Here is a 72,089-nt window from a genome sequence, read left to right as displayed (position 1 = left end):
CATCCCTGGGATTCTCCAGGCAAGAACACTGGAGTGGGTTGCCATTTCCTTCTCCAATGTGTGAAAGTGAAAAGTGAAAGTGAAGTCGCTCAGTCATGTCCGACCCTTAGCGACCCCATGGACTGCAGCCTACCAGGCTCCTCCATCCATGGGATTTTCTAGGCAAGAGTACTGGAGTGGCTTGCCATTGCCTTAATGATGTCTAAATTCTTTGGCCAAATTAAAAAGAATATTCTGTTACTCAATCCTAATTGTGAAATATTTTAAGAAGAGTAAATGTATCAAAATGGGTTAAAATTACAGCTGTTTTGCCCCTTGTTAAAAACGGCTTTTAATAAAAAAAAAAAAAAAGTCTCACTCCTGTCATCTCATGATGAAGTCACTTTTTCACTGCCCACACCATTGCTTTCTATTGTGCTCAACTCACATTCAGCAATTGAAGAATCTACTCTGAAGAATTTTTTGTCAGTTATGGAGATGGAAAATACATTGGTCGGGGCCTGTGTGTATTTGTGTGGTGGCCAGGGGAAAGGAAGACACAACAGGAAAGTGCCCCCTCTGTGCAGCCTGAACTTCATTTTACAGGTAATGAATTTTGCAAGTAAATGCAAACCAAATAGCAAATTATTGACGTTTAGTTTTAAAATCAAATATGAGTAATTCTGGTTAAAAAGAATCTGTTGTTCCATTGTTAAAAAGTATCATATCTGTTAAAGTACAACATATAGACATATGTAATTATGTATGTACACATATATTTACTTTTTTCTGTTGTGATAAGGCATTAGTTCTACCAGGGAGATCAGAGCTTTTATGCAAGATGCTTTATTGTTAAAGCTAGTGGTTTCTCAAACCTGATTTCTGCTCACATATCAACCCTGGGAAAAAATGTCATCGGTATTATCCAAGAGAATTTAAGAACTTATTCTCTGAATTCATAGATTTCTGAGAACACCTTTTAATTCTCAAAATAATATTGTATTTATAAAACTCTTAGAAGGTTGCATGGGCTTCCCTGGTGGCTCAGCTGGTAAAGAATCCGCCTGTAATGAAGGAGACTTGGGTTCAATCCTTGGATTGGGAAGATCCCCTGGAGAAAGAAATAGCAACCCACTCCAGTATACTTGCCTGGAAAATCCCATGGACAGAGGAGCCTGGCAGGATACCGGGGCAGCCCATGGGGTCCCAAAGAGTCAGGCATGACTGAGCGACTTCATTTAGAAGGCCGCATGAGGTCAGATTTAATGGTTTGCTCTATTATATAGGAGGGAACTAAATGAGTACAATTTGGACACATTGGCTTCTAAGTTTAATTTTCTTTCTTAAAATTCCATGAGATCTGTGCTCATTACTCAACATTCTCATTGCTCTAAAGAAGCTGTCATTTCAAGAGGAAACCTGTTATACAAAGATGTCCTAACATTTCCACATAATTTGTCTCTGCACCTGAAGCAATATATCACATATCTTGATTAGTGTCCACCAGAATAATAACCTGGGATGGTCTCTTGCAGTTTGCATTAATATTATCTGGCCTACATACCTAGAGGTTACTGATCTATTGACTAGCAGTTAATAGCGAGCTGTAGAATGCTTATTTAATTTCTCAATTTAAATGCCTGGATAATGCTGAGGGCACTGTGGATATATAAACAACATGTTCTTGGCCTTAAGAGGTGTGATTATTGCTTAGGATGAGCAATTATTCAAGATATCCTCAGGGGATGTGAGATGTGACAGATGACACACTGACACTATTTAGACGGAGTCTGCCAGATGGTCAGAACCTGCAGTGGTGGAATGAGGACAGTATGAAGGGACCTGGGGCAAAAGAGTTTTTCTTTAGCAATCTGGTAGCAGCAACGTTTGGAAATCTGAGAGACCAGGTCCCAAGGTACAGGAAAAGAACGCTGCAAAAGTACATGAGTTAAATATGAACTGAAATTAGACTAATTTCACAATTCAGACTCTTTCTGATTAAATCATCATCTATGGCCTGAGAGGCTGTCTGTTTTTACTTCATCCTGATATATTAATAGCAATTAAGTTACAGTTAAATTTTACCTTAAAAAGTGAATTGTTTCTCTATAGCCCCAGGCAACAAAAAAAAAAAAAGAGAGAGAGAGATGGCTATTGCTCTGGCCACAGTTTCAGCAGTTCTTTAAGGTGTCCTGTTATCAAAATATTTTGCTCTCTTCACCATCTCTGTATGTTGTTTGTGGCTTGTGGTGCTCAGGACCATTAATTTTTGGTCCAAACAGTATATCATTGGTGGATGAGTACACAAGGGACGGTAAACTACTAATGAGTGTTTGGAGGATAGGAAAGCAAGATTCCCTGCTACGCTCATTTTTAGTATTTTATTGGAGAAGCACAACATAATGGTGGGAAAACAGTTATTCAAGAGAACTATCAAAAGTTTCCTATCCCAGAAAGATTATGCATCTCAGTTGAAAAATAATATTTCCGACATGTTTTAGTAGTCAAAAATGTTAATTTGCTAGATTATAGGAGAGAGCTGTCACTGTAATTACGCATCACTATTCTTGAAATTTTTAATTAAATATTTTAATATAATTCAAATATAAAGAAATCCTCTCCTGCCAATGCCATGATTATTACATTTTCATAGCAGTCTTGGAATAGGTAAGTGTCTGACCACCTTTAAATTATTTTTCACGTTGTGTTTCACTGTTCTAAGTAAATGACATTTCCAATAAATTTTAAAGTTTGCCTGTCAAGTTTATAAAATTTCTTACTGCAGTTCTGATTGGGGTTGAAATGAAGATATAAAGTCTCCCAATCTATGTAGTTGGTTCAATGATCTGTTCAAATTTTAACTTTTAAAGCAAATATAATTTATAGTTTGTTTTGTCAAATTCATTCCTTAGTATTTGGGTTTTGATACTACTATAAATGATATCTTTAATTCTACATTGAAATATTTTGTCCCATGGTGTCTAAAGTGCAACTTAAATCTATTATTCTTGTATTTTGAATCTTGCCATGATTGCTTTATCATATATTTAGATTTCTTTCCATTTTTATTTTAATAAAGATTATTATCATAGTTTGGAGACAGTTTTAGAGTGAGCCATGTTTGTCCTGTTTCAAAACTTTGAAAGTGTTCAGTCCTTCAACATTTAGTATTTACTAATTCTGGGTTTTTCCATAAGTGACTTATTAAATTGAAAAGTAGTGGCTCCACACCAGATAGTGGAGTAGTAGGACATGGAACATGCCTCCTCCCACAAATAAATAAAAAATACACCTACAAATGGAACAGCTCTCACAGAACAACTACTGAACACCAGGAGAAGACATCAAACATGTGAAAGGACAAGAAAGATCACCATAACTAGGTAGGATGACAGGAAAACAAAAAAGAGGAAACCAGACTGGTTGTGCACCCCTGGAGGGAGCTTAAAAAAAGTGGGAAAGTTCCCACACTCTGAGAATCTCCCTCACTAGCAGGGAGATCAGCTAGGACAGAAAAGAAGCTTCAGAGGCTCAGAGAAGGCAACACACCATCTGTGTCAGGCAGAACAGATAGAGACCTACACAGATGTACATGCCACTGCCCTGCACACTCCAGCTGCCTCCTGGGGAAGGCTCCCATGCCAACTGTCACCTCAACAGGCCCTAGGAGCAGGCATCACTGGATTGCCCACTCACAGAGATGGGACTGAAACCACAGCTGAGACCCAGGGGCTGTGTGACTTAGGAAGCAGGGCTGAAATCTCTCAATGTGGCTACATGAGCCATGGATTTATTTACACCTCTGCATCTGGCTTTGTAAATTCAGTACGTATGGGACATCCAAATAGACAAAAGATGCTCCTCCTGCAGCTTGGATACATCTGACCTTAGCAATTATGGGCTTTGTGCGTGCATGCCCATGGGGACTAGCCCAGGCCAGGGTCTGAGCTGCGTTCATAGCTCCCAGAGTGAGTCCAGATTCATAAATTCTGCAGTCCTGGGACCAGATTTCAGTGAATTTGCACTGGTAGCCTTGTGAAATCAAGCCCTGAGAGGCACCAGGGCCAACTGCCAGCATTCCCATTATTGAGATGGTGCTGAGGGCTGTGCAAACAAAACAGTTCCTTGCGAGTCTGCAAAATGGATGAAAGGTAACACAACAGAGCACACTCACTGGTGAAATCTCCGGTGAAGAAATACTCATTTGCTCCTCACCCTGTGAGAGTGCCTCCCTTCCCACCTACTTTGCACCACAGCTCAGAAATGCAGCTCAGACAAATCTGGGGGCTTATGCTCCAACAACTAGGGAGCAAACCCTGTCCCTGAGATGACAGTGACAACCACAGAGCTCAGAGGAAGACCCACTCAACATTCAGTGCAAGATCTGGTCACCACAACACCAAGGGGATAACAACCACCTTACACTAAGGAAAGAGGTGGCAGGCATTCATATTAAACAACCCTTGCACCAAAAAATAAACTCACACAGGTTACAGAGTGAAATTTGCACATAACAATAGCCCTCCAAGACTGCTCTACATAATTGTTTCTCCTAAACTAATAGAACAAGAGAAATAGTATAATGATGAATTAGAGGAGCCACTCTCAATTAAAACATCAGGATAATTCCCCTAAAGTAATAAACAATGAAAGATATCTCTTCAGTCTAATAGACGCTGAATTCAGACAGGAGATAATGAAAATGCTAAAAGAATTGTCTTGGGCTCTAAAATCACTGTGAATGGTGACTGCAGCCATGGAATTCAAAGACGCTTGCTCCTTGGAAGAAAAGCTATGACAAACCTAGACAGCGTATTTAAAATCAGAGACACCACTTTGCTGATAAAGGTCCATATAGTCAAAGCTGTGGTTTTTCCAATAGTATGTATAGACGTGAAAGTTGGACCACAAAGAAGGCTGAGGGCCAAAGAATTGATGCTTTTGAACTGTAGTGCTGGGGAAGACTCTGGAGAGTCCATTGGACAGCAAGAAGATCAAACCAGTCAATCCCAAAGGAAACCGACAGGAATACAATAATAATAGGATACTTTAGCACCCCACTCACATCAATGGACAGATCTTCAAGACAGAAAATAAATAAGGCAACAGAGATCCTAAATGATACAATAGAAGATTTAGACTTAATTGATATTTTCAAGGCATTACATCCAAAAAAAGTAGAATAAATGTTCTTTTCAAGTGCACATGGAATATTATCTGAGATTAACAACATACTAGAGCATGAAAACCAGCCTCTGCAAATTTAAGAGTACAGAAATTATTTCAGGTATCTTTTCTGACCACAATGGTGTGAAACTAGAGATCAACCATGGAGGGAGAAAATGAGAAAAAAACAATTGCATGGAGATTAAACAACAGGATAGTAAAAAACAAACCAACAACAACAACAACAAAAAAGTTAATGATTATATAAAAGAGAATAAAAACACCTTATTGAAAGTGACAATGAAAACACAACAATACAAAAATCTATGGGATGCAACAAAAGCAATTCTAAGAAGAAAGCTTTAATGACACATGTCTTCTTTAAGAAGCAAGAAAAATCTCAAACAATCTAACCTACCATCTAAAATAATTAGAAAAAGAAGAGTAAAAGAAGAAAACACCTATAGCTGTCAGAAGGAAGGAAATAACAAATATCAATGAGGAAATAAATAAGAGACAAAAAATAGGAAAAACAAACAATAAAAGCAAGAAGTGATTCTTTGAAAGGGTAAACAAAATTGACAAACCTTTGTTCAGGATCACCAAAAAGAGAGAAGGATCAAATAAATAAAAAATTAAAGAGAAGTCACAACTGGTATTACAGAAATACCAAAAATTATAAAAGTATATATGAACAATTATATGCCAACAAATTTGACAAGGTAGAAGAAATGGACAATGTTTGAGAAACAAAGAGCCCACAAACTGAATCAAGAATATATGACTTGACCAGACAGATCATAAAAGTCCAGGATCAGATGGCTTCACAGGAAAATTCTACAACATGGATACAAAGAACTTACTCTGGTCTTTTTCAAACTCTTCCAAAAGATTAAAGAGGAAGAAATACTCCCAAAGACATTCTATAAAGCCCCCATTACCCTGATACCAAAATCAGACAAAGATACTACCAAAAAATAAAATTAGAGGCCAATATGTTTGATGAATATAGATGCAAATATTCAAGAAAATATTAGCAAACCAAATCTAACAAAACATAATAAAGATCATATACCATGACCAAATTGGATTCATTCCTGGTCACAAGGATTGATCAACATATGAATATCAAACAGTGCGATACACCATATCAACAGAAGACAAAAGTACATGATCACCTCTAAAGATGAGAGAAAGAAAAAAGCATTTCATAAAATTAAACATCAGTTTATGATAAAAATCCTTAAGAAAGTGGGTATAGAAGGAACATATGTCAACAATCTATAGCCAATATAATACTCAATGCTGAAAAGCTGAAAGCCTTCCTGCTAAAATCTGGAATAAGATAAGTATGTCCACTCCACCACTTCTGTTTGACATAGTATTAGAAGTCCTAGCCATATCCATCAGATAAGAGAAATAAATAAAAGATATTCAGATTGGTAGGGAAAGGTTAAAATTGTCATTACATGCAGATGACATGATACTCTAGACAGAAAACCCTGAAGACTCCACATATAAACTACTCTAACTGATAAATAAATTCAGCAAGGCAGTAGATATAACACTAACATATAGAGATAAATTGCATTTCTTTATACTAACAATGAAATATCAAAATAGAATGTAAAATCATGTAAAAATACTTAGAAATAAACCTCATCAAAGAGGTGAAAGGCTTTTATGCTTAGAATTACCTAATATTAATAAAGGAAACTGAATATAACTCAAATGGAAAGATAGCACACGCTCTTGGATTGGAAGAATTAATATTATTAAAACTGTCAATGTACCCAAAGCAATCTACAGTTTAATGTAATACCTATCAAAATGCTCATGGCAATTTTCACAGAACTAGGAAACTCAATCTTAAAATTTATATAAAATCAAAAAACCCAAAATTGTCAAAACAATACCGAGAAAAAGAACAAAGTAGGAAACACAATGCTCCCAGACTTCAGACAATACTGCAGACTACAGAGCTACAGTAATCAAAACAGATTGTTACTGGCACAAAAACAGACACATCAACAGAACAGAATACAGAGTTCAGAAGTAAACCCAACACCTGTGAATAATTAATCTTTGACAGAGGAGGCCAGAATATACCATGGTGAAAAGATAGTCTCTTCAGCTATTGGGAATGTTGGACAGCAGCATGTAAATCAATGAAGCTAGAACACACTCTTACACCATACACAAAAATTCACTCAAAATGGCTTAAAGATTCAAATATAGGACATGACATCATACATCTCTTAGAAGAGATCATAGGCAAACCTCCTCTGATGTAAACTGTACCAGTGTTTTCTTTGGTTGGTCTCCCAAAACAATAGAAATAAAAGCAAAAATAAACAAATGTGACTTAAACTTATCAACTTTTGCACAGCAAAGAAAACTACAAACAAAATGGAAAAAACCTGTGGACTGGGAGAAAATATTTTCTAATGATGTGATCAACTTTAATTTGACTTTATTAATTAATGCATACTTAATTTATTAATACATAATCAATTAATACATACAAATTAATTTGACTAAATTAATACATACTTAATTTCCAAAGTATGTATACAAACAATGCCTACAATTCAGAACATAAAAAAGCAAACAACCTAATCAAAAAAAATGGGCAGAAGACTTAAACAGACATTTCTCCAAATAAGATATCCATATGGCTAATAAATGCATGAAAAAATTCTCAAAATTGCTTATTATTAAAGAAATGAAAATAAAAACTATGATGAAGTAAAACTTCACATAAGTCAGAGTGGCCATGATCATAAAAAAAAAAAAATTCTACAAGCAATAAATGCTGGAGAGGATGTGGAAAAAAGGGAACCCTCTTACACTGTTCGTGAAAATGTAAATTGATTGATACAGCCACTATGGAGAACAGTATAGAGATTTCTTGAAAAACTAGGAATAAAACTACCATATGACCCAACAATCTCCCTGCTGGGCATGTACCCTGAGAAAACCATAATTGAAAAAGACACATGTACCCCAATTTTCATTCCAACACTATTTACAGTAGCCAGAACATGGAAGCAAGCTAGAAGTCCATTGACAGATGAATGGATAAAGAAGTTGTGGCACATATATACAATGGAATATTAATTACTCAGCCATAAAAAGGAATACATTTGCATCAGTTCTAGTGATGTGGATGAACCTAGAGCTTGTCATACAGAATGAAGTCAAAAAGAGAAAAACAAATATCATATATTAAGGCATATATATATGGAATCTAGAAAAATTGTACTGATGAACTTATTTGCAGGGCAGGAATAGAGACTCAGACATAGAGAGCAGACTCGTGGATACAGCAGGAGAAGGGGAGGGTGGGATGAATTCAGAGATTAGCATTGAAACATATACATTACTGCGTGTAAAATATATAATTAGTGGGAAGTTGCTGTGTAACACAGGGAGCTCTGCCTGGTGTTCTGTGACAATCTAGAGGGGAGGGATGGGATGGAATGTGGGAGGGAAGTTCAAGAGGGAGGGGACATTTGTACTCCTATAGCTGATTCACAGTTGATGTATGGCAGAAACAAACATAACGTTGTAAAGCAACTATCATCCAATTAAAATAAATTTTAAAAATGGGCAGAAGACCTAAATGGACATTTGCCCAAAGAAGACACGCAGATGACCAAAAAGCACATGAAAATTTGTTCATCATCACTAGTTAATCAGTTCAGTTCAGTTCAGTCGCTCAGTCGTGTCCGACTCTCCGCGACCCCATGAATCACAGCATGCCAGGCCTCCCTGTCCATCACCAACTCCCGGAGTTCACTCAAACTCATGTCCACAGAGTCGGTGATGCCATCCAGCCATCTCATTCTCCGTCGTCCCCTTCTCCTCCCGCCCCCAACATTTCCCAGCATCAGAGTCTTTTCCAGTGAGTCAACTCGTCGCATGAGGTGGCCAAAGTATTGCAATTTCAGCTTTAGCATCAGTCCCTCCAATGAACATCCAGGATTGATCTCCTTTAGAATGGACTGGTTGGATCTCCTTGCAGTATAAGGGACTCTCAAGAGTCTTCTCCAACACCACAGTTCAAAAGCATCGATTCTTCGGCGATCAGCCTTCTTCACAGTCCAACTCTCACATCCATACATGACCACGGCAAAAACCATTGCCTTGACTAGATGGACCTTGGTTGGCAAAGTAATGTCTCTGCTTTTTAATATACTATCAAGGTTGGTCATAACTTTCCTTCCAAGGAGCAAGCGTCTTTTAATTTCACGGCTGCAATCAGCATCTGCAGTGATTTTGGAGCCCAAAAAAATAAAGTCTGACATTGTTTCCACTGTTTTTCCATCTATTTCCCATGAAGTGATGGGACCAGATGCCATGATCTTTGTTTTCTGAATGTTGAGCTTCAAACCAACCTTTTCACTCTCCTCTTTCACTTTCATCAAGAGGCTTTTGAGTTCCTCTTCACTTTCTGCCATAAGGGTAGTGTCATCTGCATATCTGAGGTTATTGATATTTCTCCCAGCAATCTTGATTCCAGCTTGTGCTTCTTCCAGCCCAGCATTCCTCATGATGTACTCTGCATATAAATTAAATAAGCAAGGTGACAATATACAACCTTGACGTACACCTTTTCCTATTTGGAACCAGTCTGTTGTTCCATGTCCAGTTCTAACTGTTGCTTCCTGACCTGCATACAGGTTTCTCAAGAGGCAGGTCAGGTGGTCTGGGATTCCCATCTCTTTCAGAATGTTCCACTAGTTAATATAGAAATGCAAATCAAAACTACCACACAGCAGCTAGAATAGCCATTTTTTAAAAGTCTATAAATAACAAAAGGTGGAGATGGTGTGGAGAAAAGGGAAAGCTCGTATAGTGTTGTTGGGAATGTAAATTGGTATAGCCACTATGGGAAACAGTATAGAGGTTCCTCCAAAAGTAAAAATAAAGTGCCATATGATCCAGCAATCCTACTCTAGGGCATATGCCCAGAAAAACCATAATTTGAAAATATACACGTATCCCTTATGTTCATAGCAGCACTATTTTCAATAGCCAAGACATGAAAGCAAGCTAAATGTCTATCAACAGATGACTGGATAAAGATTATGTGGTATATACTTACAATCTTCAGCCATTAAAAAGAATTAAATAATTGCTATTTGCAGTAATATGGATGGAGATATAATAATATAGTAATAGTATATATAGTAATATAATATATATAATCTATATAATAATAATAATAATATAGATTATTATACTTAGCAAAGTAAGTCAGAAAGAGAAAGACAATGCCATATCTTATCAAATATAAGTGGAAACTAAAATCTGATACAAATGAACATATCTACAAAACAAACACAGACTCATAGATACAGACAAGAGACATGTGGTTGCCAAGGTAGGCTTAGGGGATAGAAGGACTGGGAGTTTGGAATTAGCAGATGCAAACTATTGTATATAGGATGGATAAACAACAAGGTCCTATTGTATAGCACAGGAAACTATTGGTAATATCCTGTGATAAATCATAACGGAAAAGTGTGTGTGTGTGTGTACAACTGAGTCATTTTTCTATAAGGAGAAATGAAATACAACATTGTAAATAAACTATATTTCAATATTTTGTTAAATGGTTATTTTATTCCTAGTTGACTGATTTTTAAAATCCATGAATAGGTTTTTAGTATTGTGAATGTTTTCTTTGCATTTTTTGAGATGGTTTTGTGAATTACTTTTATTCTGTTAATACAGTGAATCATATTGCTTCTCAAATGGTGAAAAAATATTGCATTCCTGTGTACAAATTCAGCTTAATGATATATTGTCATATATACTGCTCTTTTGTGGAGGATCTTCAGACTTAAAATGCCTGAAGTTTCTTATAACATCTATATAGTCTTGGATGTCAGAGATATGCTGGTCTCAAAAAATGAGTAAGTATTCTCTCATTTAGGATTAAATCTATGAAGTAACCTTAATATACTATTTATAGAAAGTTTTATGGATAAAAGTTAAATGCTTAAAAGGTATAAAGTTAATAAAAAATTCTAATTTTTTAGAAGCAGTTTTGCAACATTGTTTCTGTGAAGTTTTTGAAATTTATTTTAGAAATTCATCCATTAAATGCGTTATCTATTTTGTCGACTTGATGTTGTTCAGAGATCACCATTATTCTTTTAATGTCTGAATTATCTGTAATGATTTTCTCTCATTTGTTTCTAATTAATAACTTGTGCTTGTGTGATTACCTATTGATCTAGTCAAGAATTTACCATATTTATTTTCCTTTCCAAATAGCTACCATTTGCCTTTGTTTTCACTTAAAATATTTTCTCTTCTATTCCATTTATAAGTGCTTTTATTATTACCAACCATTTCTTTCATTACATTTACTATGGGTAAATTGCTCTTTTTAAAACTTACTTAATGTAGAAACATCTATCATTGCTTTTAAACATTTCTTTTTTTACAATATGGGAATATTGTGGTAAAATTTTTCTTACAAGCAATGCAAAATCTGGTCTCACAAATTCAGATGGGCTGTATTTTCATTTACTCGACTTGAAATGCTTTATAATTTCTTGGGTATTTTATTTTTTGATACACTGTTGCTCAGTTCAGTCGCTCAGTCGTGTCCGACTCTCCGCCACCCCATGAATCACAGCACGCCAGGCCTCCCTGTCCATCACCAACTCCCGGAGCTCACTCAAACTCATGTCCACAGAGTCGGTGATGCCATCCAGCCATCTCATTCTCGGTCGTCCCCTTCTTCTCCCACCCCTAACCTTTCCCAGCATCAGAGTCTTTTCCAGTGAGTCAACTCGTCGCATGAGGTGGCCAAAGTATTGCAGTTTCAGCTTCAGCATCAGTCCCTCCAATGAACACCCAGGATCTATCTCCCTTAGAATGGACTGGTTGGATCTCCTTGCCGTACAAGGGACTCTCAAGAGTCTTCTCCAATGCCACAGTTCAAAAGCATCGATTCTTCCGCGATCAGCTTTCTTCACAGTCCAACTCTCACATCCATACATGACCACGGGAAAAACCATTGCCTTGACTAGATGTGCTAGGAGCCAGCAAGGGAAATCCTACCCGTGGCAAAGGTCAACTGGGGAAAAGGCCTGACGGGCAAAGGCTAATCAGGACTCGAGGAACCCCCTGGACTTACCTGAGCATCTACCCCAAAGAAAACCGGAGTCTGACTGCTTTACTATCTTACGCCTCTTACCAAGTCCTCTAATACTTACGGGGGCTTTCCCCCAACCACCTTTCTCTGAAAACATTAATTCAGAGCTGTAGTTTAAAAGTTCTACTCGGCTTAATAGGAGTGTTCCAATCCAAGCCCCTCTGATAGCTTTCTAACTTGCATGACAAGTTTGTCCGGGCTCTTACAACTATGAGTGTGACTGTTTATAGCCTCCCAGCCATGCAAGGACAGAAAGCCTAATATTCTAAAATACAGGAATCTGTTGAAGAAGTTAAAATCATTAGAATAGTACTAAAAAAGATTTCATTGTTGAATCAATGCTTGCTGCAAAGTTTCCTCTATCTATTGTATCCTTGGAAATATATTAATCACATATAGAGAATATAAGTAGTGGCCTTTGATTTAACCACATCAGATCTTAAGTTAATAAATTCCTTTCTTGTAGCTCACTACACCTGTGCCTTATAGGAATGTAACTTTGTCATGTGTCTAGCACCTGACTTTAGGAAAATCATCTTAAAAGAATATAAGACTTTTTCTAGCTAACTAACCTTTGTTAGGAGAGAGGGCCATAAACTGTTAGCAGGCCACCTGGCCATGATGTAAAGCACCCAAAACTTTTGTATATCACGAGACATACAAAAATGAGCCCTGATCCTGATAAGGGTCAAGACTGCTGACCCCGCGTGATTTTGGCGTGACTCTATACCTCCCTTTCTCTGTTTCTTATGCGCATAACTTAGGGTATAAAAGCAGCACTGGAAAATAAAGTTTTGGGCCTTGCTCACTGAAGCTTGGTCTCCCCATGTCGTTCTTTCTCTTTTTCCATCCGTTTCTCTATTCTCCTTTTTCTGGTTGAGATCCTTGGAGCGCTGGGCCCTCTGCGTTTACTTATCTGCCTGGGCTTCTAAGACCCACTCGAGGGGGTGCCCTGGTGGGGTGCCTCCAGTGATTCGAGAGGGCGCCTGCGGCCTACGTAAACAGAGCAAACCCCGTGCTGGGGTTTTATTGGTTACCAGCGTAAACCAAGGAATCATCAGCCCCTGTCTCTCTCTTTCTCTCTCTCTCTCTCTGACGCCGACGCCGTTCATCCCGAGGATACCCTGGGCCATATCGAGGCTGGTCCCCAATATAGACGGACCTTGGTTGGCAAAGTAATGTCTCTGCTTTTTAATATACTATCTAGGTTGGTCATAACTTTCCTTCCAAGGAGTAAGTGTCTTTTAAGTTCATGGCTGCAATCAGCATCTGCAGTGATTTTGGAGCCCAAAAAAATAAAGTCTGACACTGTTTCCACTGTTTTTCCATCTATTTCCCATGAAGTGATGGGACCAGATGCCATGATCTTTGTTTTCTGAATGTTGAGCTTCAAACCAACCTTTTCACTCTCCTCTTTCACTTTCATCAATAGGCTTTTGAGTTCTTCTTCACTTTCTGCCATAAGGGTAGTGTCATCTGCATATCTGAGGTTATTGATATTTCTCCCAGCAATCTTGATTCCAGCTTGTGCTTCTTCCAGCCCAGCATTCCTCATGATGTACTCTGAATATAAGCTAAATAAACAGGGTGACAATATACAGCCTTGACACACTCCTTTTCCTATTTGGAACCAGTCTGTTGTTCCATGTACAGTTCTGACTGTTGCTTCTTGACCTGCATACAGGTTTCTCAAGAGGCAGGTCAGGTGGTCTGGGATTCCCATCTCTTTCAGAATGTTCCACAGTTTATTGTGATCCACACAGTCAAAGGCTTTGGCATAGTCAATGAAGCAGAAATAGATGCTCTTCTGGAACTCTCTTGCTTTCTCCATGATCCAGCGGATGTTGGCAATTTGATCTCTGGTGCCTCTGCCTTTTCTAAAACCTGCTTGAACATCTGGGAGTTCACGGTTCACATATTGCTGAAGCCTGGCTTGGAGAATTTTGAGCATGACTTTACTAGCATGTGAGATGAGTGCAGTTGTGCAGTAGTTTGAGCATTCTTTGGCATTGCCTTTCTTTGGGATTGGAATGAAGACTGACCTCTTCCAGTCCTGTGGCCACTGCTGAGTTTTCCAAATTTGCTGGCATATTGAGTGCAGCACTTTCACAGCATCACCTTTCAAGACTTGAAATAGCTCAACTGGAATTCCACCACCTCCACTAGCTTTGTTCGTAGTAATGCTTTCTAAGGCCCACTTGACTTCACATTCCAAGATGTCTGGCTCTAGGTCAGTGATCACATTATCGTGACTATCTTGTTTGTGAAGATCTTTTTTGTACAGTTCTTCTGTGTATTCTTGCCACCTCTTCTTAATATCTTCTGCTTCTGTTAGGTCCATACCATTTCTGTCCTTTATCGAGCCCATCTTTGCATGAAATGTTCCCTTGGAATCTCAAATTTTCTTGAAGAGATCTCTTGTTTTTCCCATTCTGTTGTTTTCCTCTATTTCTTTGCATTAATCACTGAGGAAGGCTTTCTTATCTCTCCTTGCTATTCTTTGGAACTCTGCATTCAGATGCTTATATCTTTCCTTTTCTCCTTTGCTTTTCGCTTCTCTTCTTTTCACAGCTATTTATAAGGCCTCCTCAGACAGCCATTTTGCTTTTTTGCATTTCTTTTCCATGGGGATGGTCTTGGTCCCTGTCTCCTGTACAATGTCACGAACCTCCGTCCAGTGTTCATGTGTGTTAATTCAAAAATTTATTGATATACTAGATATATTTATCACCATTGCTAGGCAATGTTACTAAGCAAAAATCAGAGCACATACAGTTATATTTTGATGTTTTAAATTTTATGTGTTGAATTCCTGATTTGTTATTTGATTGATTTTTTATTTGGTCCAGCAGCTGGTCTATCTTGGTAAATGTAGTTCTGTTGAAAAACAAATGTACTCTTTAACAGTTCTTTTTCTGTGGAGGAAGAAGATGTAATTTTCTCTATTAAGAGGACAGTCACTTTGTTCCATTTTTAAAAATTAGTTTATTTATTATAATTGGAGGATAATTACTTTACAATATTGTGGTGGTTTTGCCATACATTGACATGAATCAGTCACGGGTGAACATGTGTCCCCCCATCACGAAACACCCTCTCGCATCCCTCCCCAATCCATCCCTCTGTGTTGTCCCAGTGCACCAGCTTTGAGTGCCCTGTTTCATGCATTGAATCTGGACTGGTCATCTATTTCACTGTGGTAATATACATGTTTCAGTGCTATTCTCTCAAATCATCCCACCCTCGCCTTCTCCCACAGAGTTCAAAAGTCTGTTCTTTACACCTGGGTCTCTTTTGCTATCTTGCATATAGGGTCGTCATTACCATCTTTGTAAATTCCATATGTTAATATACTGTAATAACAAATTCCATATGTTAATATCCTTTCTGACTCACTTCACTGTGTATAATAGGCTCCAGTTTCATCCACCTCATTAGAACTGAGTCAAATGTGTTCTTTTTAATACTTGAGTAACATTCCATTGTACCACAACTTTCTTATCCATTCGTCTGATGATGGGCATATAGGTTGCTTCCATGTCCCAGCTATTGTAAACAGTGCTGGGATGAACATTGGGGTACACGTGTCTCTTTCAATTCTGGTTTCCTCATTGTGTATGCCAAGCAGTAGGATTGCTGGGTCATATGGCAGTTCTATTTCCAGTTTTTAAAGGAATCCCCACACTGTTCTCCATAGTGGCTGTACTAGTTTACATTCCCATGAACAGTGTAAGAGGGTTTCCTTTTCTCCACACTCTCTCCAGCATTTACTGTTTGTAGACTTTTTGATGGGAGTCATTTTGACTGGTGTAAGGTGGTACCTCATTGTTGCATTTCTCTGATAATGAGTGATGTCAAGCATCTTTTCATGTGCTTGTTAGCCATCTGTATGTCTTCTTTGGAGAAATGTCTGTTTAGTTCTTTGGCCCATTTTTTGACTGGGTCATTTATTTTTATAGTATTGAGCTGAAAAAGCTGCTTATATATTTTTGAGATTCTTTGTCAGTTACTTCATTTACTATTATTCTCTCCCATTCTGAAGGCTGTCTTTTCACCTTGCTTATAGTTTCCTTTGTTGTGCAAAAGCTTTTAATTTTAATTAGGACCCATTAGTTTATTTTTGCTTTTATTTCCATTACTCTGGGAGGTGGGTCATAGAGGATATTGCTGTGATTTATGTCAGAGTGTTCTGCCTATGTTTTCCTCTAGGAGTTTTACAGTTTCTGGTCTTACATTTAGATCTTTAATCCATTTTGAGTTTTTCTTTGTGTTTGGTGTTAGTGTTATAGTTTTCATTCTTTTACAGGTGGTTGACCAGTTTTCCCAGCACCACTTGTTAAAGAGATTGTCTTTTTTCCATTGTATATTTTTGCCTCCTTTGTCAAAGATAATGTGTCCATAGGTTCATGGATTTATCTCTGGGCTTTCTATTTTGTTCCGTTGATCTACATTTCTGTCTTTGTGCCAGTATCATACTGTCTTAATAACGGTAGCTTTGTTGTACAGTCTGAAGTCAGGCAGGTTGATTCCTCCAGTCCCATTCTTCTTTCTCAAGATTGCTTTGGCTATTCAACGTTTTTTGTATTTCCATACAAATCATGAAATTATTTTTTCTAGTTCTGTGAAAAATATTCTTGGTAGCTTGATAGGGATTGCATTGAATCTATAGATTGCTTTGTACAGTATATTCATTTTCACTCTATTGATTCTTCCAATCCATGAACATGGTATATTTCTCCACCGATTTGTGTCCTCTTTGATTGCTTTCATCAGTGTTTTATAGTTTTCTATGTATAGGTCTTTTGTTTCTTTAGGTAAATTTATTGCTAAGTATTTTATTCTTTTCATTGCAATGGTGAATGGGATTGTTTCCTTAATTTCTCTTTCAGTTTTCTCATCTTTAGTGTATAGGAATGCAAGGGATTGCTGTGCATTAATTTTGTATCCTGCAACTTTACTATATTCATTGATTAGCTCTAGTAATTTTATGGTGGTGTCTTTAGGGTTTTCTATGTAAAGGATCATGTCATCTGCAAACAGTGGGAGTTTACTTCTTTTCCTATCTGGATTCCTTTTATTTTTCTTCTCTGATTGCTGTGGATAAAACTTCCAACACTCTGTTGAACAGTAGTGAGAGTGGGCATCCTTGTCTTGTTCTTGACTTTAGGGGAAATGCTTTCAATTATTTGCCATTGAGGATAATGTTTGCTGTGGGTTTATCATATATGGCTTTAATTATGTTGAGGTATGTTCCTTCTATGCCTGCTTTCTGGAAAGTTTTTAACATAAATGGGTGTTGAATTTTGTCAAAGGATTTCTCTGCATTTATTGAGTTAATCATATGGTTTTTATATTTCAATTTGTTATTGTGGTATATCACACTGATTGATTTGCAAATATTGAAGAATCTTTGCATCCCTGGGATAAAGCCCACTTGGTCATGATGTATGATCTTTTTAATATGTTATTGGATTATGTTTGCTTTCCACCCTGACACAAGGGGGTGAAAGTGGCCACTTATTTAGGCTCACGTGTTCAGTTGTGTTATGGGGAGGGAAGGACACTGCAAATAATTATTGCTGGTGTGTGGGGAGTGCTTGCAGTGTATAGACCACACTGGTTTTGCCACAGCTCAAGGCTGTGTGTGCTTCCTGGGTCTACACTGCTCAGGCTCCAGGGTACTCTGCAAGGGTGGTGTCCAAAGCAGGCCCTGCATTTCGTGTACTTTCCAGGTCTAAGTGTCTCAGGTTCTCAGGTACTCCACAAGGGGACAGACTTGGCTGGGCATGTGTTTTGTGTGCTTCCCAGGTCCAAGCAGCTCAGGCAACCAGGTGTTGGGTGAGCACACGGTCCCAGGTGGGCTGTGCGTCTTAATCACCTCCCCAGTCCTGGTGTCTTGGTTTCCTAGGTGTGCCGCAACCATCTCAGGTGTGCCTGTGTCTCCTCTGGGGAGCTGATCTCAGGGTGTGACCCTCCTGGTGGATGTCGACCATCCAGGATCCCAGGAAGACACGGTTAGCAACTGGGAGCCTGCTCACAGTTTGCTAGAAGATGCTGTCTCTGGGCCTGAGATTGCAGCGGCCCCTTGCCTCTACTTGTGGCTGTCACATGCCTGCCTCTCTCTTTTGGAATTCTCTCAATCTTTTGTTCTGTGAGCGGGCCAGGTTATGCATTAGAGCCTTTCATGGGAAAGTTCTTTTTTCTCTCTCTCTCTGGTGATCCCACAGTTTGAGTTGCTGTCTCATGTTAGCTTCCCTCAGATTGTCCTCAGGGCATTCAGGCCCTGTCCTTACCCTAAGAACCGATTATGCAGACCATGCCTCCATGTCCAGCCACTGCTCAATGGTGGCAGACGCAAGCAACTGGGCTACTTGTCTGCTGACAGTTGCGGTTAGGCGCATATTCTGTGGGTTTTTTTTTTCCTCCCAGTTATGTTGCCCTCTGAGATTCCAAAACCCCCCACAGGCCCGCCTGTGACAGGGTTCCTACTGTGTGGAGACTTCTCCTTCACGACTCCCTCCCCAGGACAGGTCTCCATCCCAAACTCTTTTGTCTCTGTTTTTGTCTTTTATATTTGTCCTACCTGGTTGGGGGCGGGAGGAGAAGGGACGACGGAGAATGAGATGGCTGGATGGCATCACCGACTCTGTGGACATGAGTTTGAGTGAACTCTGGGAGTTGGTGATGGACAGGGAGGCCTGGCGTGCTGTGATTCATGGGGTCACGGAGAGTCGGACACAACTGAGCGACTGAACTGAACTGAACCTCCTTTTGAAGAGAATGGGTTGACTTTCTGGGTGCCTGGTATCCTCCACCGGCATTCAGAAATTGTTTTGTGGAAGTTGCTCAGCATTCAAATGACCTTTTGATGAACTTGTGGGGGAAAAAGTGGTCTCCCATCCTATTTTCCACCATCTTTGGACTGCTCCCCTCTTTAACAGTTCTTATAGTGTGCCATGAATGTCAATTTGTCTAGCTTGGTTGACAGCTTTGCCCACATTGTCCATATTGTTGTTAATATTCATTTATCAGTTTTATCAGTTACTGTAAGAAGTATTTTTTAAAATTTCAACCATGTTGATCTGTTTTATTTCTTAATTCTGCCAATTTTTCTTTCAAAAATGTTGAAACATTTACTAGGCACATAAATATTTTGTATTTTCATTTTAAAACTGAAGGAAAAAAAAGATGCCCACGTTGTTCCATAAAATGTTGCCTTATAATGTGTGTAAAGCACTTCAGATTTGTTGAATCTATTTGCCCTATGTCAGATGTCTTGTGCATGCTCATTAAACTAATAAAACTTGGAGCATACATATTTTGAAAATACTACAGTAAAAACATTTTAATATTCAACTTTTTGTTGATTAAGACTTTCTTGATAGTTCAGTTCAGTTCAGTTCAGTCACTCAGTCGTGTCCGATTCTTTGCGACCCCATGACTCACAGCACGCCAGGCTTCCCTGTCCATCACCAACTCCCGGAGCTCACTCAAACTCATGTCCACAGAGTCGGTGATAGTAGTAAACTGTTAATTAAAATATTTTAATGAAGAAAAATGGTTTATCCTTTGTGGGTTCTCTAAATTAATAGCAAGAATTATGCCTTGGAAAGTAACTTGTTGGGATTAATCAGTTCCAACTGTATCACTTTATGTGTGTATAACCTCATTTATTTGTGCTTAGATTCCTGATTTATAAATTTGGCTTGTGATAATTGAATGAGTTCATACATGTAAATATATATATGTATCTCTACATATATATATGTGTATATATACAGACACACATATAATACATACTTTAAATGGCAGATACACATTAAGATACCAAGTGTTATCTGATGGAATGATCAGTAACTTTATAAATGTAATGATTATTATCTCACACATTTATTTCATCATATAGATAAAGTTAAATAGATGCAACTGTTTTTTTAAAGATGATATTAAGAAAAAACTTTCTATGCCAAATATGAATAATCTGATACATATTTATAAGAAAGTACATATTATTTGATAATAAGGCTAATATTTTCTATGATAAATGATGCTTTTAAATTAGATCTAATTACTAAAAATAAAAAATATATCTAGTAATACTGTGTACATAAAACAGCAGTAGGTGGAGATTTTTAAATATACTTTGATATTTTAGCAACAAATTTCTCTTTGGATACTATGGATATATAAGAATTTATAGGCTCTTAATTATTGATAGTATGTTTAAAAATAGTATGTTTGCAAATAGGGTCTATATAATCTTATCTCCTTATTTATCCATTAATGCCACTACCACTAATGCTAGTACTATCTATATCTACCTACATATATAAGTAGATCAATGTATATCCATCCATAGATGTATATACAGAGATCAAGATATCAAGATTATCTATATGGATGAATAGAGAGATATTTATAGATCTCTATTTCTAGAGAGGGATAGCTATCTATCAACTGGGGTGGAGGACACAGAAAAAGAGACAATGCATTATAGTTCTTAAACTTTCTTTTCTCAGTATCTTGATCAGATGGGGAAAATAAATTGTTATATCTGCTCTGTAGAATAAACACTATTCATCTGGTTGCAGTGACCCAACTTACAATCCAAATGTCATGACAAATATAATCTCTCTTGAACTTTGTAGGAAATCTCATCTTTGTCAGTTAGAGCAAATAAAAGAAAATATAACCTTTAATATATTATTTGAGAGCACTATTTAATTCTGTTACTGGCAAATTATTTCTAGTAACAATTATAAATATGTCAAAATAAATAAAATTAGCTATCTTAAAGCATTGAGAGTCATTTCCTTCTCTACCCATTTTTTGTGATCATGGTAGTAATCAAAAAGAGATAAAAGAAGTTGAATTTGGAAGATATTACAAAAACTTTTAAATCAAACTTTAAGAAAACTAATGTTCCCTTTATTTAAGCATATCCCATAAAGAAACTATGGCAAGAACTTTAAGAAAACAGAATTTTAAAATCTTAGCTCTGTAGAAGTTCATGTAGACTGAATTCAATATGCCAGCATTTGTGGAAAACTCAACATGGGACTAGAAAAGATCAGTTTTCATTCTGGTCCCAAAGAAGGGCAATGCCAAAGAATGCTCAATTGCACGCATTTCACATGCTAGCAGAATAAAGCTCACATTCTCCAAGCGAGTCTTCAACAGTACATAAACCAAGGACTCCCATATGTTCAAGGAAGACTTAGAAAAGACAGAGGAACCAGAGATCAAACTTCCAACATTCACTGGATCATAGGAAAAGCAAGAGAATTCCAGAAATACATCTTTTTCTGCATCATTGACAATGCTAAAACCTCTGACTGTGTGCATCACAAAAAAATTCTTCAAGAATTTTTGAAAAAAAATTTGTGGAATTTGTGGAAAATTCTTCAAGAGATGGGGATACCAGACCATTCAACCTGCCTCCTGAAAAATCTGTGTGCAGGTCAAGGAGCAACAGTTAGAACTGGACATGGAACAACAGACTGGTTCCAAATAGGAAAAGGAGTATGTCAAGGCTGTATATTGTCACCCTGCTTATTTAATTCAGAATACAGAAAGCGAAGAAGAACTAAACAGTCTCTTGATGAAGGTGAAATAAGAGAGTGAAGAGGCTGGCTTAAAACTCAGCTTTCAAAAAACTAAGATCATGGCATCTGGTCCCATCAATTCAAGGCAAATAGATGGGGAAACAATGGAAACAGTGACAGATTTTATTTTCTTGGCCTCCAAAATCACTGCAGATGGTGACAGCAGCCATGAAGTTAAATGACTCTTGTGCCTTGGAAGAAAAGCTGTGACAATCCTAGACAACATATTAAAAAGCAGAGACATTAATTTACCGACAAAGGTCCTTATAGTCAAAGCTATGGCTTTTCCAGTAGTCGTGTATGAATGTGAGAATTAGACCATAAAGAATACTGAGCGCCAAAGAATTGATGCTTTTGAAATGTGTTGTTGGTGAAGACTCTTGAGAGTCCCTTGGACTGTAAGAAGATCCAACCAGTCAATCCTAAAGGAAATCAACTCTGAATATTCACTGGAAGAACTGAAGCTGAAACTCCAATACTTTGGCCACCTGATGCAGAAAGACAATTCATTAGAAAAGACCCTGATACTGGGAAAGACTGAAGGCAGAAAGAGAAGGGGATGACAGAGGATGAGATGGTTGGATGGCATCACCAACTCAATGGACATGAGTTTGAGTAAGCTCTGGGAGATGTGATGGACAGGGAAGACTGGGGTGCTACAGTCCATGGGGCTGCAAAGAGTTGGACACAACTGAGCAACCAAGCAACAACAGACTGAATTCAAGATTCATGTAAGTAGTATGACTGTAATAAGGCAAATATGCCTTATTTTAAAATCTGGTCTAAAAATATTCTTCCCATGTGATTTTAAGATTGACCACATTTTTCTGGGCAACATAAGATTTACTGAATTATAACAATGTTAACATCATCCATGTCCCTAATTAGAATGCTTCAGTTTTGTTAATCCTTAAATATCAAAGTCATGCTCATGACTCATTACCAGGGCTAAGTTAATTACATAATAATGAATGATATCAAGATGTCAAAAACCACTAGAACTCTTGAGGATAATTGCACAAAAAACAGATCAAATATATTCATAATGGTCCTCTATGGCATAGTTGGGGGCTTCCCTGGTGGCTCAGATGGTAAAGAATCCACCTGAAATCCGGGAGATATAGGTTCAATCCCTGGGTTGGGAAGATCCCTTGGAAAAAGGGAAGAGCAGCCCACTCCTGGAGAAGGAAATGGCAACCCACTCCAGTGTTCTTGCCTGGAGAATCCCAGAGATGGGGGACCCTGGTGGGCTTCTGTCTATGGGGTCACACAGAGTCGGATACGACTGAAGTGACGCAGCAGCAGCAGCAGCAACAGCCCACGCCAGTATTCTTGTCTGCAGAATCCCATGGACAGAGGAGCCTGGAGAGCTACAGTCCATGTGTTTGCAAAGAGTCAGACACGACTGATCAACTAACACATACACAAGGCACAGTTAGGTCCATATTTCTGTTTTTTTTTTTTTTTCCCCATAGTATATTGCCAGTTCCAGACCCAAAACCTAGGACCCTGGTCAAATAGTAAGCATTTAAGTATTAGTGCATATGCTAATGACTGAATGTAGCAGGAAGTTTCACCCACACAAAAAAGGGAAAAAGTCAGAGGATCAGTGAATAAGAAAGATGAGAGATTACAGAGCACTGAGATGAAACAATAGACATTTCAGAACCATTTTACCCATGCTCTTAAGTTTTCTGTGATTTGTTGGAAAAAGCAGATCCATTGAATCTAGCATAGAGACTGAAAGCAGTGAGTGACCCTTATGCATCTGACTGATGCTTAGGTCTACTTCAGCTTAGATACACTAGTAATTCCCACTCCTGTGCTTATGAGAATCACCTACAGAGAAGTAGAAATGAAAACACCGATACCAGTGCTTCATCTCTAAACAATTTGGTCCCATAAATGCGTATTTTTAGAAGTACCTCACCTCAGATGCTTGGTTAAAAATAAAAATTACCCAGATGAAGGAACTGAGAATTTTTCATCAGATTCATGAAACAGTATGAAAAAGATTCAAACATGATACTTTGTGAAGTAAGTATTATAGTATCTGGTGGTGGAGGGAAGTGGAGAGTTCCTAGAGAGGAAACTGAGAAAGAAGAGCACAGAGGAATTTATATTAAATATTTAGAGGCTAGGTTTTTACTGTAGACAACAGAAAGGAATGTAAGAATTTCCAGTAAAAGAATGGCAGAGTTATTAGGTTGAAATTTCTCATAGACGTTGTGACTGCATTTGGAGAGACAGCTCCTCATTTGAGATTTTTATACTACTGTAAATAAGAGACATTTGAATTAAGAATAAATATGAGGACAATGATAAAGGGATAAAACTATACATGCATGTGTATATATTTTATGTTAAATTAGTAAATTCAGTTTATTTGGAGAAGCTCGTTTCTAACTTGATTAATGAGCATATAATGTCACAATTAATTGATGGTATTACTACTAATATTAATGCTAATTTACTGATGCAAAATCTCAGAAGCTATAGATGTTCAAGTTTCAGGCTTTGTAAATCTGAAGTGCATGTGGCTAACCATTATCTTATTTATTTTAAAAAATCATCTTCTTTTGTCAGAGACAGTAAGGGGGAATAATATAGAAGAGCATGGGAATGGCACATGTATTAGTTTTTTATTGCTGCACAGAAATTTAAACAGTGGCTTAAAACAATTCTATTAATTTACAGCTAACCTGTGAAATAACAGGGGTTTGAACTGAGCTGATCCACTCTTAAATGCTGTTGTTTTTCAATAGTAAATACTGCATGTCTACATATCCCTAGTCAATTAAATCTAAAAATACAGAACGGTAGCTAGGAAGGGACTACATATCAACATTTAGCTTAGGAGTAGACCCTGTTTGCACCTTGCTAATCCCTGCATTGTCAACATTAAGAAGTTCAGAAGTCTAGGTTTCAAGTGGCTGGATTGGGTCTTCAGTTCAGTTCAGTCGCTCAGTCGTGTCTGACTCTTCGTGACCCCATGAGTCACAGCACGCCAGGCCTCCTTGTCCATCACCAACTCCTGGAGTTCACTCAAAGTCATGTCCATCGAGTCAGTGATGCCATCCAGCCATCTCATTCTCTGTCGTCCCCTTCTCCTCCCACCCCCAATTCCTCCCAGCATCAGATCTTTGCTTCTAAATTAAGGAGTACCTATCTGGGCTCTTTACTGAAAGATCCGAGGGAAACTCTGAGTACAAGCTCATTCCTCCTGTTGATTTAATTATGTTTCTTTTGGCTGTAGGTTTTAGGCCCCTGTTTCCTTGCTAGCAGCTGGGAGCTTCTCTCTGCTCAGATACTGCCTGCAATCCTTTCCATGTTTCGTCCCCATAGTCAAAGAATGCAATACGTACCAAGTCCTTCTCATGTTTCAGATATATTTAAGTTCTGCGGCATCTGCTGCATCCGCCTTCCTTTTCTGCTCCAAAGCAAAGTCTTTGCTTTTATAGGCTCACCTGATCAGACCAGACCAACTCAGTTAATTTGTAATTTAAGGTTGACTTTAGAATTTAATTGTATCTGTAAAATCCCTTCACAACAGTACCTAGATTAGTGTTTAACGGAATAACCAAGGGATAGGAATATTGCAACGGATGCTGACTGCAGCCATGAAATTAAAAGACGCTTGCTCCTTGGAAGGAAAGTTATGACCAACCTAGATAGTATATTAAAAAGCAGAGACATTACTTTGTCAACAAAGGTCCATCTAGTCAAGGCTATGGTTTTTCTAGTAGTCATGTATGGATGTGAGAGTTGGACTGTGAAGAAAGCTGATCGCCGAAGAATTGATGCTTTTGAACTGTGGTGCTGGAGAATACTCTTGAGAGTCCCTTGGACTGCAAGGAAATCCAACCAGTCCATTCTAAAGGAGATCAATCCTGGATGTTCATTGGAAGGACTGATGCTAAAGTTGAAACTGCAATACTTTGGCCACCTCATGCGACGAGCTGACTCACTGGAAAAGAGTCTGATGCTGGGAAGGATTGGGGGCGGGAGGAGAAGGGGACAACAGAGAATGAGATGGCTGGATGGCATCACTGACTTGATGGATATGAGTTTGAGTGAACTCCGGGAGTTGGTGATGGACAGGGAGGCCTGGCGTGCTGTGATTCATGGGGTCGCAAAGAGTCGGACATGACTGAACTGAACTGAGGAATATTGGAAAGGGTAGGGACCATTTATTGAATTATTTCTACAAGATACAATTATATATGCACTGTATTAAAAAGCAGAGATATACCCTTGACAACAAAGGTCCATATAGGCAAAACTATGGTTTTTCCAGTACTCATGTATGGATTTGAGAGTTGAACCACAGAGAAGGCTGAGTGCCATAGAATTGATGCATTCTCACTGTGGTGCTGGAGAAGACTCTTGAGACCCCCTTGGACAGCAAGGTGATCAAAGCAGTGAATCCTAAAGGAAATCAGCCCTCAATATTCAATGGAAGGACTGATGCTGAAGGTGTAAAACTTGGGCCACCTGATACTAGGAGTTTACTCATTGGAAAAGACCCAGCTGCTGTGAAAGACAGGGCAGAAGGAGAAGGGGGTGACAGAAGATGAGATGGTTGGATGGCATCATCAACTCAATGGACATGAATTTGAGCAAACTGCAGGAGATAGTGAAGGACAGAGGAGCCCAGCGTGCTGCATTCCATGGCATCACAAAACGTCAGGCATGACTTAGCAACTGAGCAACAACAATACAGAGAGTTAAGATTCATCAGATTCTGGTAAGGTATATAAATTTGTACAAGGTGACTATTCAGAAGGTCAAAGGAAAGAGAACTGTTCCAACCCAAGGAACTAATTGTAGGTATGAGCAACAGAGTAGGGAAAAAGTCCAAATAAAGATAGCTGATCAGGGAGAGCATGTTTATCTTCACTCTAGAAGCTAAGATGGATAATATTTTTTTAAAAGTTAGATCAATATACTATGTCAACTACTGAAAAAAGAAATAAGAATTCACAAGCAAATGTTGAATTTGGTCATTAATTATTCCAGTGACAGCTAAGTAAAAGGCATAATGAAATTCAGAAGCTGAACATCAGGAGGTCAAGAATTTAGATATTATAAGATGTGAAATGGACTAACTTTTAAGAAACTTAAATAAGATGGGGAAGTATTAGAGCAGTATCTAGAAAGCATTTAGGACAAATGAAACATTCTATTTTAAAGTTTTAATATAATAGGGACTTGAATATATTTGTAGGGTAGATTATTAAAGCCAGAAAGACAAATTTCAGGATATTAAGAATTACTGACAAAGTTCTTAGGTTAAATAAGAGGAAAGACATTCAAGACCAATACTGAACCAAATTCCAAGTAAGGGTCTGATAATATATCTGATGTGTCTCCCTTTCAAAATAAAAGGTTTACTAAGAAATCTAAAGAATCTGCCCATCTACCTATCTCTCCAATCACTTATCCACTCACCCACTACCCTTTAGTCTACCCTTTAGTCATGCATGCATCAAGCTCTAGGAAATAGATTCCTGTATTTCATTAAGTATTTTTAAAAGATACAGTGACTGGTACCAAATTATGAAAATTCTTTATAACTTATAATGGTAAATGATGGATATAATCTAAGTAAGATATTTAAGCAATTTTATGCAGACAGATTTTATAAAGTTAAAAACTAATTTCCAAAAGCACTAGAAAGGGATTTGAAGGTGGTTATTTCTCACTAAGGGTATAATGGATAGAAGAGAAAAGTTATCATTCATATTTTGCTTTCATGTCATTCTTTTATTAAATATGTTTAGATTCATTGTTTCTATAAATTTGGAAAACAATCCATAAAGGGTAAGTTTGGGGAAAAAAGCATAAATGATATGCATCCCACTGAGTTGTCTTACTTTTCTTTGAAATGTTATTTTTACTATTTTCTTACATTATAGTTAACAATGCCCAGCTGGTGTAGTGGTAAAAGAACTCGCCCACCAAGACAGGAGACATAAGAAATGGGGGGTTGATCCTGGGTTGGGAAGATCCCATGGAGAAGAAAATGGCAACCCACTCCAGTATTCTTGCCTGGAAAATCCCATGGACAGTGGAGCCTGGTGGGCTACAATCTATAGAGTTGCAAAGAGTTGGACATGACTGAGGGACTGAGGGACTTAGCATGCATCCATGGTAAATTTGAGTTACCTTGTTCTTGTTAGGTCATGGTTGCAAATGTCGTTTTATGGTATTAATGTTACTGGACATGAAGTACCATGAGACATCCAAGTAAATATCTGGGTTTTCTTATAACTCTACCTACCCTAAAGCAAATTAGTATCAGCACAAATATTTTCTCACAAAAAATAATGAGATTGTATTTTCTAATGATAATTAGAGTGAATAACTATCACATCTACTGCTATGAGTACTCAAATTATGACCAGAAAGTAGGGCTGGTTATAAGATTGGAAGTAACCATATCCTGCTAGCAGCATCCATTCTTGATAACCATAAGCTCTAGTTCAGTTGAGTTGCTCAGTCGTGTCTGAATCTTTGCTACCCTATGGACTGCAACATGCCAGTCTTCTCAGTCCATCACCAACTCCCAGAGCCTGCTCAAACTCATGCACATCAAGTCCGTGATGCCCTACAACCATCTCATCCTCTGTTGTCCCCTTCTCCTCCTGTCTTCAATCTTTCCCAGCATCAGTGTCTTTTCAAATGAGTCAGCTTTTCACAACCGGTGGCCAAAGTATTGGAGCTTCAGCATCAGTCCTTCCAATGAATATTCAGGACTGATTTCCTTTAGGATTGACTGGTTTGATCTCCTTGCAGTTCAAGGAACTCTCAAGAGTCTTTTCCAACAACACAGTTCAAAAGCAACAATTCTTTGGTGCTCAGCTCTCTTTATAGTCCAACTCTTACATACGTGTATGACTACTGGAAAAACCATAGCTTTGACCAGATGGATCTTTGTTGGCAAATAATGTCTGCTTTTTAATATGCTGTCTGGGTTAGTTATAACTTTTCTTCCAAGGAGCAAGCATTTTTTAATTTCATGACTGCAGTCACCATCTGCAGTGATTTTGGAGCCCAGAAATTTAAGTCTGTCACCGTTTCCTTTGTTTCCCCATCTATTTGCCGTGAACTGATGGGAATGAATACCATGTTCTTGGTTTTCTTAATGTTGGCTTTTAAGCCAACTTTTTCACTCTCCACTTTCACTTTCGTCAAGAGGCTCTTTAGTTCTTTGCTTTCTGCCATAAGGGTGGTGTCGTCTGTGTATCTGAAGGTATTGATATTTCTCCCAGCAATCTTGATCCCAGCAATCTCTAGCCCACTAGCAACTACAGTAACAAGGTTGGAAGTACAAATTTCACAAGTTACTCAGGGGAGTGATGGTGCGATCAGCTACTACTTCAGACTTTACTTCCCTAGCTCATTTTTTAAAAACTATTGTGATCACAGAACTATGTGACAGCCAACAGTTAAAAGTTTTTAACTCATCATGAAGATAGTTGTCAAGCCTTGCAGGGGTCTTGATAATATCTTGGTTGTGTTTTAAGGTCATGTTCTATTTATCTGCTAGTTTCTAGACAAGACAGTATACAATAGGACCAGAGTATCTCATGGACATGTGCCATTTTTCCATATCTCATGCACACTTAGTCTGAGGTAATATTATACAGAATGTCATGATATTAGTTGGAGGCTTTCTGAGTCCTAAGTTGGAAGTATTGTCTAAGGCTCTGGTGAGTCTCTGATGCTATCAGGGCCAATATACTGCAGTAGAAGCCCCATATATTGCTTCCATGTTTCATCCATGTCAAGTGTTAATTGTGCATCCATTGGGGTGGCTGAAGACAGCAAATGGCTGACCTCCACTGAAGAAGACAGTTCATAAGCTTGTTTTCTTCGGTAGCCCATCTGACTCGAGTTAATGCTCTTCAGAACAGTAACTTACTGATACTCCCAAGACCTTTCTCATACCTATCCCAAACATACTATTTCCATTTTACAATGGGTTAGTACTATTTTTAATCAATCTCATGACTTGGGTCTGATTACACAGTTCCTGATGGCATCTCTGGTTGTATAATAATTTTCAGCCATACTGCCAAGTCTTTAGTTTTTACTATGGCTGTGTGGCAGTGTTAAAGCTGCTTCACAGGTAGTGAATAATCATAGATTGTAGATTGTATGATATCACTCCAGAACCCTAGGTAGCTAGAGCTGTCACTATAAAACTCTATTAAGATTATGAGAGACTCTATACGGTCTAAATGTTTTACAGATAAAATGTTTTAATCTACCTTAGATACCACCATAGACTCTAATGACTTAAATGATCAAACCGAGATGGTCATGTATCCTGAGATAGTAACATGCTGCACCATTCCTTTGTTCTGGCTCCATTTAAAACTGAGAAGTAAACAAATCACTTGCTGAATGAGTTCAATATGTACCCCAAAATTTTCTATGAGCGCTCTTCAAAACTTAAAAAGCCTACTAAGTGCTGTTTTTTTTGTAGATAATACAAAACATAATGACTTTACCTTGGATGTTTCAGCATGCCCCAGACCAACAAACCCTCTCTCCCAAATAACGCAAAATGATAGCCCTCTGAATGTTTGTAATATTATTTCCCATCTTCTCATGCACTTGTCCTCACATGAGGATCCCCAGGTTACTTGTCACTTCTGGCTCACCAGATCTCATTCTTATCACATTGTCAGTAGAATGCACTAATGTGCTCATCTGCAGGATGTGTATAATGAAGGTCCACTTCGTTATATACTAAACCAGTATGGTGATTTAGTTGCTAAGTCATGTCTGACTTTTGTGACCCCATGGACTGTAGCCTGCCAGCCTCCTCTGTCCATGGGATTCTCCAGGTAAGAATAGTGGAGTGTGTTGCCATTCCCTTCTCCAGGGGATCCTCCTGACCCACTGGGTCTCCTGAATGGCAGGCAGATTATTTACTGACTGAACTATGAGTAAAGCCTATTTGTACTTTAGAGAGTAAACATGTCCATGGGGGAACTATCAGAGACAACCTACTGTCCTTGTCAGATGAATGTGAAATACTCCTGCTTCTTCTACTCAATAGGGATTGGAAGGAATGAATTTGTAGATCGACAACAATGTGCCATGAGTGAGAAGTTGTGCTGAACTTTTCTAGTTAATCATACTACCTGCAGCAGAAGGCAAACCTTGTGACAAAGGTTTGACTGCTCTTATGGTAACTAGACAACACCATGATTCATATAACAGCATTCCCTACATCTTTTATGTACTTATATTTATGAAGCTGGTTGATACCTTTCTAGGAGTATCATGATTCATTCTGCTTGTAAAGTCTTAGGAACTGCAGTACTTCCAGCAAGCCAGGGATTTTCAATACCCTACTTAACTATCAGTAATGCAGTCTCCACTCTCATCTGGTCAGCAAGTGATCGGATTTTCCCCCACTCCATCCTCAGGGTTTACTTTCTAAGACCTCTTTTGTTTTAAGCTCACTTGATTTGAGTTCTTCTGCAAGGAGACCCGAGTATTGTTTCTTTAGAAAGTGATAACAGCAAAACATTGGTAGAGGAGTAGGAAACAACAACAGGAAGAGGAAAAAAATGGAGAAATAAAGTATGCATTGTCAAGCCAGTTACCATCGTGTACTCTAGAAGCTCAGCTTCTCGGGGGGTTGTCTGAGTAAAATCAAATATATGCCTTGGTTTTCTCAACTAGGGAACAAGAATTGTGTAGTATTTAAATACCAAATCACTAATGTCACTGGATGAGCGTCTCTTCTGGGGCACTTGCACTCTGTCACTCTGGATGGCCCTGAATTTGGACCAGTGGACTTCTTGGGCCTGAAAAAAAAAACAGCATCTTTAGACAAAGATCACAGGTATTTTCAATATACTGCCTTTATTCTGTAAAGCATGGACCCAATACTGATAGTTTATACTAGTACTAGAGACTCTAGAAATTTGTTCCAGGATAGTACAAGATTGAGATCAGGTTTAGGGTTTGCTAGAAATAAAATAATTTACTAACCTGTAACATAAAAGGAAATGAAGGCCAGAAAGAATTTTAAAATCAGGAGAAGAAGACATCACATGACTAGATGCTATGACATGAATAAAAAGATACGTGTAATAGGAGGAACAGAATGTTATAAAAAGAAGGTTATTGTCACCCTCAAAGTCACATAGAAAAAATATTTTTTATTTATTTTAAATCAACATTCCAGAAACACAATTAAATCAGGAAAGGACAGTGGTCAGATGTTGGATTAATAGATAGAAATGTGTTAAATTTCATAGAAATTTCACAGAAATCTATTTTAGAAATGTGTGAAATTACCTAAGAAGAGCTAAGGGTATCGAACGGCACATGGTTATTCTTTGACCCTAAATACCCCGGTAAGACACAATGTTATCATTCTTCCTTAGCTGTTCCATCAAATATCTGTTCTCTTCTTACATATTTCCAGTGAAAGGGAAAAAGTGACCTACACATCACTATAAGAATTTGATGTGTATCCTTATGGCAAAAACTATATAAAAGTAGATTATATGAAATTGAAGACACTGAATGTTTGGGTGACTTTAAAAAGCTTTTTAAAGGGAAACAAAAGCAAAAACAAATAAATGGAGCTACAAGCTGGATCTGCACAGCAAAGAAAACCATCAAACTATTAAAACATATTTTGGAAAAGATATCTGCAAATCATAACTGAAAGGGGTTAACATCTTAAATATATAACTAACTCATACCAAAAAATTTTAACGGGGAGAGAAGCTGAATAGATATTTTTCCATAGAAGACATATGGATAGCCATCCATACAGATGGTTGAACATCAGTATTAGGGAAATTAAAATCACAACCACAATGAACCCCTTTTAGAATGGCAATTAGAAAGCAAGGCAAGAAATGAAAAGTATTAGAGAGGATGGAGAAAGTGAATCCTCATACACTTCTGGTGAGAATATAAGTTGGTGAAGCAACAGTAAAAAACAATGTGGAGGTACCTCACTAAATTAAGAATCAGTTCATTTCAGTTCAGTCTCTCAGTCGTGTCTGAGTCTCCACGACCCCATGAATCACAGCACGCCAGGCCTCCCTGTCCACCACCAACTCCCAGAGTTCACTCAAACTCATGTCCACAGAGTCGGTGATGCCATCCAGCCATCTCATTCTCTGTTGTCCCCGTCTCCTCCCACCCACAATCCTTCCCAGCATCAGAGTCTTTTCCAGTGAGTCAACTCGTCGCATGAGGTGGCCAAAGTATTGCAGTTTCAGCTTTAGCATCAGTCCTTCCAATGAACACCCAGGATTGATCTCTAGAATGGACTGGTTGGATCTCTGTGCAGTCCAAGGGACTCTCAAGAGTCTTCTCCAGCACCACAGTTCAAAAGCATCAATTATTTGGCGATCAGCCTTCTTCACAGTCCAACTCTCACATCCATACATGACCACGGGAAAAACCATAGCCTTGACTAGACGGACCTTTGTTGGCAAAGTAATGTCTCTGCTTTTTAATATACTATCTAAGTTGGTCATAACTTTCCTTTCAAGGAGTAAGTGTCTTTTAATTTCATGGCTGCAATCAGCATCTGCAGTGATTTTGGAGCCCAAAAAAACAAAGTCTGACACTGTTCCCACAGTTTCCCCATCTATTTCCCATGAAGTGATGGGACCAGATGCCATGATCTTCGTTTTCTGAATGTTGAGCTTCAAGCCAACCTTTTCACTCTCCTCTTTCACTTTCATCAAGAGGCTTCTTAGTTCCTCTTCACTTTCTGCCATAAGGGTGGTGTCATCTGCGTATCTGAGGTTATTGATATTTCTCCCAGCAATCTTGATTCCAGCTTGTGCTTCTTCCAGCCCAGCGTTCCTCATGATGTACTCTGCATATAAGTTAAATAAGCAAGGTGACAATATACAGCCTTGACGTAGTCATTTTCCTATTTGGAACCAGTCTGTTTTTCCATGTCCAGTTCTAACTGTTGCTTCCTGACCTGCATACAGGTTTCTCAACAGGCAGGTCAGGTGGTCTGGTATACCCATGTCTTTCAGAATTTTCCACAGTTTATTGTGATCCACACAGTCAAAGGCTTTGGCATAGTCAATGAAGCAGAAATAGATGCTCTTCTGAACTCTCTTGCTTTCTCCATGATCCAGCGGATGTTGGCAATTTGATCTCTGGTGCCTCTGCCTTTTCTAAAACCTGCTTGAACATCTGGGAGTTCACAGTTCACATATTGCTGAAGCCTGGCTTGGAGAATTTTGAGCATGACTTTACTAGCATGTGAGATGAGTGTAATCGTGCAGTAGTTTGAGCATTTTTTAGCATTGCCTTTCTTTGGGATTGGAATGAAGACTGACCTTTTTCAGTCCTGTGGCCACTGCTGAGTTTTATAGAACTACCATATTATCCAGCTATTTAATTTCTGAGTATTTATCCAAAGAAAACAAGAACACAAGTTTGAAAAAATATATGTACTCCTGTGTTTACTGCAGCACTATTTACAATAGCCAAGATGTGGAAAAAATCTAAATACCCACAGACAGAAAATGGATAAAATAGATATACACAATGTAACACTGCTGCTGCTGCTGCTGCTGCGGCTAAGTCACTTCAGTCGTGTCTGACTCTGTGTGACCCCATAGACGGGAGCCCACCAGGCTCCCTCGTCCCTGGGATTCTCCAGGCAAAACACTGGAGTGGGCTGCCATTTCCTTCTCCAATGTGTGAAAGTGAAAAGTGAAAGTGAAGTCGCTCAGTCGTGTCAGACCCTTAGCGACCCCATGGACTGCAGCCTACCAGGCTCCTCCATCCATGGGATTTTCTAGGCAAGAGTACTGGAGTGGCTTGCCATTGCCTTCTCTGAATGTAACACTGCTGCTGCTGCTGCTGCTAAGTCACTTCAGTCGTGTCCGACTCTGTGTGACCCCATAGACGGAAGCCCATGAGGCTCCCCCGTCCCTGGGATTCTCCAGGCAAGAACACTGGAGTGGGTTGCCATTTCCTTCTCCAATGTGTGAAAGTGAAGTCGCTCAGTCGTGTCCGACCCTTAGCGACCCCACGGACTGCAGCCTACCAGGCTCCTCCATCCATGGGATTTTCTAGGCAAGAGTACTGGAGTGGCTTGCCATTGCCTTCTCTGAATGTAACACTACTTAGTCATAAAAAAAAAAAAAAAAAAGAAACTTGTCATTTGTGACAACGTGGATGGATCTCAGGCTGAATGAAATGTCAGATGAAGAAAGACAAATATCATAGGATTTCACTCACAGGTGAATGTACACCCGGGGCAGATTCATGTCAATGTATGGCAAAACCAATACAATAACGTAAAGCAATTAGCCTCCAATTAAAATAAATAAATTTTTAAAAAAGATGAACAAATCTAAACAAAAACAGATACAGAGAAAAAAGAAGTGATTACTGGAGGGAAAGAGGGTGGGGGAAAGGTGAAAAGTATAAAGGGGGTCAACTGTATGGGGAGGGATGGAGACAATGTCTTTGGTGGTGAGCACACTGAAATTTACACAGAAGTCAAGATATAATACAGTACACACGAAATGTATAATGTTATAAATAAAAAATCTGAAAACAAAAATAAATTAATGCTTTTGAAAATGTCAGATTACCATTATTATGATTTTGAGTATTTCAGTTCAGTTCAGTCGCTCAGTCGTGTCCGACTCTCTGCGACCCCATGAATCACAGCACGCCAGGCCTCCCTGTCCATCACCAACTCCCGGAGTTCACTTAAACTCATGTCCACAGAGTCGGTGATGCCATCCAGCCATCTCATTCTCCGTCGTCCCCTTCTCCTCCCGCCCCCAACCTTTCCCAGCATCAGAGTCTTTTCCAGTGAGTCAACTCGTCGCATGAGGTGGCCAAAATATTTAGGCACATGTTTAAGTCAATTAGTCAGTCAACTCATGGACTATGCCATGAGTATGCAGTAAGCTACTTTATCTGAGAATGATGTTTTTACCCATTTATTGTAACAATAATCACACATGTTATTTCAATATCTTAATGATTCTAATTTATGTATCATGTAATATACTATGTGTGTGCTAAGTTGCTTTAGTTGTGTTTGGCTGTATGCCATCCTATGGACCATAGTTCTTCCAGGCTCCTCTGACCATGGAATTCTTCAGGCAAGAATACTGAAATGGGTTGCTATGCCCTGCTCCAGGGCATCCTCTTGAGACAGGGATTGAAGTTGCATCTCTTTCCTCTCTTGCTTTGGCAGGTGGGTTCTTTACCACTAGTGAAATCTGGGAAGCCCCATGATATTTTATATATATATATACACTATACAATACACTATATATTATACCACTATTGTTCAGTTGCTCAGTAGTGTCTGACTCTTTGCGATCCCATGGACTACAGCAAACTAGGCTTCCCTGTTCTTCACCATCTCCTGGAGTTTGCTCAAACTCATGTCCATTGAGTCGGTGATGCCATGCAACCATCTCATCCTCTATTGTCCCCTCCTTCTCCTGCCTTCAATCTTTCCCAGCATCAGGGTCTTTTCCAATGAGTTGAAGCACTATATATACTATAATATACTAATTGCTTTGATTTGTGATCAAATATAATCCCATGTTTTGAAAATTGTCTGTTGGCATAGTATAATGCAAAAAAAACACCAAACTTATTCATGTTTTTCCCCAGGAACTAAAATAGGAGTATATGACCAATAACAAAATGCAAATGAAATATAATACAAATTTTCATAAATATAACTTTTACTTGGTAGTATAACCATAAGCTGCTGAAAGAGCATAACCTCTATGCTTGTAACAAAGAAGTAACAGTCTATCATTATCACTGTTTTGAAACATTTTATATATGCCAGTAAACACTGCCAACTCTTTCACTAATGCCAAAAGGTTAGAAAAAAACTGTCTCTTTAAACAGAATTTAAGTGAGCAAACTGAGAATCCTCTGGTTAGATCCCTGGTTGATTTGTCCTCCATACAAGACACAGTCCCAATGCTAATGTTATTCAGTTTCTAAGTTGTGACTAACTCTTTGCAACCCCATGGACTGTAGCACACGAGGTACCTTTGTTGCCCATTATCTCCCAGAGTTTGCTCAAATTATTGTCCATCAAGTTGGTGATGCTATCTCATCCTCTTCTGCCCCCTTGTCCTATAGCCTTAAGTCTTTCCCAGCATCATGGTTTTTTCTAGTAAGTTGGCTCTTTGCATCAGCTGGCCAAAGTACTGGAATTTAAGTTTTAGCATCAGTCCTTCCAATGAATATTCAGGGTTGATTTACTTCAGGACTGACTGGTTTGATCTCCCTGTTGTCCAAGGGACTCTCAAGAGCCTTCTCCAGCAACACAATTTGAAAGCATCAGTTCGTTAGCACTCATTCTTCTTTATGATCCAATCCTCACATGCATACATGGCTATTGGAAAAACCATAGCTTTGCCTATATGAAACTTTGTCGGCAAAGTGATCCTGGTTTTAGTCACATAATCATTTTCTTTTAGTTCCTCTCCCTGTCCATATTCTCAAGATAACGATATTGCAAATATGGAAGAGTGAAAACTAGTTATTAAATTTTCCATCTACTAAGCAGGCTGTTATACAGAAGGGTATAATTTTAGGTGAGTTGAAAAGGGAAGATCTCTATGAAGATGTGAGTTTAAGCGACATGTAACTAAAGGTGAGGAACCCTGGAAATGTCTTGGAAAAGACTATTTTTGGTAGTCTGAAAAATAAATACAAAAGCTAGTGGCAGAGCCTGTCTTGACTGTTTAAGGAGCTGCAAGTTGACCTGTGAGTCTGGAGCAAAGTAACCCCAGTGGGAGAGTTAAGGGATGAGCAGCTAGATTACGTAGGATGCAGTAGTCAATAGGAAGAAACTTAGGTTTTATTCCCAGTGTGCTGAAAGGTCAGGAGACTACGCTAATGAGGAGAATAACATCATCTAACTGGCATTTGAAAAGATGCATTCTGGTTGTTGTGTGAAAAACTGATATAAAGAACCAGGGTATGTGGGAGTATGGAAATCAATTAAAAGGTTGTTGTTCAAGCAGGCATTAGATGCTCTGAGTGGCTATGGTGGTGGTATATGACATGTGGAGAAAGAATTAAATATAAAATGTGCTATAAATTTAAAATTTAATCAGACAAGATTTACTAATAGACCATGCAAAGATATGAGAACAAGATGACAAGTTTAACTCCAAGTTTTCAGGTAGGAGTAACTTGAAAAATGACAGTGCCACCTACTGAGTTAGAAAATACTGGGAAAGAAGAACATACAGGTTAAGTCCATGATGTCTCTTAGACATCCAAGACAGATATATGATTCTGCAGTACAGGGAGGAGACTTGAGGGACAGCAAAACATCTGAGGTAGACTAAGGGGATTTTGCAACAAGGGACCTAAATGGAGAAAAGAGAAATGAGATAAGGACTAAATTCTAGGAGACGCCAAACTTAACAAGTGGAGGGGGTCTTAAAAGATGGGAAGAGTATATCAGATAAGGATGAGACTTAAACCTCAATGAGATATAAGCAAAACCAGGAGCATTTTGTATCACAGGGAATGAAATGTTTCAATATCCATCTCACCCTTACAACCACTCTGGATGAGAGAATAGTTAGCTATTTTATTTTTACCTACTGGGTCAATGAGGGCTTCCCTGTTTGCTCAGTGGTAAAGAATCTGCCAGACAATGCAGGAGGCACAGGTTTGATCCCTGTATCAGGGAGATCTCCTGGAGAAGGAAATGGCAACCCACTTCAATATTCTTACCTGGAGAATACCATGGACAGAGGATCCTAGCAGGCTACAGTCCATAAGGATGCAAAAGAATCAGACTTGACTTAGAGACTAAAGAACAACAAATGGGTAAACACTTGGGGTTCAGAAAGGTTAGTGTGTGATAGTGTGTGTGTGTTCTCAACCATGTCTGACTTTTTGTGACCCCATGGACTATAGCCTGCCAGGCTGTCTATGGAAATTTCCAGGCAATAATACTGGAGGGGTGACACAGAGCCTCTGATTGAGATTCCTGAGTCATACAGCAAATTCTCATCACCCATCAATTTTACACATGGTAATGTAAATTTCCATGTTACTCTTTCCGTACATCTCACCCTCTCCTCCCCTCTCCCTGTGTCCATAAGTCTATTCTCCATGTCTGTTTCTCCATTGCTTCTCTGTGAATAAATTCTTCCAAACCATTTTTCTAGATTCCATATATATGCATTAGAATATGATGTTTATATTTCTCTTTCTGACTTACTTCTCTCTCTTTAATAGGTTCTAGGTTCATCCACCTCATTGGAACTGACTCAAAGGTGTTCCTCTTTATGGCTGATTAACATTCCAGAGGGTGGGATGGGGAGGGAGATGGCAGGGGGGTTCAGGAGGGAGTGGATATATGTATACCTATGTCTTATTCATGTTGAGGTTTGACAGAAAACAACAAAATTCTGTAAAGCAATTATCCTTCAATAAAAAAATTAATTAATTAAAAAATACTGGGGGGGTGTATTTCCTTCTCCAGGGGATCTTCCCAACCCAGGGATTAAACCCATGTCTCCTATGTCTCCTGCATTGGCAGTTTTATTCTTAGACATATCCACTATTATAAGGTTAGTAAATAGTAAGAAATACCTATAACAATGTATCTTCTGAAGGCTAGACCAAAAACCACAACTGAAAGCAAAAAGATCTTAAAATAAAATTGAAAATCATGAGTAGTTTTTCTTAAACAGAGAAAAATATTTTATCTATGTGTAGACCTCAGTAAAAGCTTAAATTTATAGACTTTGACCAAAGTACTTAAACACTATTGATGATAGATGTCTTTCTCAGAAATGAGAAGGAAGCCTATAGCTAATTTTTTTTAAATTTCAGAGTCAATATATCTGAAACATTCTAGTCCAAAAAGTGACTGTCCTTTGATATACACTAGAGAAGGAAATGGCAACCCACTCCAGTATTCTTGCCTGGAGAATCCCAGGGATGGCGGAGCCTGGTGGGCTGCCGTCTGTGGGGTCGCAGAGAGTCGGACACGACTGGGGCGACTTAGCAGCAGCAGCAGCAGCAGCAGCATAACAGACCGGAGAAGGCAATGGCAAGCCACTCCAGTACTCTTGCCTGGAAAATCCCATGGATGGAGGAGCCTGGTAGGCTGCAGTCCGTGGGGTCGCTAAGGGTCGGACACGACTGAGCGACTTCACTTTTACTTTTCACTTTCACACATTGGAGAAGGAAATGCCAACCCACTCCAGTGTTCTTGCCTGGAGAATCCCAGGGATGGGGGAGTCTGGTGGGCTACCATCTATGGGGTCGCAGAGAGTTGGACACGACTGAAGTGACTTAGCAGCAGCAGCAGAACAGAGGAGACAAAAGTCAGGGTTACTTCTTTCATAGAAGAAGTTCCACAGAGGCCTAGAAGATATTGTAATGTTAAATACTTTTAAAGCATGTGTAGGTAGATAGATTTCCTAATATATATGTTCAGATTTCATAAAGATCAAAGGAGAATTTAACAACAAACTATAATATAGAGTATAATTAAGTAACCTTTATCTTGCCATCATTAGTCTCTTAAAATATCAAAATATGAAAAATAGAGTTCTCTTTTATCATGGTTTTTAATTAAAATAACCAGATTCTTAATTCTTTAGTATAAAAAATGGGACAATTAGAAATAATTCACTAGCACTTATTCTATTCATAAATTTGTTAGTATTGTTTCATATTTTATGTTATCATGCCTATAATGTTTGTGGTTTTTAAATATAGTTGTGATTATTTTTCATATAAGTAAATATGGTAGTTACACCACTATCATTTCAAAGTTTATTCATTCCTGGGATTTTTTTGTTATTTTTCTTTTTTTGTCTCAGAATTTTAGTTTTCCAACCAGAAATTGAACCTGAGCCCTCAGAAGTGAGAGCACAGAGTCCTAACCACTGGATTGCCAGGGAATTACCTGAGTTCCTTAGACTGTCTTCATTTTGTTAATGAGAACAAAATAAAAGAAAAATATGCTGCACACACTTAGCTTCTACAGTTTTAGAATTTGTATTTATTTTCTCTATATTTGAACAAAAATGACATGTTTTTATTAGGCAACACATTTATTCTTTCAACAGTTGTAGAACTGGGTTCATTTTCTCTGTGCATTGAACTGTATATATGAGAAGCCCAAATATAGTGTATAAGGTTTTTTAATTTTCTTCTTCTCCAGGTAAGATGTCTCTACAATTTTTCTTTGAAGGTGAAAAAGTTAGCTCTGTATCTTAGAGTTTTTAGGTCCCAATTTTGTTGCTGTTGTTGCTATGGCAAGTGTCATTTCCCCCTGGAAATAAAAATGTTCCCTCAGAGGCAAATATTTCTAGAAGCATAGGTTTTAGTGCTTCCTGGTTCCTAATATATTAATTATTTCTATAATTTGTTAGTACCCCCAAATACTTTATTGTATTGATATTTTCTGTCTTTTCTAACTATCTTATTTAAATTGTGTTCCTTTATTCTAAATTCTTTGTAATATTTTTTAATTAAGATGTCCTGGGTACAACTAGATTTTTTTCTAAGTATACAGTTCACAGTGATTTAGGTTACAGCATACCCTTCAAAAATTTGATATTAAAAAGTCAGTATGGTCACCACTGAACAAAGTGTTTCCATGTGTTCTAAGTCACTTCATACCAGTGGTCAATCAATAATGTTAAACTTCAAAGTTAGTAAGCATTGGAAAAATAGAAGTTTTTCCTGGTTATTCTTGTACTAGTTTCCAAAAAAACTAATATTTCCATATGCATGTGAGGTATGTAAATGAGTCAAGAATTGTTAAGTTCAAGTAAAAAAGGATTCAACTTTTTATCATTAAGTTTCATATAAGCTCTAGGTTTATAATAGGTTTCTTTTTTATTGTGTTTATTGAGTTTATTGCTAGTCTTCATGTGGTGAGAATGTTCAAACTTAATGGATGTGGGTTTTCTCAATTTATTTTGTTACACTAATTGAAATGATCATGTGGTTTTATCATTTATCCTGTCAATGTGAAGTACTGTATTAATTTTCAGATGTTAAACCAAATTTGCATTCCTAGAATAAACTGCTCATGCTGTTTCACCTTTTATGTGCACGGCTGAATGGTTTGTTCTTACTTTGAGAAGACATGTGTCCATGCTTATGAGAGATATTCATCAATAATTTGTGTAATATCTTTATAGTTTTTGGTATTAGATTAATCTTGACTTTAAGGAATGAGTTGGATTTTTCTTCTCTATTTTCTGAAGAATTTGTGAAGGATCGTATTTGTTTGTTAGAACAGAAAAAAAATCTGCTCTCAGTCTTTTGTAAAAATAATTCTTTGATTAAAATTTTTTTTTAGTTTTAATAATTCTATTTAAGTTGTTTAGTCAGTTTCACTATTTGCATTGTTCTATATTTCTTTTATCTATTTTTTTGTCAAAGTGTTACAGAAATTGGAGGATTTTTGTCAATATCAGTACTGATGCCTGTTCTCCCTCCCTTTTATTCTTGATTTTGGCATTAGTTTCATCTGCCTTACACACTTGGTAAGCAGAGAATTTGTTGACTCTCTCACTACTTCATTAATAAGTCAGCCTAACTTTGTAACACTATCAGTTTTATGATACTGGTATATAGATCCAGCAAAGGAATGTAGGGCAGATGGCCATCTTAATGCTGGTAGTTTATAGAGCAGAGGTAAAGCTTAACGATGACTATACAGTGTGAGAGATGAAGATCAGAGAAGAGGTCTCTGAAGTAAATTGAGAAAATGTATATAACCTTTGGAGACACTAGCAGTAAAGAATTTGCCTGCCAATGCAGGAGACACAGGAGACCTAGGTTTGATCACTGGGTTGGAAAAATCCCCTGGAGAAGGAAATGGCACCCCACTCCACTATTCTGGCCTGGAAAATTCCACAGTCAGAGGAGTCTGGTGGGGTGGCATGAGGAGTCCATGAGGTTACAAAGAGTCAGACACGACTGAGCAATAGCATCTCATCTCAATACACTTATTTAAAACTAAGCAAATTATCCCAAAGCTCACTCCCATTATGGATGACTTGCATTTACTAGCACCCAACTAAAACAACACAGTATATCTAATTTAAAATATAATCTCTCTCTACAAAAAGACTGTTCATTGTTCATATTCAGGCTGTTTTTTATTCCAAGGATACAAGGATAAAATTACACATTCTCAAGTCACTGAACCTGGGTTCCTCTTGCATATATTGCCTTTTAATACTATCTTTTCATTGAAAAACATTTTGAGATTAACTTTAAACATTAACTTATATGCAGAGTACATCATGAGAAATGCTGGGCTGGAGGAAGTACAAGCTGGAATCAAGATTGCTGGGAGAACTATCAATAACCTCAGATATGCAGATGACACCACCCTTATGGCAGAAAGTGAAGAACTAGAGAGCCTCTTGATGAAAGTGAAAGAGGAGAGTGAAAAAGTTGGCTTAAAGGTCAACATTCAGAACACTAAGATCATGGCATTTGGTCCCATCCCTTCATGGTAAATAGATGGGGAAACAATGGAAACAATGGCTGACTTTATTTTTCTGGGCTCCAAAATCACTGCAGATGGTGATTGCAGCCATGAAATGAAAAGATGGTTACTCCTTGGAAGGAAAGTTATGACCAACCTAGACAGCCTATTAAAAAGCAGAGACATTACTTTGCCAACAAAGGTCCGTCTAGTCAAGTCTATGGTTTTTCCAGTGGTCATGTATGGATGTGAGACTTGGACTATAAAGAAAACTGAGCACCGAAGAATTGATGCTTTTGAACTGTGGTGCTGGAGAAGACTCTTGAGAGTCCCTTGGACTGCAAGGAGATCCAACCAGTTCATCCTAAAGGAGATCAGTCCTGGGTGTTCATTGGAAGGACTAATGTTGAAGCTGAAACTCCAATACTTTGGTCACCTGATGATAAGAGCTGACTCATTTGAAAAGACCCTGATGAGGGCAGGAGGAGAAGGGGATGAGAGAGGATGAGATGGTTGGATGGCATCACCGACTCAATGGACATGTGTTTGGGTGGACTCTGGGAGTTGGTGATGGACAAGGAGGCCTGGTGTGCTTCAGTCCATGGGGTTGCAAAGAGTCGGACAGGACTGAGCGACTGAACTGAACCTATCTTCAGTACACTGGTTTCTGAAGTTTTCAGAGTTGGGGCACCTCATGGAAAGGTATCTTAGTCTTTATAAAAGAAGCCACTAGGATCTGAACTTTCTGACCTTAGATCCCATTAGCACCATGAATAATGAGTCTACTATAGCTCTTGGCTTAGGCTTTTACTTGTAATTTATACTAGTAGAGTATCTCACTCTTTTCCACATTTATGCAACCAGGTTAGGTGACCTCTCCAATCCAGACAACTGGATACAAATACATTGGGTTTATGTGAGTTTTCTGACTTCTTTCTAAACCATACAGCAAAGATTGAGTTTCATCATTTTTATTCAACATGGTATTAAGTCCTAGCCAGGGCAATTAGACAAGTAAAACACATCCACATTGGAAGAAAACTCACTATTTGAAACTGACATTATATATAGAAAACCTCAATGTTTTCATCAAAAAAAAAAAAACTATCATAAAATAATTTAGTAAACACAGGTGGTAGCCAAATGGTGGAATAGGCAGATCCTGAACCCATCTCCTCCCATTAACACATCAAAATTATTCAGTTCAGTCGCTCAGTCGTGTCCGACTCTCCGCGATCCCATGAATCACAGCACGCCAGGCCTCCCTGTCCATCACCAACTCCTGGAGTTCACTCAAACTCATATCCACAGAGTCAGTGATGGTCATCCACCATCTCATTCTCGATCGTCACCTTATCCTCCGGCCCCCAACCTTACCCAGCATCAGAGTCTTTTCCAGTGGGTCAACTCATCACATGAGGTGACCAAAGTATTGCAGTTTCAGCTTTAGCATCAGTCCTTCCAATGAACACCCAGAATCGATCTCCCTTAGAATGGACTGGTTGGATCTCCTTGCAGTATAAGGGACTCTCAAGAGTCTTCTCCAACACCACAGTTCAAAAGCATCGATTCTTTGGCGATCAGCCTTCTTCACAGTCCAACTCTCACATCCATACATGACCACGGGAAAAACCATAGCCTTGACTAGACGGACCTTGGTTGTCAAAGTAATGTCTCTGCTTTTTAATATATTATCAAGGTTGGTCATAACTTTCCTTCCAAGGAGTAAGCGTCTTTTAATTTCCTGGCTGCAATCAGCATCTGCAGTGAATTTGGAGCACAAAAAAATAAAGTCTGACACTGTTTCCACTGCTTTTCCACCTATTTCCCATGAAGTGATGGGACCAGATGCCATGATCTTTGTTTTCTGAATGTTGAGCTTCAAGCCAAACTTTTCACTCTCCTCTTTCACTTTCATCAAGAGGCTTGAGTTCCTCTTCACTTTCTGCCATAAGGGTAGTGTCATCTGCATATCTGAGATTATTGATATTTCTCCCAGCAATCTTGATTCCAGCTTGTGATTCTTCCAGCCCAGCGTTCCTCATGATGTACTCTGCATATAAGTTAAATAAGCAAGGTGACAATATACAACCTTGACGCACTCTCCTTTTCCTATTTAGAACCAGTCTGTTGTTCCATGTACAGTTCTGACTGTTGCTTCCTGACCTGCATACAGGTATCTCAAGAGGCAGGTCAGGTGGTCTGGGATTCCCATCTCTTTTAGAATTTTCCACAGTTTATTGTGATCCACACAGTCAAAGGCTTTGGCATAGTCAATGAAGCAGAAATAGATGTTTTTCTGGAACTCTCTTGCTTTCTCCATGATCCAGCAGATGTTAGCGATTTGATCTCTGGTGCCTCTGCCTTTTCTAAAACCTGCTTGAACATCTGGGAGTTCTTGGTTCACATATTGCTGAAGCCTGGCTTGGAGAATTTTGAGCATGACTTGACTAGCGTGTGAGACAAATACAACTGTGCGGTAGTTTGAGCATTCTTTGGCGTTGCCTTTCTTTGGGATTGGAATGAAGACTGACCTTTTCCAGTCCTGTGGCCACTGCTGAATTTTCCAGATTTGCTGGCATATTGAGTGCAGCACTTTCACAGCATCATCTTTCAAGATTTGAAATAGCACAACTGGAATTCCATCACCACCACTAGCTTTGTTCGTAGTGATGCTTTCTAAGGCCCACTTGACTTCACATTCCAAGATGTCTGGCTCTAGGTCAGTGATCACACCATCGTGATTATCTTGGTCGTGAAAATCTTTTTTGTACAGTTCTTCTGTGTATTCTTGCCACCTCTTCTTAATACCTTCTGCTTCTGTTAGGTCCATACCATTTCTGTCCTTTATCGAGCCCATCTTTGCATGAAATGTTCCCTTGGAATCTCTAATTTTCTTGAAGAGGTCTCTTGTTTTTCCTATTCTGTTGTTTTCCTCTATTTCTTTGCACTGATCACTGAGGAAGGCTTTCTTATCTCTCCTTGCTATTTGAACTCTGCATTCAGATGCTTATATCTTTCCTTTCCTCCTTTGCTTTTCGCTTCTCTTCTTTTCACAGCTATTTGTAAGGCCTCCTCAGACAGCCATTTTGCTTTTTTGCATTTCTTTTCCATGGGGATGGTCTTGGTCCCTGTCTCCTGTACAATGTCACGAACCTCCGTCCAGAGTTCATCAGGCATTCTATCTATCAGATCTAGTCCCTTAAATCTATTCCTCACTTCCACTGTATAATCATAAGGGATTTTATTTAGGTCATATCTGAATGGTCTAGTGGTTTTCCCTACTTTCTTCAATTTAAGTCTGAACTTCGCAAAAAGGAGTTCATGATCTGAGCCACAGTCAGCTCCTGGTCTTGTTTTTGCTAACTGTATACAGCTTCTCCATCTTTGGCTGCAAAGAATATAATCAATCTGATTTCGGTGTTGACCATCTGGTGATGTCCATGTGTAGAGTCTTCTCTTGTGTTGTTGGAAGAGGGTGTTTGCTATGACCAGTGCATTCTCTTGACAAAACTCTATTAGCCTTTGCCCTGCTTCATTCCGTGCTCCAAGGCCAAATTTGCCTGTTACTCCAGGTGTTTCTTGACTTCCTACTTTTGCATTCCAGTCCCCATAATGAAAAGGACATCTTTTTTGGGTGTTAGTTCTCAAAGGTCTTGTAGGTCTTCATAGAACTGTTCAACTTCGGCTTCTTCAGCATTACTGGTTGGGGCATAGGCCTGGATTACTGTAATATTGAATGGTTTGCCTTGGAAACGAACAGAAATCATTGTGTCGTTTTTAAGATTGCATCCAAGTACTGCATTTCGGTCTCTTTTGTTGACCATGATGGATACTCCATTTCTTCTAAGGGATTCCTGCCCACAGTAGTAGACATAATGGTCATCGGAGTTAAATTCACCCATTCCAGTCCATTTTAATTCACTGATTCCTAGAATGTCTATGTTCACTCTTGCCATCTCCTGTTTGACCACTTCCAAGTTGACTTGATTCATGGACTTAACATTCCAGGTTCCTATGCAATATTGCTCTTTACAGCACCAGACCTTGCTTCTATCATTGGTGACATCCACAACTGGGTATTGGTTTTGCTTTTGCTCCATCCCGTTATTCCTTCTAGAGTTACTTCTCCACTGAGCTCCAGTAGCATATGGGCAACTACCGACCTGGGGAATTCCTCATTCAGTATCCTATCAGTTTGCCCTTTGTTACTGTTCATGGGGTTCTCAAGGCAAGTATACTGAAGTGGTTTGCCCTTCCCTTCTCCAGTGGACCACATTCGGCTGTGGTCCATGTGATCAGATCAACTAGTTTCCTGTAATTATGATTTCAGTGTGTCTGCCCTCTGATGCCCCCTCGCAATACCTACTGTCTTACTTGAGTTTTTCTTACCTTGGTCGTGGACAATCTCTTCACAGCCGCTCCAGCAAAGGGCAGCCACTGTACCTTACCTTGGACGAGGGGTATCTCCTCAAGGCCACGCCTCCTGACCTTGAACGTGGAGTAGCTCCTCTAGGCCCTCCTGGGCCCACACAGCCACCGCCTGTTGGATGTGGTGGAGTTCCTCTGGGCCGCCGGCCCTGGCCTCAGGCGTTGGGGAGCGCCTCACGGCCGCGCCTCTTTGCCTGTTCGGTTGCGCCATGGCCGGCGGGCCAGCGTCTCTCGCGTCTGCGCCGCTGGGGCCAGCGTCATTATTACTTAAAAAGAAATAACAACCTGAAGATTACTAGAAAAGATTTTCCACAATTAGACATAAAGAAGTAACCAGCATGAGATGGGTGAGGAGGCACAGACAATATAGTCAGGATCCATACCCTCAGGTAAGCAACCCACAGACAGGAGGGATATCACAGTTGTTGAGATCTTCCCCAAAGAGTGAGGTGTCTGAGTTCCACATCAGGCTCATTAGCCTGGGTGTCCTGTACCGGGAAGACATGCCCCTAGAAAGTCTGAATTTGAAAACCAGTGGAGCTTATGCTTAAAAGAACAGGCAGACAATAGGAAAACAGAAACTGCCCTTAAAGAGTATGTACAAAATCTCACACTATGTCCCAGAGAGGTAGTAGTTTGAAAAGAGCCTAGGTTAGACTCAGTTCATCTTGGAGAGCCTCCTGCAGAGGCAGGAGCAACTGGGAATCCTTCTGGGGATACAGATATTAATTGCAGCTATTTTTTGGAAGCTCATTTCAGCCCTATAACAACGCTACTGGCAAGCGCCATATAGGAATCCTCCCACTAATTTGTTAGCTCTGGAGGCTCATTTATTACCAGTGCTGGCATCAGCTCTCAACATTGTGAGCTGTGTAGAGAGCCACACAAGGACCTGGCATGAGCAGGCCTGAGCCATCTGGGCTGTGTAGCCAGCTAAGCAGGGATTTGGCTCTGCCCTCCAGTGGGACACCAGCTACCCCAGGACCCCCTGTAATATACACCCAGTCATGTGGGAAGCCAGCCCACCTTCCAGAGGGCTCTCAGTCACCATCCAAGGCACAGAGTTGTGCAGCCATATGGGCTGGGAACCAGTTCAGACTACTAGTACACTCACAGTAGTCAGCTTGTCAAAACCGAGGGGTGCACATGTCCACATGAGGGGAATCCCTGGTGAACAGGGGAGGGTGCCACTGAGCCCTTAGAACATCTCCTACATAAGGTCAGTTCTCCAAGACTGGAAATGTAACGGATCTACTTAACACATACAAGGAAACACAGAATTTAGGCAAAATGAGGAGACAAAAGTGTATGTTCCAAGTTAAGGAAAGATAAAACTGCAGAAAAATATTTAAGTGGAGAAAATCAATCTATCTGATAAAGTATTACTCAATTTAATCATCTAAAGGTTCTCACTGAACTCACAAGAATGGATAAAAACAAGTGAGAATTTTAAGAGTAAGAAAATCTAAAGAACCCCACCAAATAGAGCTGAAGAATAAAATAACTGAAATTTAAAAACACAGTAGAAGGAAATCAATTATAGATTGTATGGAGAAACTGGTTAGTGATCTGGAAGACACAAGCTGTTCACTCAGCCTGCTCAACTCAATCTGAATAGGAAAAAAAATAATTTTAAGAAATGAGGGTAGTTTGAGAGACACCTGTGGCAACATTAAGCCTATCAATATTTGCATTATAGGAGGAAAGGGAAGAGAGAAGGAGAAATAATAGCTTAAAACTTCCCAAACTTGAAGAAAAAGATACTCAAGTCCAAGAAGCAGGTCTCAAACACAAACCCAAAGTAGGCCATACCAAGACACATTGTAGTTAAAATGTCAAAAATTAAAAGAATCTGGAAAGCAAGAGTAAAATAGTGAGTTACATGTAAGAGAACTCCCATAAAGTTACTAGCTGACTTTCCTGCAGAAACTTTGCAGGTCAGAAGGAAGTGGCACATTATATTCAAAGTGATAAAAGGGAAAAATCCTACAACCAAGAATATTCTACTTGGCAAACTTACTATTCAAATTTGAAGTAGAGATAAACAATTTTATGGACAAGCAAAAGCTGATTTTAACATCACTAAAATGGCTTTACAGAAAATGAAAAAATTATTTAAGTGGGAAAGGCTACACCTAGAAATAGGCTACACCTATCTTGAAAATGATAAGAGAAAAATCTCACTGGCAATGGCAAACATGCACTTAAGGTTTAAAGTAAACTAATAAAATACAAAACTATCAAGAACAAAAGTATTAAAACATACATACACTGAGTATATAAAGAATACACACACAGAAAGATGTAAAATATATAAAAAAAAAAACTTGGTGGGAGGAATAAGAATATAGCGTGGTTAGAATGTGTTCAAACTTGAAATAATTTAAAATAATCGTATTTTTATATTAAAACCTCATAAACACTATTCAAAACCTATCATAGATATATACAAGCAAAAAGAGAAAGGAATCCAAATGTTAAAGGTAGCCATAAAGTCACAAGAATAAACAAAAATAATCTACAAGAATTCCCCCAGAAACAATGAACAAAATGACAGTAAGTGGACTAAGTCTAACCAGTCTAAATTCTGACTGAATTTTAGAAACACCCCATATTTACAATGCCTGTTAGAGAATCACTTCAGATGTAAGGACATAGACTGAAATTGAGGGAATTAAAAGAGGCATTCCATGCAAAAGAAAGTGAAAGAGACTGGGTAGCAAAGTTTCTATCAGACAATATACTCTTTAAAAAAAAAAAAAGGATAAAAATGAAAAAGGACATTCAGTTCAGTTGCTCAGTCGTTTCCAACTCTTTGTGACCCCATGGACTGCAGCACACCAGGACTCCCTGTCCATCACCAACTCCAAGAGTTTACCCAAACTCATGTCCACTGAGTCAGAGATGCCATCCAACCATCTCATCCTCTGTCGTCCCCTTCTCCTTCTGCCCTCAAGCTTTCCCAGCATCAGGGTCTTTTCAAATGAGTCAGCTCTTCTCATCAGGTGGCCAAAGTATTGGAATTTCAGCTTCAACATCAGTCCTTTCAATGAACACTCAGGACTGATCTCGCTTAGGATGGACTGGTTGGATCTCCTTGCAGTCCAAGGGACTCTCAAGAGTCTTCTCCAACACCACAGTTAAAAAGCATCAATTCTTCGGCACACAACTTTCTTTATAGTCAAACTCTCACATGCATACATGACTACTGGAAAAACCATAGCCTTGACTGGATGGACCTTGGCTGGCAAAGTAATGTCACTGATTTTTAATATGCTGTCTAGGTTGATTATAATGTTCCTTCCAAGGAGCATCTTTTAATTTCATGGCTACAGTCTCCATCTGCAGTGATTTTGAAGACCCCCCAAATATAAAGTCAGTCACTGTTTCCCTATCTATTTCCCATGAAGTGATGGGACCAGAGGCCATGATCTTCGTTTTCTGAGTGTTGAGCTTCAAGCCAACTTTTTCACTCTCCTCTTTCACTTTCATCAAGAGGCTCTTTAGTTCTTCACTTTCTGCCATAAGGGTGGTATCATCTGCATATCTGAGGTTATTGATATCTCTCCCAGCAATCTTGATTCCAGCTTGTGCTTCTTCCAGCCCAGCGTTCTTCATGATGTACTCTGCATATAAATTAAATAAGCAGGGTGACAATATACAGCCTTGACGTACTCCTTTTTCTATTTGGAACCAGTCTGTTGTTCCATGTCCAGTTCTCACTGTTCCTTCCTGATCTGCATACAAATTTCTCAAGAGGCAAGTCAGGTAGTCTGGTATTCCCATCTCTTTCAGAATTTTTCAGAGTTTATTGTAATCCACACAGTCAAAGGCTTTGGCATAGTCAATAAAGCAGAAATAGTTCTTTTTCTAGAACTCTCTTGCTTTTCCGATGATCTAGCAGATGTTGGCAATTTGATCTCTGGTTCCTCTGCCTTTTCTAAAACCAGCTTGAACATCTGGAAGTTCACAGTTCATGTATTGCTGGAGTCTGGCTTGAAGAATTTTGAACGTAATTGCATAAGAGATGAGTGCAATTGTGTGGTAGTTTGAGCATTCTTTGACATTACCTTTCTTTGGGATTGGAATGAAAACTGACCTTTTCCAGGAAGGTCATTACATAATGACAAAAAATAAATATAAGATCGGACAATTGTAAATATATATGCACCCATCATGTGAAGGAAGTGAAGTGTTTGTTGCTAAGTCATTTCCGACTTTTTGTGACCCCATGGGCAGTAGCCCACCAGGCTCCTCTTTCTGTGTAATTCTCCAGGCAAGAATACTTGGGTGTTTAGCCATTCCCTTTTCCAGAGGATCTTTCCAACCCAGGGACTGAACCTCGGTCTCCTGCATTGCCAGTGTATTCTTCCCTGTCTGAGCTACCTGAGCATATCTAAATACATAAAGCAAATAAGATCAAACAAAGGGAGAAATTGGCAATACTACAGTAAGGGACTTTACCATCCCACTTATGTCAATGGACAGATCATACAGACATAAAAGAAATCGATGAGGAAACACTAGCCTTAAATAACATGTTAGATCAGATATAGTATACAATTAATAGATAAAAAGTTAATAGATATATTTCAGAGATAGAAAAAAACACATTCTTTTCAAGTACACATGGAACATTATCCAGGATAGATCAGATGTTTCAATAAATTTAAGTTTTAAACATCAAGCATGTCTTCCAACCACCAACAGTACGAGACTAAATATTAACTACATGAAAAGCAAAAGTGAAAGAAATACACATATGGTATCTAAACATGCTACTGAACAACCAATTAGTTACTGAAGAAATAAAAGAGAATACCTGGAGACATGAAAACACAAAACGATCCAAAATCTATTACAGACAGCAAAAGCAGTTCTAAGATTAAAGTTTACAGTGATGCAAGTATACCTCAGGAAACAAATCTGAAATAACCTATCTTATCTCTAAAGAGACTAGAAAAAGGACAAACAAAACCCAATGTTAGTACAAGGAAATAAAGATCAGAGTGGAAATAAAATAGAGAATGGGGGGAAAAAACAAAACAAAACTTAAGAACTGTTACTTAGAAAACAAAAGTAATAAAGCCTTAACAAAACCTATCAAGGAACAAAGAGGTTCAAATAAAGTAAGAAATAAATTACACCAACACCATGGAAAAACGAATGTTCAGAAGAGAGTACTGAACACAATTACATGCTAATTAAACAGACAACCTAGAAGAAATAAATTCCTAGAAATGTAAATTCTCCCTACTGAATCAGGAATAAAAATATAAACAAACTGATTACCAGTTAAATTGAATTACAAAAGAAAACTCCATGCCAACAGAAGTCCAGGACCAGGAAACTTCACAGGTGAATTCAACAAAACATTTAAAGAAGATAATACCTCTTTCTCTCAATCCAATAGGAAGGAACGCCTCCAAAATCATTCTACTAGGGCAGCATCATGCTGATCCCAAAACCAGACACCATGGACACACACATACACACAAAAATTACAGGTCAGTATTCCTGATGAACACAGATGCAGAAATCTTCAACAAAATATCAGTAAACTGAACTCAAAAATTCATTAAAAGGATCATCCATAAAACGTTCAAGTAAAATTAACCCCAGGGATAATAGGAAGGTTCAATATCTGCAAATCAACCTAATATACCACAATAAACTAAGTAAAATTTATATGATCAATAGATGCAGAAAAAGTTTGACACAATAATTCATTTATGATAATAACTTTCAACAATGTACATATAGAGGAAACATACCTCAACCTTAAAAAAGCCATATATCAAACACATCTCACATAACATTCAACAGTGAAAACCTGAAAGTATTTTCTCTAAGATCAGGAAAAAAACAAAGATGCCCACTCTTGTCCCTTTTATTCAACATAGTATTGTAAGTGTTAGCCAGAGCAATTAGACAAGGAAAATAAAATGCATTCAAGGAACAATAAAAATTGGAAAAGGAAGTAAAACTGTCAGTTATCTGTGAACAATGATTATACGTAAACTCCTAAAATCTCCATCCCAAAACAGACCTCAGATAAATTCAATAAAGTTGCGAGAGTACACAGTCAATATGCAAAAATCTGTTGCATTTTTATATACTATTTTCCCAAGTGGCACTAGTGGTAAGGAACACTCCTGCCAATGCAGGAGATAGACTCGGAGTTCGACCCCTGGGGCTGTAAGAGTCCCTGGAGGAGGGCATGGCAACCCACTCCAGTATTTTTGCCCGGAGAATCCCATAGACAGAGGAATCCAGCAGGTTATAGTCCTATACAATCTCAAAGAGTCAGACATGACTGAAGCAACTTAGCACAGCATACACAACAAACTATCAAAAAGATATTAACAATCCCACTTACAGTCCCTTTTACAACTATACCAAAAAGAATAAAATTCCTAAGAATAAATTTCACCAAAAAGATATAAGACTTGTGCTTGGTAAACTATTATACTAATGATAGAAACTGAAGATGAAACAGACAAATGGAGATATAATGTGGATTAAAATCCTCTTGGATTTTCATGGATTAAAAGAAAATTTTGAAGATAACCAAACTCCAAGGCAATCTACAGATTCAACGCAATCCCTATAAAAATACCAAAAGCTTTTCTTACAGAACTAGAATAATTATAAGGTTTTATATGCAATCACAAAAGACCCTAAATAGCCAAAGTGATCTTAAGAACAAATCTGGAAGTATGTCCCCCAGTTCCAAACTATCCTAAAATCCTCCACTAATCAAAACAATAGAGTACTGACATAAAACCAGACACATAGGTCAAAGGAATAGAACAGAGGGTCTAGAAATAAACCTATACTTATTTGGTCAATTAATCTACAACAAAGGAAGCAAGATTATACAATGGGGAAAAGGGATACTCCAATTAATGGTGCTGAGAAAACCTTAACAGCTACATGCAAAAGATTTAAACTAGACTATTTTCTCACAGCATATACAGAAACTTAAAATAGATTAAAGATTTAAATTTAAGGCCTGAAACCATAAAACTCCTACTAGAAAGCTTAGGCAATATGCTTTTTGACATTTATCTTAGAAGTAATTTTTTTGTATGTCTCCTCTGGCAAGGGAAACAAAAGCAAAAATAAATACATGGGACTATGTTAAACTAGGAAGCTTTTGCACAGTGAAGTAAACCAAACATAAAAGGCCCCATACTTAATAGAAGATATTTGCAAATGATATGTTGAATAAGTGGTTAACACACAAAATATATCAGTACAAAGAACTTATACAAACAATACATGTATATAACTCAATTAGAAATTTTAAAAATTAAAATAGAAAAAAAAGGGTGAGTTTCAGGGGGGTTCTTATTTCTGATTGCCTGTCTATTCTTAAACATACTGCATCAATTTCTATACATGACACATAGCCAATTCACTTCTCTTCTATATATGCTCTGGCTTCACTTTTTTAGCATTTCTATAAAAATAACATACCTGTATTGGTTCATCTCCCTGAAGAATTTTAAAGGGATCTATGATCCCTCAATACCCAGGAAGGGTTGATTCTAGGACCCTTGTAGATGTAAACATGCACAGGTACTCCAATCCTTTGTATAAAACAGTCTAGTATTTGCATATAGACTACACACATCCTTCTGTGTAGTTTAAATCATCTCTAGGTTACTTATAATCCCCGATACAATGTAAATGCTATGTAAATGGTCCAGAGTATGGCAAGTTCAAATTTTGCTTTTTGGAACTTTCAGAAATTTTAAATATTTTCAACCTGTAGTTGGTTGAATTCACAGATGCAGAGCCCACAGATATGGACAGCTGACTCTATCTGTATTTGACCACTTCCTTGGGCCAGCACTTATCCTCGGTGGATATTACCTTTCTCAAGGAAAATAAGATTTACCTTCCCCTCAAATGCTCAATTTCATTCCCTACTAATAAAAGAGTAATTTTCTTCTTCACTTTTCTTGAGGTGTAACAGGCATAATTTTCATTGGAATACTAAGTGAAAGCGAAAGTTGCTCAGTCAGGTTCCACTCTTTACGATCCCACACACTATACAGTCCATGGAATTCTCCAAGCCAGAATACTGGAGTGGGTAGCCTTTCCCTTCTACAGGGATCTTCTCAACCCAGGGATCAAATCTAGGTCTCCCGCATTGCAGGTGGATTCTTTACCAGCTGAGCAACAAGGGAAGCCCAAGAAATACTAAGGTTAATGTTATTTCCAAAAACATCAGTTTAGACGTATTTCAAAATATTCTTAATAGGTATATTGGGGGGATAAAAAAGAAAAACCTAATCATTGTATGAAACAATCACTATCTTTGGAGAGCTTATTCTTTGCACACTCTAACAGGTGTGATTTGCATACACTTTTAATTTCCATTCTCAGATTAAACATTAATTCTTAAAATTCTTAATATATTTGTAGTTATGCTATTATAGTATATAAAACCAAAGTTTATGTACCTATTCACTATTAAGGATAAAAGTGACTGTGGTACAAACATCCACCCCATAAGCAAGAACTGTTTTCCAGGAATTAGCAGTCAGATGTTTTAAAAGATAGTGATAGTTAAGAGTAGACCTCAAAAGGAAGATATTATTTCACAAAATGTTCTAAATGTTTGTCAAAGGGTAACACACTTTTTCTTTAAGTCATTGCTTTCCTACTGTACTTTTTCAAATAACTTCTTTTTTAATATAATTTAGAGCTGATATGAGTTGTTATAAAACTTTCATGTACTTTGATTTGTTGAGATTTCTTGAGTTAGAAACAAACAGATTGAATTATATTTAGTACATGGGAATTTATCTGTAATCTAAATCCTAAAGACACAGGGCTCACTGACTGAGAAAACAGTCGCTTCAGTAAGAGTGATTTCCAGGGAATGGTGGAGGAAAACCAGAGGTCCAATATATTAGGTGTTGAAGGTGATCAGAGAATTAGCAAGTCTGAGAGTGGTTTGAAGGAAAGCAGGAAGATAGGAAAGTAACTAAAGTTATCATTTGTTTTTCTTTGAAGTAAATGAATGGTTTGTTTAGGACATACACTTAGAAAATATTTGTATAATGAAGAAATGGAACCATATATACAATGAAGATCGAATAAATAAATGTGAAAAGTAAACTGGTAGAAAATATCTGGAAATTTTCACAGTCAAAAGACTGTATTATATTTTTATGTTGGTTTCCTCTACTAGAATATAGACTGTATTTTATCTGTCTTGTAAACTTTACTTATTGTCTACAGTTATAATGCTAATAAATTCTTGCTGCAGAAATTTATGTAAGATTTGTAAAGAATGATATGGGGAGGGAGGTGGGTGGGGGATTCAAGATGGGGAACACACGTACACCCGGGGCGGATTCATGTCACTGTATGGCAAAACCAATACAATATTGTAAAGTAATTAGCCTCCAATTAAAATATAAAAGTTATAAAAAGAATTATTATTAAAAAAAAGAAATATAAAGGGCTAAGAACCATAAAAATAAATGGGTATTAACCCTAGAGAAGGGAGAATACACTTCTTTCATTTAAAGTCAAGACCAGGATGGGGAGAGTTTGAATAATTAGGGATTGTGATTGACCGACTTATGTATTAGGCATTTCAAAGCCAACTTTGTTGTTTCCCTGTAACTTAGAACACATAAATTTATTGAGGAAGATTGAGAAGCTGCAAATATAGTGTAATTTAATTTTAAAGCAGGCATAAGCAATGCTAAGCTGAGCCCAAAAAGAATAGGTGTCATTCAAATCAGATTAATACTGTGCCAATATTAATGGATTCATGCACTATTTCATGATTTTATAATTCACATTCATTTACTAAATCTGTTAAACTGAATTATAACCACCTATGCAACTCTTTTCTAGAATGGACTGGATGTCTCTCCAAAACAGACCATTTTTTTACTCTTCTTAATAGATCAAAAATCTAGCATAGTAATAAACATTCTTTTAGGAAATGCACACATAGCAAACATTTTGTTACTAAACCACTTTGACAGGTACAGGACAGTATCCAATTACCTTAATTTTTTTTTTTTTTTTAGAAATGCAAAGACTCTTCATGAAGAGCTTACTATAGACAGGCGGTTACACTCATGTTTTGGCAGAGACTCAAGGGCAGGTGGAGGAATGAGAAAAGGGTATGTGTGATTACCAGAGGCTGTTGATTTAAGCATTCAAGGTGAAATATGAATATGCCATCTTCAGTTTTCTAATTACTCACTTCAGCTTGAATAGTCAAATACATAAATTCTTTAAGTAATTAATGTATCTCTCCTAGTGACATCCTTGAGGCAAAGGCAAAAATCTCAGTAATATCAATATAATATTTGTGTGTTATGCTAATTCCACCTTCGCTACCAAATAAAAACCACAGGCTATCCTTGTAGAAACTTAGATTCAAATGTGACTTTGAAACTGGCTTTTATCACAAGCAAATGGAGAAAATTAGGTAAAATATATTTATAGAAGTGCATGTTCAAATCAGATGAGAGCTACAACTAGCACCAAGTCTTTGTTAAAGGCACTACGCTAATCCCATCATATGTCCTCCTGTGTATAACTCTCTCAAGACTCTGAATTGGGTCCAAATATGCTCCAAGCGAAATGTTCCCTTAGTATCTCTAATTTTCTTGAAGAGATCTCTTGTTGTTTTCCTCTATTTCTTTGCATTGATTGCTGAGGAAGGCTTTCTTATCTCTCCTTGCTATTCTTTGGAACTCTGCATTCAGATGCTTATATCTTTCCTTTTCTCCTTTGCTTTTCGCTTCTCTCCTTTTCACAGCTATTTGTAAGGCCTCCTCAGACAGCCATTTTGCTTTTTTGCATTTCTTTTCCATGGGGATGGTCTTGGTCCCTGTCTCCTGTACAGTGTTACGAAACTCCGTCCAGAGCTCATCAGGCACTCTATCGATCAGATCTAGTCCCTTAAATCTATTTCTCACTTCCACTGTATCATCATAAGGGATTTGATTTAGGTCATATCTGAATGGTCTAGTGGTTTTCCCTAATTCAATTTAAGTCTGAATTGGGCAATAAGGAGTTCACGATCTGAGCCACAGTCAGCTCCTGGTCTTGTTTTTGCTAACTGTATACAGCTTCTCCATCTTTGGCTGCAAGGAATATAATCAATCTGATTTCGGTGTTGACCATCTGGTGATGTCCATGTGTAGAGTCTTCTCTTGTGTTGTTGGAAGAGGGTGTTTGCTATGACCAGTGCGTTCTCTTGGCAAAACTCTATTAGCCTTTGCCCTGCTTCATTCCATGCTCCAAGGCCAAATTTGCCTGTTACTCCAGACAGGGAGGCCTGGTGTGCTGTGATTCATGGGGTCACAAAGAGTCAGACACGACTGAACTGAACTGATGCTCCATGTATCTCCTTGTTCCCCTGGAAGCAGCATCAATCCAAGGCATTTTCTTAGCATCATAGATAATAGAAGCACAGGTGAGTAAGTAAATCCAGTAGAATATTTAAAAGCTCTGATTTCATCACACCTGCTGATTCTTTCTTGACTGAATCTCATGATATGATTAATTCCAAACAGTAGACTGTACACTATGCCTGGAGGTTTACATTGTCCAAAGGAGTATTGTTCTGGTGGGGCAGAAGAGTGACAGTTTACTGCATAATCATCTAATCTATTATGCATTGGAATACATGAAAGCATACAGTGATGGATAATGCTGGAAGAAAACAGGGGATGATTTAAATGTTTGGCTGAAGGAAAAAAATCAAAGTGATTCCATAATTAAGTTGTTTTTCAATTATAGTGAAGGTACCAGGCAGGGTTCTTACAGGAAACAGATGTCACAAGGCAAATTTGTAATTTGGAAGAGCTTAATAAAGGAAAAAAATTACAAGATAAAGCCAGAGTATAGATAACCAACAAAAACACTGCAATATTTTGGAGCTGGCAAAAGCAGGACTCTTAACACCACTGGCTCTCAAGACACACTTAGAGGGGCTATGACATGGAACACAGTCATGAACTATAACCAAACAACTGACTACCAGAAGCTGTGCTCTTGGATCCAGTCAGTAATCAGCCTGTGGTAACCCCAAAGATGATAAGCAGATAAATATCCAGATTTACTACTCACATTTCCGCCTACAGCCATCTGAGGTTCCCCATTGGACAAACCTAAAACTACAAGAGGATACCAGAATCAGGCTCACGGATGACTTCCATATACAGTGGGTAACTGTTTTTAGGGGCACTAAAAATATATCCTGCCTAGTCCAGCAAATACTTTATATTTCAACGTAACTTTCAGGGACTGTAAATCTCTGTAGCACTGCCTCTTTCATATACTTCTAGTATACTGTTATACTATTCCTTAGTGAGTGAGAGATACAGAGTTGCAAGTAGTAAATTCATTATTATACTTAAGATAGCTTAGAGGCTGTTTTGTCACAACCTGTAATGATAGACTATTAAGAATCATCAAGATTAAAAAAAAAACAAACTTGTACTACTGACCTACCTGCTTAAAATTTGGGGTGTGTATCAAAATACTTATAAAATATATATAAGTGTGTTATACTTGTGAACATTAAACATGTAAGTTTAAGGTTCTCTGACATAACAAAACATAGACATTGGCTGTGAATCTTATGACATCAACTACTTTGGCCACCTCATGCAAAGAGTTGACCCACTGGAAGAGTCTGATGCTAGGATCGATTGGGGGTGGGAGGAGAAGGGGATGACAGAGAATGAGATGGCTCGATGGCATCACCAACTCGATGGATATGAGTTTGAGTGAACTCTGGGAGTTGGTGATGGACAGGGAGGCCTGGCGTGCTGTGATTCATGGGGTCGCAAAGAGTCGGACACGACTGAGCGAGGCGACATCACCTCACCTCGCCTCACCTCAGTGAATGTTATGTAAGCCCACAACTTTTGATAATATTTCTAACAATTTTTAGAATGAAAATGATGGAAATATACAACAAAAAGATTATAAGCATTAGCTGTAAGAACTCAGCATGTTAAACAACAATGTAAATATGTGGAGGTTAAATCATTTATGCATTTGCTTTAAATATGTTAAATGTGATTTTATGAGACTTTCACTAATATTAAGTAACTTTAAGACAGAGCCAAAGCAAAACAAAAACACCCAGTTATGGATGTGACTGGTGATAGACAAGGTCTGATGCTGTACAAGTTTCTCCAGAGGCAGGTCAGGTGGTCTGGGATTCCCATCTCTTTCAGAATGTTCCACAGTTTATTGTGATCCACACAGTCAAAGGCTTTGGCATAGTCAATGAAGCAGAAATAGATGCTCTTCTGGAACTCTCCTGCTTTCTCCATGATCCAGCGGATGTTGGCAATTTGATCTCTGGTGTCTCTGCCTTTTCTAAAACCTGCTTGAACATCTGGGAGTTCATGGTTCACATATTGCTGAAGCCTGGATTGGAGAATTTTGAGCATGACTTTACTAGCGTGTGAGATGAGTGTAATTGTGTGGTAGTTTGAGCACTCTTTGGCCTTCCCTCTCTTTGGGATTGGAATGAAGACTGACCTTTTCCAGTCCTGTGGCCACTGCTGAATTTTCCAGATTTGCTGCCATATTGAGTGCAGCACTTTCACAGCATCATCTTTCAAGATTTGAAATAGCTCAACTGGAATTCCATCACCACCACTAGCTTTGTTCGTAGTGATGCTTTCTAAGGCCCACTTGACTTCACATTCCAAGATGTCTGGCTCTAGGTCAGTGATCACGTTATCGTGCCTATCTTGGTCGTGAAGATCTTTTTTGTACAGTTCTTCCGTGTATTTTTGCTGCCTCTTCTTAATATCTTCTGCTTCTGTTAGATCCATACCATTTCTGTCCTTTATCGAGCCCATCTTTGCATGAAATGTTCCCTTGGAATCTCTAATTTTCTTGAAGAGATCTCTTGTTTTTCCTATTCTGTTGTTTTCCTCTATTTCTTTGCATTGATCACTGAGGAAGGCTTTCTTATCTCTCCTTGCTGTTCTTTGGAACTCTGCATTCAGATGCTTATATCTTTCCTTTTTTCCGTTGCTTTTCGCTTCTCTTCTTTTCACAGCTATTTGTATGCAGGTCAGGAAGCAACAGTCAGAACTGTACATGGAACAAAAGACTGGTTCCAAATAGGAAAAGGAGTGCGTCAAGGCTGTATATTGTCACCCTGCTTAATAACATATGCAGAGTACATCATGAGGAACGCTGGGCTGGAAGAAGCACAAGCTGGCATCAAGATTGCTGGGAGAAATATCAATAATCTCAGATATGCAGATGACACTACCCTTATGGCAGAAAGTGAAGAGGAACTCAAAAGCTTCTTGATGAAAGTGAAAGAGGAGAGTGAAAAGTTTGGCTTGAAGCTCAACATTCAGAAAACAAAGATCATGGCATCTGGTCCCATCACTTCATGGAAAATAGATGGGGAAACAGTGGAAGCAGTGTCAGACTTCATTTTTGGGGGCTCCAAAATCACTGCAGATGCTGATTGCAGCCAGGAAATTAAAAGACGCTTACTCCTTGGAAGGAAAGTTATGACCAACCTTGATAATATATTAAAAAGCAGAAACATTACTTTGCCAACCAAGGTCTGTCTAGTCAATGCTATGGTTTTTCCCGTGGTCATGTATGGTTGTGAGAGTTGGACTGTGAAGAAAGCTGATCGCCGAAGAATTGATGCTTTTGAACTGTGGTGTTGGAGAAGACTCTTGAGAGTCCCTTGTTCCACAAGGAGATCCAACCAGTCCATTCTAAAGGAGATCAATCCTGGGTGTTCTTTGGAGGGACTGATGCTAAAGCTGAAACTGCAATACTTTGGCCACCTCATGCGACGAGTTGACTCACTGGAAAAGACTCCCATGCTGGAAAAGGTTGGGGGTGGGAGGAGAAGGGGATGACCAAGAATGAGATGGCTGGATGGCATCACTGACTCTGTGGACATGAATTTGAGTGAACTCCGGGAGTTGGTGATGGACAGGGAGGCCTGGGGTGCTGTGATTCATGGGTTTGCAAAGAGTCGGACATGACTGAGCGACTGAACTGAACTGAACTGATGCTGTAAAGAGCAATATTGCATAGGAACCCGGAATGTTAGGTCCATGAATCAAGGCAAATTGGAAGTGGTCAAACAGGAGATGGCAAGAGTGAATGTCGACATTCTAGCAGTCAGCGAACTAAAATGAACTGGAATGGGTGAATTTACTCAGATGACCTTATATCTACTACTGTGGGCAATAATCCTTTAGAAGAAATGGAGTAGCTATCATAGTCAACAAAAGAGTCCGAAATGCAGTACTTGGATGCAATCTCAATAACAACAGAATGATCTCTGTTCGTTTCCAAGGCAAACCATCCAATATCACGGTTATCCAAGTCTATGCCCTGCCCATTAACGCTGAAGAGGCTGAAGTTGAACAGTTCTATGAATACCTACAAGACCTCCTAGAACTAACATCCAAATAAGTTTTCCTTTTCATTATAGGGGACTGGAATCCAGAAGTAGGAAGTCAAGAAACACCTGGAGTAACAGGCAAATTTGGCATTGGAGTACAGAATGAAGCAGGCCAAAGGCTAATAGGGTTTTGCCAAGAGAATGTACTGGTCATAGGAAACATCCTCTTCCAACAACATAAGAGAAGATAGTACAGATGGACATCACCAGATGGTCAAACTGAAATCAGATTGATTATATTCTTTGCGGCCAAAGATGGAGAAGCACTATACAGTCAGCAAAAACAAGATCATGAAATCCTTAGTGCCAAATTCAACTTAAATTGAAGAAATTGGGGAAAACCACAATGCCATTCAGGTGTGACTTAAATGAAATCCCTTATGATTATACAGTGGAAGTGAGAAATAGATTTCCTGATGAACTATGGACAAAGGTTCATAACATTGTGCAAGAGACAGGGATCAAGACCATCCCCAAGAAAAAGAAATGCAAAAAAACCAAAATGGTTGTCTGAGGAGGCCTTACAAATATCTGTGAAAAGAACTGAAGCAAAGAAGAAAAGGAAAGATATGCCCATTTAAATGCAGAGTTCCAGAGAATAGCAAGGAGAGATAAGAAAGCCTTCCTCAGTGATCAATGCCAAGAAATAGATGAAAACAATAGAATGGGAAAGATTAGAGATCTTGTCAAAATTAGAGATACCAAGGGAACATTTCATGCAAAGATGGGCTCGATAAAGGACAGAAATGGTATGGGCCAAACAGAAGCAGAAGATATTAAGAAGAGGTGGCAAGAATGCATAGAGGAACTGTACAAAAAGGATCCTCATGATCCAGACAAGCCTGATGGTGTGATCACTCACCTAGAGCCAGATATCCTGGAAGGTGAGTCAAGTGGGCCTTAGGAAACATTACTACCAACAAAACTAGTGGAGATGATAGAATTCCAGTTGAGCTATTTCAAATCCTAAAAGATGAAGGTATGAAAGTGCTGCACCCAATGTCAACAAATTTGGAAAACTCAGCAGTGGCCACAGGACTGGAAAAGGTCAGTTTTCATTCCAATCCCTAAGAAAGGCAATGTCAAAGAATGCTCAAATTAACGCATAATTGCACTCATCTCACAGGCTAGTAAAGTCATGCTCAAAATTCTCCAAGCCAGGCTTCAGCAATACATGAACTGTGAACTTCCAGATGTTCAAGCAGGTTTTAGAAAAGGCAGAGGCACCAGAGATCAAATTGCCAACATCTGCTGGATCATGGAGAAAGCAAGAGAGTTCCAGAAAAACATCCATTTCTGTTTTGTTGACTAAGCCAAAGCCTTTGACTGTGTGGATCACAATAAACTATGGAAAATTCTGAAAGAGATGGGAATCCCAGACCACCTGACCTTCCTCTTGAGAAACTGTATGCAGGTCAGGAAGCAACAGTTAGAACTGGACATGGAATATAAGACTGGTTCCAAATAGGAAAAGGAGTACATCAAGGCTGTATACTGTCAACCTGCTTTTTTAACATATGCAGAATACATCATGAGGAATGCTGGGATGGATGAAGCACAAGCTGGAATCAAAATTGCTGGGAGAAATATCAATAACCATAGATATGTAGATGATACCACCGTTATGGCAGAAAGTGAAGAGTAACTAAAAAGCCTCTTGATGAAAGTGAAACAGGAGAGTGAAAAAGTTGACTTAAAGCTCAACACTCAGAAAACTAAGATCATGGCATCCAGTCCCATCACTTCATGGCAAATAGATGGGGAAACAGTGGAAACAGTGAGACACTATTTTCGGGGCCTCCAAAATCACTGCAGATGGTGACACAAGCCATGAAATTAAAAGACACTTGCTCCTTGGAAGGAAAGTTATGACAAACCTAGACAGCACATTAAAAAGAAGACATTACTTTGCCAACAAAGGTCTGTCTAGTCAAGGATATGGTTTTTCCAGTAGTCATGTATGGATGTTAGATCTGGACTTTAAAGAAAGCTGAATGATGAAGAGTGGTGCTTTTGAACTGTGGTGCTGGAGAAGACTCTTGAGAGTCCCTTGGACTGCAAGGAGATCCAACAAGTCCATCCTAAAGGATATCATCCTGGCTGTTCATTGGAAGGACTGATGTTGAACCTGAAAGTCCAATATTTTTGCCACCTAATTCAAATGGCTGGCTCATTTGAAAAGACCCTGATGCTGGGAAAGATTGAAGGCAGGTGAATGAGACGACACTGGATAAGATGGTTGGATGGCATCACCGACTCAATATACATGAGTTTGGGTAAACTCTGGGAGTTGATGATGGACAGGGAGGCCTGGTGTGCTGTCTTCCATGGTGTAGCAAAGAGTCAGACACGACCGAGCAACTGAACTGAACTTAAGGTAACTATTCCTCAGTTTCTTTTTCTTGTTTCATGGATTTCACTACGGAATGCTCATTTTATGGTAACATGTCTTCAACTTTAAAAATGTGATAGGTTTACAACTTGTATTGTGTCTGCAATGCTATTTTATGCTTTTCAAATCCAGGAAAAAAATATGATTAACTTCTTGAGGTCTTAGGGGGTGGTACAACTTTGCCAGCTTTTTGCTTATTTTCTAGCTTTGATTATATCTCCACTTGTCTATCCTTATCTTTTTACCTTCACATTGAAACTAGCCTCCAAGAAATAAAACCAATTTCAAGATATTATCTTACACTGTTTCCAAGCTAGGGACCACCAACTCAAGTTCACTTCTGAGCTAAGAGATACGCAACACCCTTTGGATCGGATCCACAGAATGATCAGCTTCAGAAGATAAACCTGTTAATACATGCTTGTAATTCTATACTCAGTCTCCAAAATAAGTCCATAAATATGTCCCACCATATTCATGGTGGTTGTTTTTTAGGTGCTAAGTCATGTCTGATTCTTTTATAATACCAGGGACTATAGCCCACCTAGCTCCTCATTCATGGGATTTTCCATGCAAGAATATTGGAGTGGGTTGTCATTTCCTTCTCCAGGGGGGTTCATTCCTGACCCAGGGCTCGAACTGATGTCTCTTGCATTAGCAGGCAGTTTTTACCACTGAGCCACCAGGGAAGACCAATAATAATTTTAACAGTTATTGAAGTAGAATTACATACAAATATGTAACATAAATATCACCCATACCTTCTGTTTCTATATAAGGAAAAGCTGCGAGTTTCTAAATTATCTACCAAGCAATGAAGATCATTTAAAGGAAGAGACGACAGTATTTCAGTTTTAAGGTTTAACATATTTTAAGCACTAAATACATCTGTTGGAATAAAAGGATTAGTCAGAAGCTGTATATTTAGTCCAAAATACCATTAAAATTCAGAAAAATCACTTAATTTCCTATTGCATGAAATAGCTTTTTTTTTTTTAGTTTTCCAGCTAGATTTAACCATATTTGATATGAACAAGTTCATAATGTATGTACTTTTGCAGAAATAATCTCCCAAAGTTGACAAAATTTCTTAAAGTTTCCTTTTTCATTTTTTAAAGGATTTTAAATCTTATTTTGTCAAAAACCCCCTAATAATAATCACATACGATTGAAACAAACTGTGTATATCACAACATACTGGAAAATTCTTAACAATGTGGTAATACCAGATCACTTTACCTGCCTTCTGAGAAACCTGTATGCAGGTCAAGGAGCAACTGTTGGAACTGGACATTAAACAACTGACTGATTCCAAATTGGGAAAGGAATACGTCAAGGATGTATATTGTCACCCTACTTATTTAACTTATATGCAGAGTACATCATAAGAAATGCCAGGCTCAATGACTCACAAGCTGGAATCAAGATTGCAGGGAAAAGTATCAGTAACCTTAGATATGCAGATGACACCACCCTAATGGCAGAAAGTAAAGAGGAACTGAAGAGACTCTTGATGAAAGTGAAAGAAGAGAGTGAAAAAACTGGCTTAAAGCTCATCATTCAAAAACCTAAGATCAGGGCATCGGGTCCCATCATTTCATGGCAAATAGATGGGGAAACAATGGAAATAGGGAGAGACTATTTTCTTGGACTCCAAAATCACTTTGGATGTTTAACTGCAGCTATGAAATTAAAAGACGCTTGCTCCTTGGAACCATGATAAACCTGGACAGCAAGTTAAAAAGTAGAGACATCATTTTGCCAACAAAGGTCTATATAAACAAAGCTATGGTTTTTACAGTAGTCATGTACGGTTCTGAGAGTTGGACCATAAAGAAGACTGAGCACCGAGGAACTGATGCTTTCAAACTGTAGTGCTGGAGAAGACTCTTGAAAGGCCCTTGGACAACAAGGAGTTCAAACCAGTCAATCCTAAAGAAAAGCAACCCTGGATATTCACTGGAAGGACTGATGCTGAAGCTCTAATACTTTGGCCTCCTGATTTGAAGACCTGACTCACTGGAAAAGACCCTGATGCTGGGAAGGGCTGAGGGAAGTGGAAAAGGGGGCAACAGAGAATGAGATGGTTGGGGTCATCACTGAACTGACTCAATGGACATGAGTTTGAGCAAACTTGGAGAAAAACTGAAAGACAGGGAAGCATATGGTGCTTCCAGAGCCAGACACAACTTAGTGACTGAAAAACCATCACCACATGGGACATGATTACATACAAATTATACATCTTACACATGTAACATCTGACTTAGAATTTCTAAGAGTCTTGGAAATAATGTTTGTTTTGCTTATATTTGTTCAGCTTGAGAGGTTTAGTTAAATTTATTGTAGGATATTTTTATATTACCTTAATAAATCTAACATTTAATTTTTCATAAATTGGTTTCATTATTTTTATCATCCACATTATAATGAATAAAACACTTTATTCACTTGCCATTATTGTACATTAATTACTCCTTTCATAAAATTCTGTTATACATTAGAAGGCATCAAAGTAACATTCAACACGACACTGGAATTTATACTTTTCTATTATAAAACTTTTCTAGTTTGATGTATTGAAATATTTCAAGAATCAAAAATATTTTAGAAATATTTCTCTTCCTTTTCAGTGATTAGTGAGTTACATATCCATCTGTTTTGAGCTGAATTCCCCTACCCCCACCACAATTTCAAATATGCTGAAGTGCTAACCTAAACACAGAAAGTGAGGGTATTTGGAAGAGGGTCTTTAGGCGGGGAATATATTCAATGTTGTCATTAGGGTGGGCTCTCCCTTCCTAAAGGGACCTTGATGGTTCTGCTTGACTAACCTTTAGATAGATTTCTTCCTAACTCTGGGTCTCTGACCTCTCTTTTTAGACATTAAAGAAAGCTTGCAATTGTAAATTATTTCTGCTCCATTAAGATGTAAATCCTCTCTCAGCCTCTTGCCAGGCTTTTTAACCTTGACATAACCTTGCTTTAGAACTAAGAATGTCTTTCCCAAAGACCTGGGAGTCATCCCTTTGAAATATAATCATTAAGACAGAAGCCCTATCTCCTAGTCTCTGTGGGAGGGTAGGGACCTGACTTCAATAGGCCCCAATTAGCAGACACAGATGGCCTAATCACAGTAGCCAGTGCACCCCCTTCCACTAATATCCCTGCCACTACTTTTTCACTAGCTCAGCCCAGAGCTTAAAAATTCTCTTGTCATTTGTTTCAACACAGTTGAGTTCAATTTCTCTATTAAAATAGTCTAGACAACTTCTGCAATATCGTGCATACAATCTTCTTTGGCCATTCATCCTGTCTGGTGCAGTTTTTACTTAACAGCTCTAATCCAATTTAATTAGAATCTTTCATATGGGGGAAAGAAAAGCAATGACAAACCTAGAAAGTGTATTAAAAAGCAGAGATATTATTTTGCTCCAAAGTTCCCTATACTCAAAGCCCCGGTTTTTCCGGTAGTCTTGTACAGATGTGAGAAATGGACAATGAAAAAAGTTGTGTGCTGAAGAATTGATGCTTTTGAACTGTGGTTCTGGAGAAGACTCTTGAGAGTCCCTTGGACTGCAAGGAGGTCAAACCAATTAATCATAAAGGTAGTCAGTCCTGAATATTTGTCGAAGTTCCTATACTTTGGCCACCAGATGGGAAGGGCCAACTCATTGTAAAAGACCTTGATGCTGGGCAAATGTGAAGACAGGAGGATAGGGGATGACAGAGGATGAGAAGGTTGGATGGCTTCACCGATTTAATGGACACTAACTTGAGCAACGGAGAAGGCAATGGCAAGCCACTCCAGTCATTACTCTTGCCTAGAAAATCCCATGGATGGAGGAGCCTGGTAGGCTGCAGTCCATGGGGTCGCTAAGGGTCGGATACGACTGAGTGACTTCACTTTCACTTTTCACTTTCACACATTGGAGAAGGAGGTGGAAACCCACTCCGGTGTTCTTGCCTGGAGAATCCCAGGGACCGGGGAGCCTGGTGGGCTTCCGTCTATGGGGTCACACAGAGTCGGACACTACTGAAGTGACTTAGCAGCAGTAGCAGCAGCAGCAACTTGAGCAAACTTCTGGAGATGGTGAAGGACAGGGAATCCTGGTGTGCTGCAGCCCATGGGGTCTCAAAGAGTCGTACGCAACTGAACAACAACACAAAGCGGGGAAAGGCAGACACAGAGGCAGACGTGTACACTGGGAGAATGCCACATGATGATGAAGGCAGACATCTGAGCGATGCAGCAGAAGCCAAGGAATATGAAAAATTCCTGCCAAACTACCTGAAGTTAGGAGAGAGGCATTGAACAGATTCCCCTAACAGCCCTCAGAGGGAGCCAACCCTGTTGACACCCTGATCTTGGACTTCTAACCTCCAGAACTGTGAGAGAAAACATTTCTTTTGTTGAAGGCATACAGTTCATAGTATTTTGTTTCAACAGCCCTAAGAAACTAATGGGCTTCCCTGGTGGCTCATTGGTAAAAGAATTTGCCTGCCAACTCAAGAGATGCAGGTTTGATCTCTGATTCAGGAAGAACCCCTAGAAAAGGAAATGGCCCCCAATCCAGTATTCTTGCCTGTGAAATCCCATGGACAGAGGAGCTGGGTGGGTTACAGTTCATGGAGTGGCAAAAGAGATGGACATAATTTAGCAACTAAACAACTAAAACAAGGAAACTAATACATTGTATTATGTAGTGATAAGGCTTGATTTGTGTTGAGAAAGCTAGTCTTGGAGACCTATTTTGCTGCTTCCTGATTTGGGGGCTGGGATAAATCTGTAAACTTTCTAAATTTCCATATCTTCTTTGGCAACTGACTGACCTAACGTTTGCTCATAACAGGGATAAATAAAATGAAGCATTATTTTTCATTTGAAAGATGATTTTCTAAGGTTAAAGACAGCAATAGAAAAGTTTCTTAAAAAACAAACAAAAAAATGCAACCAGGATTAAGCACTCAGCAGTTTTCCTTAAGAAAGGAAGAATCTGGAATTTCAAACATTTGTTCTTTGAATTTTCTACTTTGTTAGCGTTTTTCATGGAATCTGTATTAAGTTTTATCCAATGTACAAAATCTTAAAAGAGCCTATATATTTTCACTCCAAACTAGTCTATTTCACTGATATATAACTCCATCCCAATCTCAGCATAGATGTATAGGTCATTTGTCATCTTTACAACCCTTTCACAAGGAGGGTAGAATCTCCAAATTCTCTTAAGTAGAAACACTTGTCTCTTTATTTTTTTTTTTAAAGCAAGCATACACAGAGTGACCTAGAAAACTTATATTTCTATAATAAACCTCAGCCTTTTTATCATCAGTTATGTGCCTTTTTAATACTTTTTATTAACATTGGTGCTTGGTAAAGTAATATGAAAGACAGCATAAGACTTCTTAAAACAGTATAATTTATAAATGGAGAGGTTTTATAACAAGGTAACAATTTTATAATAACATTTTGCTTTTCTATTCCTCATGAAGTGTTCAGGGAAAATAAACAAGGATCCATTTAAAGTCTGGGTTAGTGCCAGTTTGACTAGGTTCCATGCTAGTCAGGGTGCCATAATTAAGAGTTACACTAATCAACCATGAAACAAATAGTAATATCAGCAAGTGAAAAAAAGTAAACTTAGAGAATGAAAAACAATGGCCTGTTAGGAATAATCAGGTATGGACCAATGGTTAAGGGTGGTAACAAATGGTGAACTGCTTTGTTGTACCTATCCTATTTTTTGAATCCCAGGAAACACCCTTTTAAAGGTGAGTTAACATCAGTTTAAGAGTTTTGATAATTTTATGAACAGTAGATCATATCAATATCAATAGACTGAGTGAAACCACCACTTTCAATAATGCTAAAAATTATTCATTGAACAAAAGATAGAGAAGTCACAGGACAGAAGGTGTATACTTTGATGTACTAATTTCAGTCTCCTTGGTCCTAGGTTAATTAACAGCCTCTTAAAATAGTTCTATCAGTCTCTTACTGCACAGATCAAATTTTAGTTTGTCAAAAATGAATATAATCGAGTGTTGTTCATGCAACTTCAGCTGAAGGAGATAAAAAAGATTCCTTTTCTTCCTCTGTCAGTGGAATACCAGCAAAGATCAAAATAATCTCTGATCCATTACTGTGTAAAATATTGGTTTTAACTATTTTGAACTATTTATTTACACATACTATTTGGTACATTAAGTTTTCCAAGCTCTTTATTAGACATTACAGTAGAAAAGAGGGCTTCCCAGGTGGTGCTAGTGATAAAGAATCCACCTGCCAATTCAGGTTCATTCCCTGGGCTGAGAAGATCCTCTACAGAAGGAAATGGCAACCCACTCCAGTATTCTTGCCTGGAAAA

This window comes from Moschus berezovskii, chromosome 18 (assembly GCF_049115385.1).
Source record: "Moschus berezovskii isolate FMDL1 chromosome 18, NW_MosBer_1.0, whole genome shotgun sequence".
In the NCBI taxonomy this organism is placed as follows: domain Eukaryota; kingdom Metazoa; phylum Chordata; class Mammalia; order Artiodactyla; family Moschidae; genus Moschus; species Moschus berezovskii.
The sequence above is the reverse complement of the archived record's forward strand: the minus strand, read 5'-3'. Positions refer to the sequence as shown.